General features: G+C 37.8%; 3 protein-coding genes across 5 annotated transcripts; 1 reads left to right on the forward strand and 2 right to left on the reverse strand.

The window, feature by feature from the left end:
* Positions 1-10,830: 10,830 nt before the first annotated feature.
* On the reverse strand, positions 10,831-35,262 carry LOC106873977 (RNA exonuclease 5). 3 transcript variants are annotated; one of them, XM_089364075.1, is made up of 13 exons: positions 34,882-35,262; positions 25,506-25,657; positions 24,500-24,626; positions 23,284-23,380; positions 21,580-21,738; positions 20,014-20,099; positions 18,991-19,109; positions 17,336-17,474; positions 16,543-16,643; positions 15,709-15,797; positions 15,179-15,403; positions 14,481-14,677; positions 10,831-11,117 (listed from the first exon to the last, which is right to left on the reverse strand). In XM_089364075.1, exons 1-13 carry the CDS (start codon positions 35,056-35,058, stop codon positions 10,974-10,976), a joined length of 1,812 nt encoding a protein of 603 aa, XP_089220201.1. In that variant the 5' UTR covers positions 35,059-35,262; the 3' UTR covers positions 10,831-10,973. The 3 variants fall into 3 exon arrangements, with proteins under 3 accessions (XP_089220201.1, XP_089220200.1, XP_089220202.1); XM_089364074.1 differs by lacking the exon at positions 34,882-35,262 and adding an exon at positions 29,084-29,452; XM_089364076.1 differs by lacking the exon at positions 34,882-35,262 and adding an exon at positions 26,975-27,119.
* A 747-nt stretch (positions 35,263-36,009) lies between these two features.
* LOC106873985 (tubulin-specific chaperone E) lies at positions 36,010-41,319 on the forward strand. The gene has a single exon (XM_014921534.3). It carries the CDS (start codon positions 37,443-37,445, stop codon positions 38,919-38,921), a length of 1,479 nt encoding a protein of 492 aa, XP_014777020.2. The 5' UTR covers positions 36,010-37,442; the 3' UTR covers positions 38,922-41,319.
* A 4,472-nt stretch (positions 41,320-45,791) lies between these two features.
* Positions 45,792-48,879, reverse strand: LOC106874004 (tubulin-specific chaperone E). Its single transcript, XM_014921562.3, has one exon. The coding sequence runs from the start codon at positions 48,743-48,745 to the stop codon at positions 46,001-46,003; it is 2,745 nt and encodes a 914-aa protein (XP_014777048.1). The 5' UTR covers positions 48,746-48,879; the 3' UTR covers positions 45,792-46,000.
* Between the last annotated feature and the right edge of the window lie 13,621 nt (positions 48,880-62,500).

A 62,500-nucleotide genomic window follows, 5' to 3' on the forward strand; every position in this document is an offset into this window, starting at 1 on the left:
CTATAGCCTCGGGTCGACTAAAGCCTCGTGAGTAGATTTGGTAGACGGAAACTGAAAGAAGCCCGTCGTATATGTGTGTTTGTGTGCATGTGTGTCTGTCTGTTTTTGTCTCCCACCACCTCTGGATAACCGGTATTGGTGTGTTTACGTCCCGTAACATTAGCGGTTCAGCAAAAGGGACCGATAGAGTAAGTACCATACTTCAAAAAAAAAAAGTACTTGAGTCTATTCATTTGACTAAAAGTTCTTCAAAGCAGTGCCCCAGTATGAGAGAGAGAGAGAGAGAGAGAGAGAGAGAGAGAGAGTGAGAGAGAGAGAGAGAGAGTGAGAGAGAGAGAGAGAGAGAGAGAGAGAGAGAGAGAGAGAGAGAGAATTGTATTTCTGAGAATTGCATCGTATCTCTGAGAAGAATGGATCGAGAAAATGTTCTGTAACGGATTTGTAAAGTGACATATGATTGTCTTTGGAGATGAACTCATAAGTCAAGGAAATATTTTTATTCTCAAACGCAGGATAATGCTAATAATATAGCATGAACAGGATAAACTACCCATGTTTTACAGAAACATGTGTCGGCATGAACAGGATAAACTAGCCACATTTTTCCGCAAAATACGGGTAGTTTATCCTGTTCGTGCTGTATTATTACCATTATCCTGCGCTTGAGAATAAAATTATTTCCATATCGTTCAATACATCTCAACGCTTCCAAAGCAAACTTTGTTTACTTTCATCCTAATTTGAATTTAACGAACTCAAAAGTGTTTGAAGAATTGGTGTGTCGTAAGTGATTATACTGATGGTCCAAGCAGTTCAGGATGGTAAATGTTTCATATTTTGCATGTTAACGGTGCTCATAGGAGAGGAATGTGTGACACAAGAGGTTATGAGTTTTGTAAGGAGTAAGGATAATGACGTCAGAGATGAGCCAATGATGGAGTCTCCCTGTGGTCGCTCGAACTATAAGAAATAGCAGGACAATATCCCTCAAATCTCATCCAGTCAATTTTAAAATGGAAAGCTACATTCGATGTTGTAGTCAGTTCACTGTCAGTTAAGAAATTGGGATCGTCACGGCTGGAAAATTTTAATGTCTTTCATCGTAGGTCTTCTCCAATCAAGAATAATTCGGCTAAGAACACTTAAATGGTTACTCGACCTGCTAAAAATAGTTGCTAAGAATCCTATGAAGAACACATTTTTTTTTAATATACTGTGCTTGAAATATTAGATGTAGCAGCTAAATAGCCCCTATATCACTCACTACTCTCTTTAACAAAATAAAGGACACATAAGATATATTAAGTGTAAAAGGCTAGAATTCTTTTGATCATAGGATCTTTACTCGATCAGAATTGAGTTGGAGGTGAGGTAACGACAGCAGCAGCAACAATAACAACAACAGTCACAACAGCAACAACAACAATAAATAACTGTAACAGTTTCACAGAAGTGGAATAATAATAACTTAATAGTTGGAAGAGTTCGAGAAGTTAGAGACATCAGATTTACGTTTTTTTAACTTGCCGTAGAACTCCAGGGCATGAGAAATTGATGTCGCTAACGTTCCGCTTAAAAGACAGCTGAAGCGAAAACTGTACAGGACAGAAATTTCAGAGAGCCTTATCGTTGTAGTTAGCGCAGAACCTGGTGGACATAAAAAATGGGTGATGAAAGAAAGCGAGACGAGTGAGAAGTTTCGAGACCAGTAAGCTCCGAAGAGCAAATGCCATTGTAGTGGAAGTAGTGGAAGAAAAGGCAGCGAGAAAAAGAAGAAAAAAAGTATACCTATGGGCCAAAGATGAAAAGTACATCGTGGCAATCACTTAAGTGGTATCTGTGTGTGCACCTGCTGCATCGTCCCGGATGTAAGAGCAGTACTACAAATGTTGGTCCCCTCTAAGTTTTGTTGAGAGTCAGTTGTTGTTGGGGTGAGATATTATTCTCTGGCTCCGAAGAGATCTAATTTTCGATACGTTCAGCAAGTAGAGGTCTTCAGAAGAGCTCCTCAAGCGAAACCCTCGGCGTTAGTAAGACATAACATTTGAAGCATTTGCGAAGACTCTAGTTGAGTACTTATAGTGTTTAAAGAAGGATATTCACGACAGGGGCAGAAATTCTGAAGGGTTTTTAGCTATTGAATTAGACAATGTTGACATGAATCAACTGGTAGAGATGTTTTCGAGGTCTATGCTCATGGAGTCAATATAAATTTGATGTGAGGTGTCTAGGTGCCATCTATATAATATTTGTGTATGGAAGGGTAGAGAGGAATGAAGTGTGATATAATCTACGTAAGAGGAGGTGCTGTTAAAGATGACAAGTAAGACGTTGATGGATGTCTGAAAAAAATTGGGAGAGACAAAACTGAATCTTGGGGGCCCACCAAAGTCTGAGTCAGATAGAGCTCCGTCAACGCAGGCCTTGATAATTCAGTGTTACCAGAAGGCACCAATCCAAAAGACAATAAATGGATATAACCCATAGGCGAGTAACTTTGAGATTCACGTACGTACCAGATACGATCAAAAGCTTTGATGATTTTGGGCGCAACCACATTGCTTCCTCCAAATTCCTCGAGGGTGAGAACCCAGTGGTAAGAACAACTAAAAATCCTATGCTTATTGACTCAAATCCACTCCCATCCGGTTCAACAAATATGACCAATTATATGCACTTTAATGATTAACAAATCCCTCCTACTATACCTCTCCGGCCAGCTATACTTTTGACCTACCGCATATTCAACCACCTAAAATACATATATGAAATTCTATAGAAAGAACATAATAATAATAATAATAATAATAATAATAATAATAATAATAATAATAATAATAATAATAATATAGTTGTTAGAGATCATGAAGAAAAAAATACTTTCTAATTGATGTATCAATACCAACAGATGACAACGTTTCTCTAAAAGAAATGGAGAAACTTTCAAAATACAAAGACCTGGAAATAGAGGTAACTCGAAAGTGGAGTCTAAAAACAAACAATTCCTATATGATAAAAGAATATTTAGACAAATACATAACAAAAAACACCAGGATTAACAAATATATATAACATACAGAAAATAGCACTACTGGGCACTGCACACATCCTACGCAAAACACTTTCAATACAGTAACCATAAGAGCACCACAGCAAACCACATCACATACCCAAGGCGCACAGAGCTGCGCTCGGTAGTGAAGTGAAAGCACGTTATAAAAATGGACTATTGAATAATAATAATAATAATAATAATAATAAACAACGTTAAATCTCTGAACGAGGTATTAACAGTTAACTGCACGACAAGGTGAAGTATATTTGCCACTTAAATGTGGCTGACCCCTAAGGGTGGATGTTACTGTTGCTTTTAGCCCCAGGAGGACATCTCCTCCAGCTGGCCATCGACACACATCTGCGTCCTGTCTGTATTTGCAAAGGGAAGTCATCCTTGCCATCTTGATCTGCGATACGCACGGACTCGAGTTTCTAGGTATTTACCTGACCTCAGCGTACGACAATCGCCGACCTTCGATGCGAAAGATTTCCCTTTGCAGATACTTATATCTTTTTCCAGTGAAATTATAATAATAATAATTTCTGGAAATTATCCATAGGCCCCGGCACGAAAGTCCTCCGGAACAGACAAACCACTTGATTCTCGTCGACACCCAAATCTCCCCGAGAACGTCATCGCACTTATCCTCCACTAACGTTCTATAGAACACTAGAGCGGAACTTCCACCAATCGCATTGCCCGACTGACAGAGGATTGTGTGCACCTGATGACACTCTAGGTGCCACGCGTCCTTCCTCGGTCTACGCTTGATCCAAGTCTGCAACTCAGTCAAAAAGGCAAACTGTGGAAAATCGTGTCCGACAAACGGTGTCCACACCTGCTCACCCCCAAGGAAGAGCTGGAGATGTCGCCTAAGCATCCATTTTGTTGAAAAAAATATTTAGTCAAAGGCAGTTGTGTGGCCCTTCAAGTTTTGTTGTTGTTGATGGGTAACACCTTGGAAGGAAGTGTGAAATCTAATTGTCTTTGGGAGAAGTAACTGGAAATTCTTGGAGAGGGAACTTAACTGTGAAGAATTACTCAGCGGGTGTTGGGAGCAAATGAAGCGCCTGACAAGTGGAACGCATCCCTTTCACAAAGCGGAAGGGTATGCGCTCCAGTTTGGTCAGAGATAAACGGGGGTAGGGCACGACGGTCGAACGATAATATATAACGGAGGCGATGTAAGCGTTCGCCACCTCTGTTCGACCTTTCAGCTTTCTCTCGGCCAATTTCTGGGTGAGATTGGTCACCCTGCTTGTTACCTCGTCTCAGTTTTTCCACCTAGACCTCGAGCAATTTAACCAGTCCCTTCATCCAGCGTCCCACGACGTTATTGGACGGCGTGGACCTGCCTCATCAGGTGCCGAGCTGCAGGCCTACTGACTTTTCTAGGTTAATTTTTGTTCCTATCACCGCTTCGTCACCTTTTAGAGTAGTGCCAACCAGGTCTCTGCGCCTAGTGTTCGACACTATGATGGTGACATCGTCAGTGTATACCGACACGGTTCTCCCACGTCGTAGTTCGCGAGGGTGCCTCTCAAAGTCTCCAATTTTCGCAGCAGTGGCTCTAAAGCCAGTACATACTGTAGAGATTGAGAAGGTATTTGGAGAAAACTTCATCAAAAAATACCAAATATTCTGAAAGTTACGAGGAAACGAAGTCAACTTGGGTGAATTTCCTATAATTCCTTTCCCCACCCTTCAGACAAGTTTTTCACATAAAATTTCGATATAATTGGTATCTACACTATCTGAAGCGTAAATGTAGAAAATTTCACAAAAAAATATCAATTTTTCTGATAGTTATGAGGAAACACAATCGGAGGGGTACACTTGCGGAGGTATGCCAATATATATATATATATATATATATATATATACCATGGATGTAGAATCTCATTTATTCTATGGACGGTTCTCAATTGGGTTGTATATGATGAATGTAGCTCTCGTTTAATCTTGCGCTGTACGACACAAATATATTGTGAACACATCTGTTTTTTTTAGAGAATCTAACATTCGTTGCTTCAATTACGATCCAGTAAGTTAGCACGGCACAAGGGAGATCCAACGTGTTGTTCCTTTAATGACTATCCAACCCACGACATATCTGCTTCAAAATTTATTGCTACCTGTTTTGCTTTGTTTTTTTTTTGCGTTTCACGTATATTACATTCATTTTGAGTTAAAAACAAAACAAAAAATAAAAGCGAACTCGAGAGACATAAGAATAAACATACAAGAAAGAATGAAAAAGAAGAAAAAGAAAAATATAGAAACACACACACATACATTCATACATTATTTATAAGGGAAAATAAAAGACAGCAGCGAAAGCAAAAGGTACTTTCTGATTAGCTAGAATGTGTGGATTCTTTATTAAAGCTGTTATATGTGTCACCAAGAAATATTTTCAGCAAATCTCGAAGAGAATGGTAAAGAAAAGAACAAAAAAAAAATACTTTGGAAACAAAACTTGGAATGGTTTTGCTGATTAATTAACGTCTGGGGGATTGTCTTGGCTTTTTCTGCTTCGCTGTGTTGACGAAGATGACGATGGCTAAAAGGTAAGTGACAATTATAACTTATATAAGAAGGTTGATAGAGTGCAAACGAAGCTGGATACGACATACAGACCACAGTGACGTTGTAGCTGGTTGAAGCTTCATAATTAGATGTACGACTAACTGGCTTCATAGATTCATTGCACGAACGCGTTCACGTGCCCTCTCTCCCCTCCTCTCTCTTTCTGTCTGTCACACACTTACACTCATACGCATACAAACAGGTACACCTATAAACAGACATGCATGTCTACACAGACACACACACAGCAAATCTTTTCCTTCAATCCACGCACATATACACGCTCAAATCATTTCCATCGACACGCAAACACGTATATCTCTAAACATGCACATCTACATAAAAGCACACACATACACACGCAGTCATTTACTTCAATTTGCACATACACACACATCTCATTTCTCTCTCTCTCTCTCTCTCTCCACACACACACACACACAAACACAATGATTTACTTCAATTTGCACATACATCTCATTTCTCTCTCTACACACATATACACACAGAAGCACACATCTCATTTTTCTCTCTCTCTCTACACACACACACACAAGCACACACATCTAATCCTTCATTTCTCTCAACACACACACATCGTTTTTCAATTCAACAACACGAAAAACATTGATAACGCTGAGTAATTCTTCACAGTTAAGTTCCCTCTCCAAGAATTTCCAGTTACTTCTCCCAAAGACAATTAGATTTCACACTTCCTTCCAAGGTGTTACCCATCAACAACAACAAAACTTGAAGGGCCACACAACTGCCTTTGACTAAATATTTTTTTCAACAAAATATGCTGTTTTCAACAAATATGAGATCGGTTTCCCATGAAACACCAATACACACGGTGTCTATAAATTCCCTTTACAATCTGAAAAATAAAATGCAGAAAAAATTGAAAATAAGGGTAATTCAGCAGAGTTTATTGGAAAACCGTGTGGTAAGAAGCTTGCTTCCCAACTGCATGGTTCCGGGTTCAGTCCCACTGCGTGCCGCCTTGGGTGTCTTTTACTATAGCCTTAGGTTTACCAAAACCTTGTGAGTGGATCTGATAGACAAAAACTGAAAGAAGACCATTATATATATCATCATCATCATCATCATTTGCCGTCTGTTTTTAAAGCTGGCATGAGTTAGACGGCTTGGGAAGAGCTGGTAAGGCTAAGGGGCCGCACCAGGTTTCACTGTCTTGTTTTGGCTTGGTTTCGACAGCTGGGTACTCTTCCTAATGCCAATCACTCCAAGAGTGTGCTGGGTGCTTTTTCTGTGGCACCATCACCAGTGATTTTGGTTTCAGGATATCAGTTTTTTTGTGGTGAGCAGGTGTGCGTGTGTATGTGTGTGTGTGCCTGCGTGTCTTTGTTTCCCACCACTGCTTGACAACCGATGCTGATATGTTTATGCCCCCGTAACTTAGCAGTTCAGCAAAAAGAGCCCGATAAAATAAGTACCAAGCTTATAAGAAAAAGTACTGCAGTTGATTTGTTCAACTAAAATTCTTCAAGGCGATGCCCCAGCATGGCCGCAGTCTAATTATTAAAGCAAATAAAAATAGTTTTTATTAGAAACATCAGAACACTTCCACATGGGCCCCATTGGTTGCAGGCAACCTGGTGAGTGACCCTTTTTTATTCTCTTTCCGAGCGTTTGAAATTGTAAAGGAAACTTATGGACAGCCTGTTCCTTGGCTGTGTAGTTAAGAAGCTCGCTTTGCAAACAGATGGCTTTTGAGTTCAGTCCCACAGTGTGCCATCTCAGGCGAGAGTATTCTGTTATGGTCCTGGGTCAACCAATGCCTTGTGAGTGGATTTGATGGATGATGGAAACTGAAAGAAGCCTTTCTTGTGAATTTATCTTCCAAACACCATCTTATTAATGACATTTTTATTAAATTCTTCAATATTTTTTCAAAATGACTTGAAATAAAAAAAAACAGTGTTTCAACAGAAATAAAGTAACAAAATGGTTAAGATTAACAACAACAAAACTATTTTACTAAATTCTTCATTTTTTCAAAATTAATTGAGACATAATCAGTGCATTTCAACAGAAATATAGTAACAAAAAATGCAAGAATTAAACAGCAGTTTCTTTCTTCTCCCCAGATATGTTTCTATTCCAGACAAGACCTTAATATTCCTTATATTTTTCCTTTTCTTTTGTAGAATCTCTACCCATTTTATTTTCCCTCCCTCTCAGACTCAGCACAGATATTTTCCTTCATTTCTATACACAGACCCTAAGCTAATCCACCTTAATCCCCCATTTCGTGCATTGGGACTTTAGAATGTGCATGATATCAAAGCAACATCATGCAAGTATTTAAACACATACACACACACACATCTATCTTAACCATTGCGTGTGTGTCCACCAATGAGAACGAAGCTCTCAGTTTCACGCTTCAATGTCTTTGTGTTTGCTGCTGTTCCCTTCCTGTAAGACTCCATCAACATGTGCTGATGTGCATTGATATCCATGTATTTATATGTAAGTATATATATTTGCATATGTATGTATGTGTGTATATTTATATATCTGCACATATACATAAGTGTGTGTGTGTGTGTGTGTGTGTGTGTATATGCACACACACACAGATGGAGACAAATATTTATATATATATATACAAATACATAGATATACACACACATATATCCATATACATATATAATGTCTGTATATATATATATATATATATATATATACACACACATATCCATATATATATATATATATATATATATATATATATATATATATATATATATATATAAAAATATACACACATCTATCTATCTATTTACACACACACACACACATGTGTATAGGTATGACAATGTATATCAATGTCATTTATCAAAGATATGCTAGGTAAGCGTCATCCACCCACCGAAAAAGTGATAAATTTCCTTTCTGTTAATTCCATTCTTGCATTAAATATGATTATAATCTGATCAGAATTTATTTTCAAATCTTATAAAAGACACTTGTAGTTGTGTGTGTGTGTGTGTATTTGTGTCCCACCACAGCCTGACAGCCAGCATGGGTGTTTTTACATTCCTAAAACTTAGTGGTTCTGCAAAAAGGGTCTCATAGAATAAGTAACAGGCTTTAAAAAAATAATACTGGGGTCGATACATTTGACAAAAATTCTTCAAGGTGGTACCCCAGCATGGCCACAGTCTAATAACTGTATCGGCCTTTGCCTTTCCCTTGGATAACACTGATGGCAGGAAGAGGGGAGGCCGGTATGCATAGGCGACTGCTGGTCTTCCATAAATTTCCTTGCCCGGACTTGTGCCTCGGAGGGTAGCTTTCTAGGTGCAATCCCATGGTCATTGATGACCGATGGAAGTCTCCCACTCCCATATCATCACGATCCTTTAACGTCCATTATTCCATGGTGGCATGGGCTGGATGGTTTGATAAGAACATCATCATCATCATCATTTAATGTCTGCTTTCCATGCTAGCATGGGTTGAACGATTTGACTGAGGACTGGTGAACCAGATGGCTGCACCACGCTCCAATCTGATCTGGCAGAGTTTCTACAGTTTGATGCCCTTTCTAATACCAGCTGGGTGCTTCTTACATACCACTGGCATTGGTGCATTTACACACCACTTGTATGACTGCATTTATACAGCACCGTCACCAGTGTTTTTCATGCTGCACCAGCATGAGTGCATTTTTATGCAGCACCAGCACAAGTGCATTTTACATGGTACTGGCACCTGTAAAAAAGGACTGTCCACTCATTTTACTTAGTCCACTGCTACTATGATATCCTCTGCTCTTCTAAACTATTTATTAACATACCACATCTTACCTGGCACACCTGAAACATCTGGGTTTTGTCACTTGTAAGGTGTTTCCCTAAACCAGACTTAACTACCACCACTACCACCACTACAGGTAGTACTAATACTAATGTCATAACAATTCCTACTACAACCACAACTACCACCACCATGACATTATTACAAACACCACCACCATTACTACTACCCCTACTACCACCACCACCGCTACTACCCCTACTACCACCACCATCATTACTACTACTACTACCACCATTACTACTACTACTACCACCACCACCGCTACTACCACTACTACTACTACTACTACTACCACCACCACCACCATTACTACTACCATTACTACTACTTCTTCCACTACGACCACCAACATTACTACTACCACCATTACAATTACCATCACTACTGCAATAACTATCACTACAACCACAATTACAACTACTACAACTACCATCACCACCACAATTATTACCACAGCTACTACCATTATTACTACCACTGCCACCAGTTACCACTATTGTGGCTATTACAACTACAATCACTACCACCACCACCACCACCACCACCATTGTTGTCGTCACCATCATCATCATTATTCAATGTCTGTTTCCCATGCTTGCATGGGTTGGACAGTTTGACGGGACCCAAGGACCAGCAGGACTGAGCCAGGCTTCCGGAGCTGGACGATGCCCTTCCTAATGCTAACCACTTCACAGCGTGTACTAGGTTGATGTATGTACGTGTGTGTATCCTTGTGTTTGTCCCTTACCACCACCGCACATCCAGTGTTGGTTCGTTTACATTCCTATAACTTACCAGTTCGGCAAAAGAAACCAATAGAATAAGTGTCAGGTTTAAAAATAAGAATAAAGGGAGGTGTGGGGGGACTGGCAATTTGTTTGACAAAATTCTTCAAGGTGGTACCTCAGCGTGGCTGCTGTCCAATGACTGAAACAAGTACAAGATAAAAGATGGATTCACGAATGGCCTTGCTCTCCGTCGGTTACGATGGTGAGGGTTTCAGATGATCTGAGCAATGGATCAGCCTGCTCGTGAAGTTAACATGCACAAGTGGCTGAGTACTCCACAGATATGTGTTCCCTTATCATACTGCTCAAGAGAATTCAGGGTGGCATAGAATGTGACAAGGCTGGCCCCTTGAAATACTGGTACTACTAATTTTTTTGCCAGCTGAGTACACTGGAGCAACGCAAGATAAAATGTCTTGCTCAAGGGCACAACATACCACCGGGATCGAACTCACGACATTACAATCGTGAGTCAAACACCCAAGCCACTAAGCCACATGCCGTCTCATACTTGAATAAACAAATAAATAAAAACAAGGCGTGTATGGTTGTTCCTCGTAGATTTTTTTTTTATATAAATATATAGAGAGCAGCAGCAGCAGCAGCAGTAGCAGCAGTGTGAGGGAGATCAGCTGAAAGAGTTGATCAGTCGATCACACCTTCTCAGTTCTTTTCTGTAGAAACCTTTAAGAAATCTTCACTAAAGTCATACCATTCTGATAGTCTTCGTCCTCGTTATCACGACCTGTCAATATTAGCGTCACCAGAGCTTTTGAGAAGATAGTTTTCATCAGTGTACCAACATGGGAATCTAACGTCTGCAGGCATTTCTGGGGAAAGAGAAAACAAATGCATAAATAAATAGATAAATAAAACGATTTCGGGTTTAACCCTTTACTGTTCAGATTACTCTGTTAAATGTAATACTTTTTCACTCAAATTGTTTTGAATTAATCATGCATTATCTTATAGCTTTGAGGTTTCAATGATGTGATTGTTTATTTTTAGAACGTCAATGTAGGTTAGGTGTGAGAGGCTAGATATGGACAGTTTGAATATAAAACATGTAGAATATCTGGGCCAGATATGGCCGGTTTAAACACTAAAGGGTTAAAAAAAAAAAAGAAAAAAAAGAGGTTGATTCATTCAAATAAAAATTCAAGTTGGGTGCTCCAGCATGGTCACAATCTGATGCCTGAAACAACAAAAGATAAAAGATACCGTTTCACCAATGGCTGAGTGGTTGCTGAGAAGAAGGGTTAACTAGTTTCAGTAGAAACAGCACAACATACCATGCCATCACACCAATAGTTGGATGGTTACTGATAGAAATGGTTAATTTATTCAGCAGCAGCAGAAACAAATGCCACAACAAACAATTACCATCTCACTACTGCACCAGTGTACAGCAAAAGTGGAGATTTACTTCTCACAGCGAAAACACCATATCTCACTGTGTTATCTAAGTACAATACAGGAGTACCCAAGCATTGTACCATTTCGGTATGATACAGGAGTACTCAGGCATTGCACCATTTTGGTATAATACTGGAGTACTCAAGTATTGCACCATTTTGGTATAATACTGGAGTACCCAAGCATTGCACCATTTTGGTATAATACTGGAGTACTCAGGTATTGCACCATTTTGGTATAATACAAGAGTACCCAAGCATTGTACCATTTTAGTATAATACTGGAGTACCCAAGCATTGCACCATTTCGGTATAATACTGGAGTACTCAGGTATTGCACAAATTTGGTATAATACTGGAGTACTCAGGTATTGCACTATTTCGGTATAATACTGGAGTACTCAGGTATTGCACCATTTCGGTATAATACTGGAGTACTCAGGCATTGCACAAATTTGGTATAATACTGGAGTACTCAGGTATTGCACCATTTTGGTATAATACTGGAGTACCCAAGCATTGCACAAATTCGGTATAATACTGGAGTACTCAGGTATTGCACAAATGGAGTAACATGCAGATTTATTCATCAAAATGACACATAATAACACCCAGTATTATCGAAGTCAGCTTTAAGTATGACATCGGAGTCCTTAAACATTGTAGCAGATTACAGCAACAGAGAAGTAACACACAGGTTTACACCATCACGTTAAGGCACAATAAGCCCAAGAACCAATCAGACCATGACACTTTGTCCCAGATCGTTTACATGTAGGCTAAATCAGTGTTCAACTACATACACGAGATCAACATAATTCCTACATGATGCATCGGAGTTGTCTCCCTTACATGTGGTTCCCAAGAAGACATCAGATGATTTACTCAATATCAACACCTCCCCACATGTTTCCCACAATACCAACCATGTTTACAGCATTTTTCTTTTTTCCTTCCCAAGACAGATCTTAACCCCATGTACCATCAGATTCCAGTCAACCCAGATGGCAATCAGAAACACCCTTTAGACCCCCCCGAGTTCATGTGCATGTCATTTAGCCTCCATAACACTACATAAACATTTCAGAGGGTGACTGATGATGTCACTCTTTGTTGAAACTTTAATCTTTAGACCATAAATGCAGCACCCTATCCACTAAACCATGTGTCTTCTCTGTCTGTCTGTCTGTCTTTCTCTCTCACACACACTAATTACTAGACCTGGTATTCCAATATTTCGGGGTTGGGACACCTTCTTCAGGAAATTTAGAAAAGGTGTCAATAGGTGATGACTCTATCAGCTATCAACACCTTTTCCCTGGAAATTTCCTGAAGGAGGAGTCCTAACTCTGAGATACTGAAATGCCAGGAAATAGCACAAACCATCAACCTGCAGTATTAATCATTTATAACTTGCATTGTTTTGACTTTTAAAATACTAATGTTAAGAAGTGCATCCTGCTGTAGAAACCCTGTCAAATCAGACTGGAGCTCAGTGCAGCTGTGTGGCTTTCCAGTTTTAGTCAAACTATCTAACACATGCCAGCATAGAAAGCAAATGCTAAATGTTGATGATGATGATGATGATAGTGCCACCTGACTGACTCTTGCGTTGGTGGCACATAAAAAGCACCATTCAAGTGTGGTCGATGCCAGTACCACCTGACTGGCCCTTGTGCCGGGGGCATGTAAAAAGCACCCACTACACTCTCAGAGTGGTTGGCATTAGGAAGGGCATCCAACTGTAGAAACCTTGCCAGATCAGATTGGAGCCTGGTGCAGCCTCCTGGCTTGCCAGCCCTCAGTGAAACCATCCAACCCATGCCAGCATGGAAAGCAGACATTAAACGACGACGACGATGATTATGATGATGATGATGATGATGACATTCCAAGCTAGGAATAACATCACAAAAGCAAATTTGAAATGAAATAATTTAAGAATGGAGCAGAGTGAATGATGTGATAGTAAAATATCAAAAGCGCAAGTCCCGCTGGACCAGACATGTCGCAAGGTTCACAGACAACAAGTGGACCCTTGCAACTGCCAAGTGGTATCCAAGAGATCAGGAAAGGCCTCTGAATAAAAGTTTGTTATCATCATCATCATCAAGCCACCTGACCTGGACTCAGTCAAACTAATGGTGAGTAGAAAGTAAGTAGATCTTAAATTTTATTTTGTTAGAGGTGTTTGTTTACATTATTTACATTATTTTAAGCCCTAAAATTCACTCTATAATTGCCCACGGGCATATGGCGTAGTGGTTAAGAGCGCAGGCTACTAACCCCAAGATTCTGAGTTCGATTCCAAGCAGTGACCTGAACAATAACAATAATAATAATAATAATAATATCGAAAAATACCTTAGGAATGAGAACCCAGGTTCGAAATTTCCCCAAGACACCTGATGAAGGCTGAAGGTTATATCAGCCGAAACGTTGTGTTAACAACAAATAAGATGAGGACAAATATCCATTAATGTAAATAATGTAAATAATTCATCTCTTAAATATAGAACAGGTGTTTGTTTGTTTGTTTTTGGGTGGGGTGGGGTGTGTTACAGCTGGATGATTTACTTCAGTGAAGTGGAACCAGTGAACCAGGAGCAGGATGTGGAGGGAATGGGGGGGTTGAGGAGGATGAGAGGGAAGAGGGATGAGAAGGAGGAGGAGAGAGAGGATAAAGATAAGAGGGTCAGAGGATTGAATGGAAAAGGAAAGGGAGGAGGAGGAGGAGGAAGAATAATGGCAGAGCGGTAGGAGTTGTGTTTTGCTTACCTGAATGTCTGCCTCTTTGCTGTCTGTGTTGGTTTGGAGAAGATTGTGGAAGGAATTCAACTGGAGCCACATGAAGTCGTTGTCATAGAGTTTCTGTTGGGCAGTGCTGACAATTTCTTCATCAGAACCATGGCTTATCCTTTGACCAGGTTCTCCTGAATACATGTCAATCACAGATCTCGCATCAATCACCAGAGCTGAAAGAGAGAAACAAGTTCAGAATTACAGCAAGGCAGTCGGACGTTTTCTAACTTTACTGTGATATGAAAGAAAACAAACAGGTACAACGTCCGTTTTCCATGCTGGCATGGGTTGGACGGTTCGACCGGGGTCTGGGAAGCCTGGAGGCTGCACCAGGCTCCAGTCTGATCTGGCAGTGTTTCTACAGCTGGATGCCCTTCCAAACACCAACCACTCCGAGAGTGTAGTGGGTGCTTTTTACATGCCACCAGCACAGGGGCCAGAGGAGGCTGGCAACGGCCACGATCGGTTGGCACTTTTTACGTGCCACCGGCACAGAAGCCAGTCAAGGCAGCACTGGCATAGGCCACGTTAGGATGGTGCTTTTTACGTGCCACCGGCACAGATATCACAACTACAATTTCCATTTGATTTTTATTTCGATGTTGATGTACTTGACTCAATAGGTTTGAGAGGATTTTTCCTCCTCCAAGACAAACTGAGGAGTTTTTACTTACATTTCTTCTGATGTTCATTGAGTAGATCAAAGAAACTGCGATGTGTCGCTGAGTCACTCATGTTAACAAAGAACTTCCGATTGTCATCAACGGCCACACCTTCCTCTTTTGTTTGTTTTGTGTTTGGACTGGAAGATTCTTTGTGAACTGGAGTGGAGTTATTACATGCTTCCGTTTTGTGTATTGTCAAATTTGTGTCAAGAATCACATCACCAAACTCAATACCTGGAAAATGAAGCAAGGTAAGAGATAAGACAATGCTGGAGACACTTGTTGGGAAACAAATATACAGCCATACAGGTAAATAGATATAGGTAAACAGATAAACAAGTAATCAGATATACAAGTAATTAGATATACAGGTAAATGGATATAGGAAAACAGATAAACAGATAATCAGATATACAAGTAAACGGACATACAGGTAAATGGATAAACAGGCAAGGAAGCAGACATTCTTGCATGCAGTTGTAGCTCATTGTTCAGGAGAACAACTTCTGGAGGACATCAACAATACTGAAAGGACTTACTGTTTTTCAGTTTTAACTGCACCAATTGCAGGCTGGCAGTTGCATCTTCCACTGAATTGTGGCCACTGTCTCCAGTCTGAATCTGTTTACTAAGGAAGAAAGAAACAAACAAACAAATAAACAAACAAACAAACAAATAACTCTATGAAGGATTTGGTCTAATCCCTCTTAACATCACTCACTCGTTAAACAAAGAAAAAAAAAATTCCAACACATACACATTCACGTAAATGACTCCTGTTTGTAATAGTAGTAGTAAGAAGTAGTGGTAGTAGTAGTAGTAGTAAGAAGTAGTAGTAGTAGTAAGAAGTAGTAGTAGTAAGTAGTAGTAGTAAGAAGAAGTAGTAGTAGTAGTAGTAGTAGTGGTAGTAAGAAGAAGAAGTAGTAGTAGTAGCAGTAGTAAGAAGAAGAAGTAGTAGTAGTCGTAAGAAGAAGAAGAAGAAGAAGAAGAAAAGAAGAAGTAGTAAGAAAATGAAGTAGTAGTAGTAAGAAGAAGAAGAAGAAGAAAGACGATGAGAAGAAGAAGGAGGAGGAGGATGACAAGAAGAAAAAGAAGAAGCAGAAGTGTGGTGTTGGCAGTGTGGGTCATGTGAAATAGATACATGACAGAAGATGGTAATTTATTTAGAATTTATAGCAAGAGGAGAGAAAGAAAATATGAAGATGATTATGATAGCAATGATGATGATGATGATGATGATGACAGTAACGATAATGATGACTAATGTTGTTGCTGTTGATGATGACAGAGATGATGATTATTATTATTATTATTATTATTATTATTATTATTATAATTATGTTGGTTCTTGAAATGGTGGAGAAGGACCTTACCCAAGGAAATATTCGGTCAGCTTCTTCAGTTTGCTCTTTTGATATTTGAATCCAGAGAGATTGTAAATTGTGCTGGTGTCAATGACGTAAGGGTGAAACATCTGTGGTTGAAAACAAATGGAAACGGACTTTCAAGATTGGGGTTTCACAATCAGCCAAAATGGTGCAAGGAAAGGTTTATCAAGCTGTCCAATAATCATCATCGTCATCTAAAGTCTACATTTCCATGCTTGCATGGCTGGGTTAGATAGAATTTACTGAGGCAGATTTTCTACAGTTAGATGCCCTTCCTGTCACAAACCCTCACCTGTTTTCGAGTAAGGTAATATTTCCCCATGGCCAGACAATATTCTCACTGAATACTGGAATGCCGGACTGGCTCTTGTGTGGGTGGCACATAAAATACACCATTTTAAGCGTGGCCGTTGCCAGTACCGCCTGACTGGCCTTCGTGCGGGTGGCACGTAAAAGCACCCACTACACTCTCGGAGTGGTTGGCGTTAGTAAGGGCATCTAGCTGTAGAAACTCTGCCACATCAGATTGGAGCCTGGTGTAGCCATCTGGTTCACCAGTCATCAGTCAAATCGTCCGACCCATGCTAGCATGGAAAGCAGACGTTAAACGATGATGATGATGATGGATGACACTGCTTGTATAACAGTGTATAACAGTGAGAACAAATATCCATCAAATGTAAATAATGTAAATAATGTACATAATTCCTCATCTCATAAATATAGAACTGTATTAAAAAAGAGAAAACAAAAAAAAATATTAAGAAAGAAGTGTCACCTTTAAGCTGTCCAAGTCGAAGTTAAGAGAGTGACCACACAAGATGGCATCTTTAGGAAGAAGAGCCCGGAACTTGTTCTGAACATCTTTCAATGTAGTACATACCGGTCTCATCATCTCTTCATTGATTCCACTGTATCTATCAAAATACCAATAAAAAATATATATATATAAGAAATATATACATACATACTCACACACACAAAGACTTTTGTTTTTTGTTTTTGGAACAGTGAGATTTGAATAATAATAATAATAATAATAATAATAATAATAATAGCTTGTGAATACTGAGTTAAAGAATACTTTGGATATAAAAAGTAGAAGGCTGCCTCAAAATAATATATATATATATATATATATATATATATCACACACATATACATACACACACACATACATATATACACATACATATATATCCATATATATATATATATATACATATATATATATATATATATATATATATATATATATATATATATATATATATATATATATATTAATATATCATGGAGGCAATGTGGTCGATGCTGGTGTCATGCAACTAGCACCCATGCCAGTGGCATGTAAAATGCAACTGTCAAGTGTTGGGCTTTATGGAGGTAAGGACAAATGACCGAGACCCTTTGTGAGATGCCATGCTGGAGAAGAAGACCCATCAAGCCAAACGAAATATCATAGGCATGGCAGATACTGGTGTCACTTTGGATATAAAAAGTAGAAAGCTGCCCAACAATAATATATATATATATATATATTCTCTGAGTGGTTGGCGTTAGGAAGGGCATCCAGCTGTAGAAACTCTGCCAAATTAGATTGGAGCCTGGTGTTGCCATCCGGTTTCACCAGTCCTCAGTCAAATCGTCCAACCCATGCTAGCATGGAAAGCGGACGTTAAACGATGATGATGATATATATAGGTATAAGTTAGGATTGTTTAAACATTCAAGTGATAGGCTAGAAGTGTTTAAGCAACCAGGGGATAATTAAGTCCGAAGGCGCTCCTGGAGATTACCTGTGTGGGTACCGTCTTTGTTAGAAGGTATCCAGAGGCAGGTAATTTATCGGTTAAACCGCAGTTTATAATCATAATCAAGTGGAGAATGGAGAAACAAACACAGGAAGAAGGAAGTCGATTGCGCTAGTTAGCCATTAAATTAATCAATTAATTGATTAAATTAATGGTTAACTAGTGCAATTGACCTGCTTTTTTCTGTGTTTGTTTCTCCATTCTCTACATGATTATATATATATATACATATTCACACACACACACACATATACATATTCACACACATATATATACACATACATATATATCCATAAGAGCACCCACTACACTCTCAGAATGGTTGGCATTAGGAAGGGACATCCAGCTTTAGAAACCATGCCAAATCAGACGGGGGTCTGGTGCAGCACCTCAGCTTACCAGCCCTGGTCAAACTGTCCAACCCATGCCAGCATGGACAACGGATGTTAAATGATGATGATGATGATATGCACATACATATATGTGGACACACATATACACACACACACACACACACAAAATTAAAAAAACATGAGAAAAACACAAAGCTGGAAACAGCAATCTTCAACAAAGTATAAAATCAAGAAAAACCTTGTTGGTTTCATTTCGTTTGCCTTACCGAAAGAGATAATCAATGATTTTATGTTTTGGTTTTACGAGAGTGTCATAGACAGTTTCTAGTTTCTCATTAACTAAGGAGACACGCGTTAAAGAGTAGACACCATCAGAGGTTTTACACTGAAAATTGAACAAGACATTTAATTATTTACATGTACATAATTACAAAGATATATATAATGGGCAGCTCAAAGCAAAGTTACATGCATTTCAATAGTCTGGTTGTTTATTCAACAATGCAAAATATTATGATATAATTTTATATTATTGCATAACCACACCATTTCATCAGGCAATATCCAGCCTTTTATCAGCAAGATCAAATTAACCTATAGAGGGAACTACATTTGCAGATAAAAATCTATTGAAATTAAGATTTGTTTTTAGAAATAAAAAAATAACACATACAAACTTCTTGAAAGGAGAAAGAATTATATCCAGTCAATTCACAGACACAATGACCCACACATACATGCACGGGCTTCTTTCAGTTTCCATCTACTAAATCCACTCACAAGGCTTTGGTCGGTCTGGGGCTATAACAGAAGACACTTCACCAAGGTGTCATGCAGTAGAACTGAACCTAAAACCATGTGGCTGGGAAGCAACTTTCTTACCACACAGCCATACCTGACCCTACAAAGAAAACACACTCACACACACAGCATGATACAAACACAAACATACACATGATACAAACACACACACAGCATGATACACACACACAACACAATACAAACAGCCACACACACAGCATATGAACACAAACACACACACAACACGATACACACAGCATGATACACACACATACACACAACATGATACAAACACACACACACACACAGCATGAAATGAACACAAACTCACACACACACACACACACACACACAGCACGATGCACATACACAATATGATACAAATACAAAAACAAGCTGTTCCAGAAGAGAATGAAATGACATTTATGTCGGCAGCTTTCATTTAGTAACCAAATCCAAATAATAATGTTGTTGCTGTAAATACTCACCATTTCACAGTCCAGACCAAATATGGGGCTTTTATCTGTAACTTTTTCATAGCTTTCTTTGGAAAAAATATAATCATCGTAAAAGCCTAAAGAATTAGAAGGAAATACCATTCCTCAGAATCAAATAAACAAACATTTAAAGCAAAAAAAGAATAGATTGAAATTCTATAACATTCATTCTTAACTCTTTCGTTACCAATCCGGCTGAAACCACCTCTGGCTCTGAGTACAAATGTCTTGCTTTCATAAGTTTTGAATTAAAATCTTCCATCAAACCTTAGTCACAATTTATGTTCCTAACACTAGCTTAATGATAACTAAGTTATTTTACTAAATTCTTTGTTATAATTAAAGTAATTGAGAGAAACACAGAGCATCTCAAAATAAATACAGTAACGAACAGGTTAACTAAAGATAGAAAATATGTTATACATTACAGACTATTATGGGTATGGAGGGGGTACTGGAAACATGGAGTGACGATTGAGCCCTGCATAATTACAAGCTGCCCTTTGGTAAGGCAAAGTACTCATTCAGCCACCCTGCCAGAGGTATGGCAAAGTTGTGGGACTGCAGTATGGCAGACTGTGAAGAGGCAGCAGAAGAACACATCTTACACTGATGCTGAGCAGAGAAATTCCAGATCAACAGCTTGGATCACCAAACTCTTATCAAGAGAGTAACTGAAATGCATCCATAAGCTTCCACTTCAACTATGAATAATAGAACTCATACCATTAGTCCAACTCATGCCATGGAAAATGGACATCAAATGGTGTTGATGATGGTAGTGGTGGTGGTGACAGAGTTACTGGAATCCATACAAGCAGCATGAATGGATGATGATGATTACAAACACTAGACCAGGGGTTGGCAAACTTTTCTAACCAGTTACCCCAGAATGTATTTATTTATGCCAGCGTTACTCTCTTGATTTGAAAGGAAGAAAGTCATAGATTCTTTGAATTCAAAATGTATTGCAAAAAATAGTCTCCTAAACATGTCCATTACATTGGACAGATGCAGTGTTGCCAGAAGAAAAAATTCTGTCATGACAAGGAACATATTTCTTATATAATTTTACTTATGTCTAATGAATTCTCATTAGCACCAGGAATTTCATTTATACCCACTTGGGGTAATTTACCCCGGTTCACCAACCCCTGCTCTAGACTATCTCAACAAAATTCTACTGAAGCAGAGAGAGAACTTAAAATAACAAGATTCTGAATTGCAAAACAAACTTCTCAACCATACAGTTCTGTTAAGCACTGTATCTGATGCGCTAATGTTTCTGCAAGCTCACTGTCTAAATAATTATAATAATGGTTTCAAATTTTGGCAAAAGGCCAACAGCATTAGGAGAAGCGGGCAAGTCACTTACATGGACCCTGGTACTTGACTGATACTTTATCAACCCCGAAAGAATAAAAGAAAAGGTCAACCCCAGCAGAATTTGAACGCAAAGCATAAAGAACTGAAAGAAAAGTCATTAGGCATTTCGTCTGATGTGCTAACGAGCCTACCGGCTTAACAACGACTAGAAATAATAAAATTAATACATACCCCATTTGCTTTTGATTGGCAAGGGGTAGTTTTCTCTTGCCATTTGTAGAAGGTTTAGTAGGAGTAGCGTTCGTGGGAATGCATCTATAGTGTTTGGACTGACAGATGAAACCTTGTTCTGAATTGCTTTCTCAAACAGATTCTTTTGGTGTTTTTTTGCTGTAAATGTGAAAAAAAAAAAAAAATTTCGTTTTTACTTTCAGTTAAAACATATTTCATAATAAATGATTAAATTATTTCGAATATGTATATCGTTGCTATTATGCAAAAGTGTCCTAAGTCCAAAACGTTGCTTTTTCAGAAAACGAAAAAAATAGTTTCACCATTCCATAGCAAAACCGTTGTTCTACTACACTTTGACAACTTTTGATATCTTGGCATCTGAAACCAGCTGGAGATATGATAGTTTGACCAAAAGAACCGGCTATTGCAAAGAAAAATAAATATTAAAACAAACACATTTGGCCAAATTTGGACATACTACAGTTTAACATAATAGCAATGAGAGAGAGAGAGATATATATATATGGCAGTACTCCTGGATAGCCAAAACCAACATGTTGTTCAAGAGAAAATAAAAGGATATATATACATACACACATATTAACCTTTTAGCATTCACATTAATGTCAAGTTTAATGCTTATCTATTCACATTTTTAAAAATTAATCATGTATTATCTTGCAGCTTTGAGATTTCAATGATGTCATTGTTTATTTTTAGAATGACATTGTAGGGTAGGTGTGAGAGGCCAGATCTGGTCAGTTTGACCATAAAACAGGTACAATATTTGGGCCAGATATGGCTGATTTGAATGCTAAAGGGTTGATGCTCGTTTTTATGTTAATTTATTTATAAGAATAATTTAACATAAAACTGAAAGATCATTCATTAATTTTTAGTAAAGTACATATTTTTTGACTTTTACAAGTCGTCGTCATCGTCATCGTACAAGCAATCCTGTTTGTTTCCAGTCTTCTATGAAATAACATGTCCATCCTTGGGGAAATATTACCTTACTTGGAAACAGGTGAGAGTTGGCGACAGGTAGGGGCACAGAAGCGCTGTAGAAAAATCTGCCTCGACAAGTTCATTAAATTCCATCCGACCCATGAAAGCATGGAAAAGTGGATGTTAAAACAATGATGATGATGATGCAATGTGTGCGTGAGTCTGTGTGTGTGTGTGTGATCAAACTCAAGATCTCGTGATTGTGAAGTGAGGTGATCTTCTTGGCCATTCAGTCATTCTGCATCCTAAGCAAACAATATATCTTATGTTAAGGGCCACCGTATCCACCACAAGGTCCAGTCCTTGTTGTGACTGGACAGATCAAAGGACAGAGGCCAGACTAATATGGATCACCACTAACGCCCGCTTTCCATGCTGGCATGGGTTGGACAGTTTGACAAGTATGTGTGTATTCATCTTTATCTTATTTATTTTAACCAATTATACAAAAACCGAAGCATGTCTTTGACAATTCCAGAGTGTATTGAAACTATTATTTGGTGCATGGCTTTTGGCCCACTCTGAAAAATAAATGTAGCAACAGTAAGGTTTGAACTTACAATACTGGTACCAGTAGTCCACAACCTTAACCTCACAGCCATTTAAAAAAACAAAAAAAACAATTGAAACATTAATTACATGGAAAAGACAGCAAAAAAAAAAAAAAAAATGAGAAACATGGTTGACACGTACTGCCATACTTGAAGAGTTGAATGCTGTTTATTTGGACCTTGAAGAATTCACACTCTGTGCTAATTCCAAACTGAGCTGAACTTATCACTTCTGTAGCCTGAAAGAAATCCACAAAGAAGACATCTGAACCAGACACTTTAAAAATATTTATTTCTTTATAGCCCACAGGTGGAGGGCTAAACATAGAGAGGACAAACAAGGACTGACAAATGGATTAAGTCGATTACATCGACCCCAGTGCATAACTGGTACTTATTTACTCGATCCCCGAAAGAATGAAAGGCAAAGTTGACCTCGGCGGAATTTGAACTCAGAACGTAAAGACTGACGAAATACTGCTAAGCATTTCGCCTTGCATGCTAATGTTAGAAACCGATATATTTATTTCTTTATCACCCACAGGGGGCTAAACATAGAGGGGACAAACAAGGCTTAGTGATACTAATAACCTGGGGTTAGAACTCAATATATGCAGCACCCTATAGCTGCAGAGAATTGCTCTTCCTGTTTGAAGCTCTGACAAAGCTACAGGGTAATACACAAGAGTTCAATTATGAGTGCATTGCATCTTATAGCAGAAACAGATGCAAGCTAATGGTGTTCACAACATAATCCCTTAATCCTTTGTCATTTTATTTAGAAGAAGAAGAAGAAGAAGTGTGGTGTTGGCAGTGTGGGTCACATGAAGGATTTGGTCTAATCCCTCTATGCATCACTCACTTGTTAAAAAATTTAAAAAATTTTCCAACATATACAGATTCACATAAATGTTTGTTGTTGTAGTAGTAGTAGTAGTAGTAGTAAGAAGAAGAAGATCACATTTTGGTAATGGGTAGGATTGTATAGGGCTTTTTTTAGAAGGGCATTGCTCGTAATGTTTTCTGAGTCTCTGAGACTGAAAGAAAGTAAGTTATTCTCAGCCTGGAAACCTGGCTTAAATGCCTGCAGGGAAGTAGGCTCCATGAAAGTCACCCACAAGTCAAATGGTGGTGGTGGTATTACTACCAGATTGAAGGTACTAAAGGCAAAAGAAATTAAGGTATTGTAGTTACTAACAGCAAACAATGAAGGATGGCCCTCTCTGTGGTTGTTTGACCTCCTAGAAAGAACAGCTTAAAACAAAGGCAGAATGGTCACGGGGAGAATGCTCTTCATTTAATGGTCTGCAAAAGTCAGGGCCAATTTGGTCAGGGCTAAACAACGATAAACAACAAACCTTATTGAAATCTCTGCACACATTTGGGAAACAGCTGTGATATTTCTTGAAGTCTTTGATGCTGACAGATTTCAAAACTATGACAAAAGTGGAAGAGATCAATTGGCTGTATTTCAGTTCACACCACCTGGAAATATAACAGAGGAATCTATTAATAACAAGAACACTCATAGAGTGCAAACCTCTGCCAAGACAACACCAACGTCCTCTCAACAATTAGCCAGAGAAGATTTTTTTAAATGAGAAAATCTGAAATAAACTCCACTGCTCTCACAAATGACAATACTAAAAATGAACCTGGCCGGTCACAAAAATTGAGTAAAAACACAGGAAATATAATCCAGAATCCTTGTCCGGTACTGGATCAATCCCAAAATCTAATCAGTTCGCGCCAGTCATGGGGCCAAACATCCCTGAAAGTTTCATCTGAATCCATTCAGCAGTTCTTGAGATATCTTGTCCACGGGCAGACAAACAAATGTGACTAAAAACAATACCTCCACCTTAGTGAAGGTGGAGGTAATAACAACAACAATAATAATCCTTTCTACTATATGCACAAGGCCTGAGATGTTTTGGGGAGGGGGATAAGTTGATTACATCAACCCCAGTGTGTAACTGGTACTTATTTCATTGACCTCCGAAAGGATGAAAAGCAAAGTCAGCCTTGGCAGAATCTGAACCCAAAATTTTGGGCCTTGTGCCTAGAGTAGAAAAGTTTATTTTGAAAATTAACTGTAAACTCACTGAAGCGAAGACAGCGAATTTCAATAGCAGTATAGTAACCCAAGAATGAATTACAGGTACCAGCCATGCTTGCAGAACCAAATATCTAACCAAAGGTTATATTTGCCTAAGTTTCATGCAAATATCTCTAAGGATGGCCATTTAGAATCAACAGAAATATGGTGAGAAAAGGGTGAAGATGTGCTCAGCGAACAACTATCTGTCCAACCAGAAGCAAAATAAAATGTCATGTTTACCAAAGGGAAGTGTTTATATTTACCTTGGCTTCATGCAAGCGTCTCCTTTAAGGACGGCATTAAGTATCAGCTGCTGAATATCGGTAATGAACAAAGACGGTGCCTGAGATGGTGTGTCGGCTTTAGCATCTCCCACATCCAAACTGGGGAACTTGAGGTTAATTTGGGGGTAATTCTGCACAGCAACATGTGGTTACATGCAAAAGAAAATAACAAGAAAAATAACAATACAAACACTGGCAACTGTCAAAACAGTAGCACATAACAAAAAAGAAAAAACATTAACAATTTGATAATGTTCCTGTCATGGAAACCTCAATATCAGCAGTTCCTAACATGGGGACCTGCAAACCCTTGGAGGCCTTCAACGTTAATATAGCTCTGGGGTCAGGGTCTATGAGCTGTGTTTAAAATCATAACGGTGACAGTGTAGATTTAACCCTTTAGCATTCAAACTATTGTCGAATGCAATGCTTATTTATTCACAATGTTTCGAATTAATCATGCATTATTTTATGGTTTCAAAAGCTGCGAGCTGGCAGAAACGTCTGCTGTTACGTTCTGAGTTCAAATTCTGCCAAGGTCGACTTTGCCTTTCATCCTTTCAGGGTCGATTAAATAAGTACCAGTTACGCACTGAGGTCGATGTAATCGACTTAACCCCTTTGTCTGTCCTTGTTTGTCCCCTCAATGTTTAGCTCCTTGTGGGCAATAAAGAAATAAGAAACGTTAGCACGTTGGGTGAAATGCTTAGCGGCATTTCATCAGTCTTTACGTTCGGATTATTATTATTATTATATAATATAAAGTTGATTACATCGACCCCAGAGTTTCACTGATGTTTACTTCATCGACCACGAATGGATGAAAGGCAGAATTTGAACTCGGAATGTAAAGATGGATGAAATGCCGCTAAGCATTTTGCCTGGCATGCTAACCACTCTGCCAGCTTGCTGCTTTAATAATAATAATAATAATAATAATAATAATGATAATAATAATATCGGAAAAATACCTTAGGGATGAAAACCCAGGTTCGAAATTTCCCCAAGACACCTGATGAAGGCTGGAGAATACATCAGCTGAAATGTTGTGTTAACAACAAACAAGATGAGGACAAATATCTGTCAAATGTAAATAATGTTTGTTGCCAGCCTTATATAAGGGTGTTAGGCCTGATAAAAATAGCAGCCAGATCACCCTCATTTTATACTGCTGTTATTTTAAAGAAAAAAAAAAAATTAAAGAAACATTAAGGTACGTTTTTCATATATTATAACAAGGTTGGGGTGGGGTGGGGGCAAGATGGGATGGTCATGATTGGAATGTCTCTGATCATAAAATAAGTGTACTAGATCAGAGTCACACTGGATTTCAACAACTCCCACCCACCGACCGACCCCACCCCCGCGCGTAACTAAAACGTCTTAAAAACAAAGAGAGAGAGAGAGAGAGAGAGAGAGAGAGAAAGAGAAAGAGAGAGAGAACCAACCTTGATTGCTGACATGGTAAAATATTGTTATTGTTATTAAATCCGTCACTCTTGAGGCAAATAAATAAACGATTATTATTATTATTGTTGTTTTTGTTATTGTTAGTAAAATCGTACAGGTATGGGCTACGAGGTCGATCGCCGAAGTACAGGTAAAAAAAACCCGGAAAGGGGAGGAGGAAGGCCTAGGGAGTTTTCAAAATGAAAACGAAAAGGTGCAAAAACAACAAAAAATATAAAAGAAAAGAGAAAAGAACGGTAAAAAAAAGGGGGCGCAATCCTAATCAGTCGAGGTCGGCCGTGGGTTTAACGAGGACGAGGGATCGGGTTTTCATATCCACACATACACACATGTGTGTGTGTGACTGAATAGCAAAGAAAGGAACGCTTTTGTTTGTTTGTGTTTTTTTTTCTTTATACTTTTGGGTTGGTTGTTTTTGTGTGTTTTTGTTTTTAGAAAAAGTAGCGTCAAATCGAAACAGTCAAATTTCCTTCAAGATTCGTTAACGTGTGGCTGTTGTTGTGATGGTGGTGACTGTGGTTGTTGTTGATGATGATGATGATGATGATGATGATCAAAACCACGATCATGACGACAACAGCGATGATGATGATGATGATGACGATGATAGCCGCGACGACAACAGTGATAATGATAACGATGGTGGTGGTGTTGATGATGATGATGATGATTGCGGTTGTACCGCCTTATTTGCTCCGGCTCTTTACGACCCGAGTTCAAATCCCACCGAGGTCAACTTAGCTTTTTTTCTTTTCTTTCGGGGACAATATAATAAAAAGTAACCGGTCAAGTACTGGAGTCGAAGGGCATCGACTGACCCCCCCCCTCTTCCTCGGCAAAATTTCAAACCTTGCGCGTCAATGTTTTTGTCAAAGCTACCCTCTACCCTCACTTTCCTTTAAAAAAAAAATGCTTTTAACTTTATTATAAATTTTCCAAAATAATAAATGCGATATGCGTCATCAGCGTGCAAAACTCTATCGAAAGAACATTGTCTGAAAATTTCCAGATTAAAATTTATGGCTGGGAGAAAACGAAAAAGATTCTAGACCTAGAACACCAATTGGGGTGAGAGCTAGAGCCCTTGGTGGCCAGGATAATCCTAGATTTGTGAGGTTCTTTGATTGGGCTCTAGTTGGAGGTTCTCCTGTATCATCCATATGTTCATATATTTTGTACACTTTGTATCATACCTTTAATCTCATCTGCCTGCCCTCCTGTCCCGTTCTTCCCCTCATCTTTTATGTAAACCCCACGCACAACTTGTAAAAGTCCTTATGATGTTCCCCTGTGACAAATATGGGAAGCCTTCATCATTTCGATCATCATCGAAGAATTTATTGACGTTGGCTGCCGACAATGAGAGCATCAAGTTCTTTTATTTTCTGCTACTCGGTTTAGTCATTGGACTGTGGTCATGCTGGGGCACTGCCTTGAAGGGTTTTAGACCGACCCCAGCACTCCTTTTTTTTTTTTGCCTTTTAAGTCTGGTACTTATCCTATCGGCATCTTTTGCAGAACCGCTAAGTCAGAGGGACATAACCAAACCAACGCTATTTGTCAAGCGGTACAGAGGGGGCACACACAGAGGCATATATATATATATATATATATATATATATATATATATATATACAAGTGATGAGGAAACAAAGTCGAGGTGGTCAGACTTGTGTAGGTATATTACATACATACATGTATGTATGTATGTGTGTGTATACATACACATACGGACGTATATACATACATACATGATGGGCTTCCACAGTTTCCGTCTACCAAATCCACTCACAAGGTAAATGGCCGACCTGGGGCTATAATAAAAGACACAGCCATAAGGTACACAACAGTTCCTTCATTGTTTTATATATATATTATTTTTTTTCTTTGATAACAGAAGTGGAAGCAATAGAGAGAGAGAGAGAGAGAGAGAGAGAGAGAGAGAGAGAGAGAGAGAGAGAGAGTGAGTGAGGGGAAAGGTACGATTGAGTGAGGTACAAGATTTCAGACAAGACTCGATTCGATCCGGCAACCTGAGCATGTTTGAAAACAATGAGACAACGAAGTGAAATACAAAATTTACTTACAACCAGAGGGAGTGAGTGTGTCGGCCATGGATACATTAAACTAAATGTAACTGGGAACGAACCACCGATCCTTCGGTATCCGACTGACTCGGCCATTCGTAGTTCACTGATGTTGGTGTTGTTGTTTGTAGTGGTGGTCTTGATGACGGTGGCGGTGGAGGTGGTGGTAGTGGTGTTGGTGGTGGCGGTGGTGACGGTGGTGGAGGCAGCAGCGGCGGCCGATATAGAGGAAGTGTTAGTTTTGTTGCACATCACGTTAGTATTGTTGTTGCTGTTGTCTGCCGTGTCATGACTACTGCGATGGTGATGGCGATGGTGGTGAAAGAGTTTGTATTACAGTTGAAGTGTGGTTGCTGTTGTTATTGTTGTTAAGGAAGAGGAAAGGGAAGAGGTGAAGGAGAGGAAGGAGGAGAAGGAACGCGGTCGTCACGGCTTCGGTAGACTAAAGGCAGCACGCGCGGATGAGTTGAATAAACGGAACGTTCGCTCGGCGCTCCTTAAGTCATGACCAACTCGTCTTTATTTGCAGGCAGACAATTTTACTCTGGTGGACTTTCATAAACTATTCAATGTTTTAAAAATCTAATTACATTTTTCATAATTAAATATTATCGGGAATTGTATAAAAAAATCGTTAAAATATTTTGTGTACAGTAAGAAGCATAATCAATCTTTTGCAGATGAATTTTAACAACAAAGTCTAATATGGACCCCCCCACACACAAGGGTCGTCGTTTGGACCCCCGTTTAGAGTCACTGCTGTAGATTAAGCCCCAAGTCACCTCTGACCGAACCGACTGATCATCAAAACATGGAGAGTTGAGGGTATGTTATGTTCAAGGAAGAGGCACAGTCAAGAGACACGCTACACCACTGGATCAGAGACATTCCAACAAAGACCATCTCGTCTTTTTTTTTTCCAGAAGAACAATGAAATATACGGTCGCGTGCGCGCGCACACACACACCATTGTCTTTGACGTTCACGGGAGAGCGTGTTAAACAGAGAAACACAAACTTGAACACACTCACATACACATACATACATCTTTTATGTTTTCACAAATCGTTAATGTGTGTATTTTTAGTGTATGTATGTGTATATATGAATATTTATGTAAGTTTATAAATGTATGTCTATATAGGTCGGTGAGTAAGTTGAAAAAAAAAATATTAAAGAAATAAAATTCTTTTACGGAAATTGCCAAACAAAATGTTTCAGATTGGTGATACCATCTCCGAAGAATCATCATCATTGTTTAACGTCCGCTGACCATGCTGGCATGGGTTGGACGGTTTGATCAGAGCTAGTAAGCTGCTTCAGACCCCAGTCTGGTTTGGCATGGTTTCTAAGGCTGGATGCCCTTCCTAACGCCAACCACTTTTCAGAGTGTGCTGGGTGCTTTTACGTGGTACCGCCACGAGTGCTTTTCACCACTAGCGGGAGCGGTCTTAACACTTCTGCAGCGGAGTGCAGGTCTTCTTGAGTACAGCAAGGCGCCAGGTACCTTGATCCCCTGAAAGGTTCAGCTTCCTGAGGTCATTCTTCAGTACTACATCCGATGTCTGCAACTTCCACGTGTTCCATCTACTTTGAGAGATCGGCGCTTCTTTATGGAGTTGTCGGCATCCATCCGCATCACATGACCAAACCAGCGCAGTCTTCTCTCTTGTACACTAATTAAACTTACATTACACCTCCAGCGGAGCATACCAGCCACATTCCTTTCTAACCTTTGCATGTCCTCTGCATTTAGGGCCCACGTCTCACTACCATGTAGAAGTGCTGTCTGTATACAGGCATCATACAATCTTCCTTTCACTCGGAAAGAGAAACTTTTCGTGGCTAACAGAGGTAACAGCTCTCTGAATTTCCTTCATCCTATTCTTATTCTAGCTATCACACTCTCTGTGCATCCTCCCCCGCTACTAATTTGGTGCCCTGGGCAGCAGAAATTATCGACTACCTCTACTGAGCCACCAGGGTATTTGAGAGAATCAATTTCCCGAGTCTCGAAAGTTTTTCCTGGATCCTGTGCATTTCCACATACGAAAGCTATCTTCTCCGATAACCTTCTTATTAATTGACTGCACCGCTTGTGTGTTCATAGCTTACACTGGGTACACCGTATAAAGTCCCTGCCTACACCTTTCCTACAAATCAAACAGGACCACCTATCTGAGTGGGGTAGGGTCCTGTCAGTTTTCTTGCTTACGAGGCCCTTAGTTTTTGCTAAGTTAACCATTAGGCCCTTAAATTCCAAGTTTTATTTCCACACCTGGAATTTCTCGTCTGGCTCTCATACAGAATCCGCTATGAAGGCAAGATCATGAGCATATAGTAGCTCCCCAGGTGCGACCGGTCTTGAATTCTTCTGTTGTGGCCTGGTGGACAGTGGAGGGGACTAAGAACTGAGTCTTGATGAACTCCTACCCTGTATACCAAATTCTTCGCTGTACTCGTGGTTAACTCCCGCCTTACTGACAGTGACTTTGCCCATGGTCTGTACAGATTTCACCAGCCACTCGTCAATCCCTAGCCCCCTCAGAGCCCACCATATCACACAGCGGGGCAATGAAGACTTATGTTGTTATTGTGATTACAAATGCTGAGCATAGTGATTTAGAAATATCTTGATTTTTAAAAGTTGTCAGATCTTTTGTCTATAAAGTTTGTAAGGAGTTAGAAGATGAATATGGAAACGTATCACCAGTATCAAAGCATAAAAAACATTCTAAATGTTCTGAACTCATCAGAACACCTGAATTAATCCTGCAAGTTCAACAGACCATTGATTACAACACCAGAAAGTCAATGAGGTCAGTTGCAAAAGATCTCCATGTGTCAGAAGGAACAGTCAGAAATGTTGTCCACAAAGACATTATATGATGAAGAAAGGTCAATTTGTCAGAAAAAGCAAAAGAAAATCACTACATCAGATCTAAAAGACTCCTAAACAAACTGAAAAATCCAGCAGAAGAAGATTTGATTTGGTTTTTCCTCAAACGAGAAAAACTTCGACCAAGATCAAAAAGTTGACAGAAGAAATGGCAGATGGTTATGTGCAGACCCTTCTGAAGATCCAAGTGTTATGCATACAAAATTTCCTATAACTGTCATGGTTTTAGGGGTTGTCAGCAATGAAGGACATGTGATGCCTCCTTACTTCTTTCCACAAGGCCTTAGATTTAACTCTGCCGCCTACATTGAGGTCCTGGAAATAATTAAGCCCTGGATAGACTGTCTGCAAAGGAAGGCCATGTGTGTTTCAGTAAGACTGCACTATCACACATGGCTCTAGTAACACAGGAATGGATGGCTGAAAATTTTCATGGTCACACAACCCCTAACATTTGGCCTTCCTAATTCCCCAAATCTCAATCCATTGGACTTTTACATGTCGAGTATTGTTGAGAGAGAGGTCAATGAACAAGCCCATAACACCAAAGATTCTAAGAGTCAGAGTAATGTCCAAAATGAAGCAAAACCACTTGATTCGAGCATGCAGATGATTTAGATCTCATATAGAAGTAGCTATTGAAGCTGAAGGTGGTTTTATTGAATAACATTATAGAAAAGAAGGTTTATTTTTATCATCATAGCATTTTGTGATAAAGTTATTATCTGTTATTATATGTTTTTTATGCATCTCCTCAGATGCATAAGACCAAATAGATTTACAACATACAGGATACTCCATTATGATTTTTTTACCAAACTTTTCATCAGTGCTTAGAGACTAAAATAATTACATATATATATATATATATATATATATATATATATATATATATATATATCCTATGGCATTAGGAAAGGTATCCAGCTGTAGAACCATGCTAATCAAACACTGGAACATGAAGCAGTCCTTTGGTCCATCAGATCCTGTCAAACTGACCAACCCATGCCAATGTGGATGATGAGGAGGAGTAGGATGATGATGATGATGAGGATATAGGGCTTTCCTATAAGGTGTTATCCACCCCTGATTGGAACTCTCCCGTATGACATGTACGCATGCTCAGTGACTTGCTTTAACAGTTGCAATCAGCTGAATGCACATTGCTAGTGACCTTTGACATAATTACCCACACTCTGTGGTCAGGATTCTTTTTTGGGTTTGATGTCGGTATCGAAGGGATTACCAGACGCCGGACAATACAGTGAGAGCAGCTTTCACTCACATCGTGGTATTCGATGCTGTGTACGTGTGTGTCTGTCGTGGTAAAATATGCCACTCCTTAACTGTTGCTTTGTTTTCATCCGTAGCACGAGGTAATTATGTCATTATCTGTGAAATTCGGCAACTTACAAAGATCTTTAGATCAAGCTTCTGCTTATTCCTGTCTGAAGTATCGTCCGATACTTCAGACTTATCGTCCGATGAATTTACTTTGTTGCCATATCGACAGAATTTTTATACCTTTCAATCAAGTCCGCCTTTCTTTCAGTAACATATTGTCCATATAATCTTAAATATTTCTTTAACTCAGGCACAGTAAGTACTTCGATAGCTGAATCATCAAGCTGCTTTATATCCATGATAAGACGTAAAACAATAACAATGGCGTGGGTAGCCTCCGGAAGTTTAATTATCTACATGGAGCGCCGCCTAGCCAAGGGAGATAACCTACTTATAGGAAAGCCCTATATGACAGGCTTCCACACAGTTCCATCATCATTTAATACCTGTTCTCCATGCTGACATAAGTTGGATAATTTGACAGGAGCTAACAAGGCCTCAAGCCACACTGGGTTCCACTGTCCGTTTACGCATGGTTGCTATAGCTGTAGCAATTTTCTTGTCTTTTACTTGCTTCAGTCATCAATTGCGGCCGTGCTGGGGCACAGCTTTTAAGAATTTTTAGTTGAATGAATCAACCCCTAATTTAGCAGTTAGGCAAAAGAGACCGATGGAATAAGTGGCATGCTATAACAGCACCATGGAATAGCGGCTTTATTTGCATTTTCAAAACATTTCCCGTAAACAAACTTTCAATATATATATATATATAGCTTTTACTTGTTTCAGCCATTGGACTACAGTCATGGGCACTCGCGGATCCGAACACGCAGTCGCGCGTCCGCGCTAGCTAGTCTTGAGTGGTCGATCCTAACCCTATCCCTGTCCCTAACCCTATCCCTAACCCTAACCCGCGTGTGCATATGAATACGTGTTTAGGGTTAGGGTTAGGGTTAGGATCGACCACTCACGACTAGCTAGCGCGGACGCGCGACTGCGCGTTCGGGTCCGCGCTGCTTTAGTAGTACCCAGTCATGCTAGAGGGAATCACTTTGACAGGTTTAGGTGAACAAATCGACCCCAATACTTTATTAAAAAAAAAAATCTGGTGCTTATTCTATCGGTCTCTTTTACCGAAACGCTGTATTAGGGGGACATAAACAAAACAGTCGTTATTAAGCGCAGATAAATACACAGATAAAGACTTTTTAGCCACCAATGCGATGTTGAGCACTCATTCTCATTGTTCAACATTTGCGTGTATGTATATATATATATATATATATATATATACATACACTAACCTCCTCGGTTCGAAAATATAAGGATACAGATCGTGTGTCGTATAACCAAATGGAGACGATGTCTCTTGGTGCTACAACAGTAGCATTCGCCCCAAAATGGGACTGCCACACTAGGTTGGCAAAAAATCGTTACTTTATACATATACATACGTATATATCGAACGATGAAAATATGTGCTCAACACCGCCTTGATGTATATATATCTAATGTATGTATTTATTACTATATATGTGTGTAGAATATTTCTTACCGTTTTTTGTTTCTTCCGGGGATTTGTTGACCAAAGTGTAAAGAGAGAAATTGCCTTTTTAATTTTGTTGTCTTGTCGTGCTCTCTTTCTGGTAGAAAGGTTGTTTTCATCGATCGCGGAATATTTCCTTTTTAAGTTTTTTAAATGTTGGGATGATTCGTGTGAAGACGTAAACATTTTTAAGATGAAAATTAATAAACACAAATAACAGTCAGGGAAACTGAGACACAGGAAAGAATAGAACTTAACTAATACAAAGTTTAGTAAGCCCTTTTTTGATTTCTTCTTCGATATTTGATTCCTTGATGTTAATTATTCCATGATGGGACGAATAAGATAGGAATTCACCAACACATGGTCTTAACAGGACATGCGAGGTGTAATTTCAAGGGAGATAACTCTCAACGACGATGTACATTTCATTCTCACTAGAGAGCTTCTAGTGGAGGCGCAATGGCCCAGGGGTTAGGGCAGCGGACTCACGGTTTCGATTCCCAGACTGGGCGTTGTGAGTGTTTATTGAGCGAAAACACCTAAAGCTCCACGTGGCTCCGGCAGGGAGTACAGCAGGCGAAAGAGTACAGCAGGGTTCGCCTGCTGTACTCTTTCACCACAACTTTCTCTCACTCTTACTTCCTGTTTCTGTTGTGCCTGTAATTCAAAGGGTCAGCCTTGTCACACTGTGTCACGCCGAATATCCCCGAGAACTACATTAAGAGTACACGTGTCTGTGGAGTGCTTAGCCACTTGCACGTTAATTTCACGAGCAGGCTGTTCCGTTGATCGGATCAACTGGAACCCTCGACGTCGTAAGCGACGGAGTGCCAACAATGATATATACTAACTGCTAAATCTCTCTCAAATTACTCCCTTATTGTCTTAAAACAGCGCAATGAGTAGTGTTGTCCAAGGTACACTACTCAATATGCTCTTAAACAAAACTGAGCACTTCTCAACCAACAAGAGAAATTTTCTTTTAAAAATGTTTTCCCCTTGCTACAGCTGAGACTTGTGCCTCAGAGGGTAACCGTGTATGTGCAATCCCATGGTCATTCATGACCAATGGAGATTTTTTTCTAATATACGCTTATTATTTTGTTGTCTGACTCAAAGGAACTGGGATTTTTTGTTTGTTTTAAGTTGGGTAATTTCATTTGTTTTTATTTGAATAATTTTAACTTCATCAACTGATTATCTTCAGGTGAATACCTTAACATGATACCAATTAGTTTGAGGTTAAAATGTAGTTTAACACTGTATAAAATAGTGTATAGACACAGGCATAGATGTGTGGTAAGAAGCTTGCTTCCTAGCCACATGGATCTGGGTTCAGTCCCACTGCGTGGCACCTTGGGCAAATGTCTTCTACTAAAGCCTCTGACTGACCAGAACTTTGTGAATGGATTTGGGAGACGGAAACTAAAAGAAGCCCGTCATACATACATATATATATTTATTTGTCTTTGTTCCCCCACCTCCCTTGACAACCGATGTTGGTATGTTTATGTCCCTGTAACTTAGAGGTTCGGCAAAAGACACCGATAGAATAAGTATCAAGCTTACAAAGAATAAGTCTTGGGGGTCGATTTGCTCGACTAAAAGGCGGTGCTCCAGCATGATCGCAGTCAAATGCCTGAAACAAGTAAAAGAATAAACGCAAAATACAACACAGTGCTTATTATAGAGTTGTAGAATTGCTCAGTTCTGGAGTTGGGAGTATTTGGTCTGGGAATGTCAGCTGGCAGAATCGTTAGCATGCCCGGGCGAAATGCTTAAACCCTTTGTCTGTCCTTGTTTGTCCCCTCTATGCTTAGCCCCCTGTGGGCAATAAAGAAATAAATGTGCTGCTCCCAAATAAAACTAACCAGTGTTTACGTTACAATCGAAAATATTCAAGTTATTGGATATCGTCGATTTATATAGGAGTAAGCTATTCGTAAAGTCGGGATGCATGAACATAATCGAAAGCAACACATTTAAAAATGCAGCTCTGCAAAATTTCATTAAGAAATATGCAGCGAAACAGGATGTTACGAAGGTAAAAAATCGGATCGGGGCACCAAACTGTAGATATGCCACATTTTAAAACCCAAAAAAAAACAATAGTTTCAAATTTTGGCACAAGGCCAGTAATTTCGGGGGGGGGGGGGGAGAAGGTCGATTACATCAATCCCGACTGCTCAACTGATACTTATTTTATCGACCCCAATTCCCTTCCATTGATGTGTGTGTGACTGATGTTGGTGAAGATGGACAGAACATTCCTTAAAACCGGTGTTGATAGAATAAAGTTCTCCGAGTATAAGATGTTCCCTTGCAGAAATGCATTGAACTAGGAAATTGACCGTTAACAAACTGAAACCAAAGAAGATACTATTAAAAAAATTACATCAAATATATAATTAAATATTAAGTATGAATATTCTTAAAATTCCGTCCCGAAATCGTTTAAATGGGTTGATGTAATTAAAAAAAAAAAAAAAGATTATCTATCTAAGGGAAATAAGTGGAGTGATGCCCGGTGAAAGCGAGATAATTCCTTGAAACTGAAATCTCCAAACATGAATCGAGAAGATGGAAGCGAACTGGTTATTGGTGATCGTATTGAATGTGATGATTATTTTGGGACGATAAAATTTATAGGAGAAGTTGACGCAATGGAAGGAGTTTGGCTTGGTATTGATTGGGATGAAATTCATCGGGGAAAACATGACGGTAGCTATAAAGGTAGGCGTTATTTTCAAGCAGACCATCCTAAATCAGGTTCGTTTATTAAACCGGTAAAGGCCAAATTAGGACAATCTTTCCCTGACGCTTATCTCTGTAAAGTTAAAGATGTTATTGATGTGCCTTCAAGAATTCTGATTCTCAATAATCATGCAATTTATGGTCTTGGTTCCCAGGAAGTGACCAGTCAGTTTTCGGCGATTGCCTCAAAAATAACAGAACTAGATCTTTCTGATAATTTGTTGAAGAACTGGACTCAAGTTGCGGAAATTACTAGCTTAATTCCTAATTTGTTAAAATTGAATATAAGTGATAACCGTTTAACAATTCCTGAACACGCGGAAAACTTGTCAAAATATTTTGCTAGTGTACAAGATCTGGTTTTAAACCGAATGAACTACGACTGGGTTGACATTTTATCTGCTACGTCGATGTTTCCGTCCCTTCGAGGTTTGTACGTGTGTTTTAATAATTTGGAAAAATTGAATGCTCCCAAGGGGAAATTGACGAAACTGAAATTTCTCTCATTAACAGACAATCGCTTAAGTGACTGGAATGAACTTTTAAAACTTGGTCAGCTTCCACAATTGAGCACACTTTATGTGAATAACAATCAACTGACAGCTGTCTCTTTTAATGACGTATCTTTGGAAGACGGCGAGAAAACCACATATTTTCGTTCTCTTAAGTGTTTAGATTTAAGCAGCAACCTCATCGATAACCTGTCATCAATCGATGAGCTTAGTAAATTAACCAACCTTACCGAGTTTTCTTTCCTTCATAATCCAGCAGCAGATATAGATGAGGACAAACTATTTAATTTGATAATTGCCAAAATTGGCAGTTTAAAAAAATATGCAAAAGCCGACTTCCGTGACGAAGAACGGAAAAATGCTGAAATATTTTATCTACGCATGGTTGAGAAACACGCATTAGAGAAAAATATCAGTGAAGAAGACAGAGCTAAAACATGTTCGAGATACAAAGAACTGGTAAGGTTTTATGGACATGCAAGTCCTGAATCATTGATAACCAAAACTAGTGTTCTACGAGATAAATTAGTTGCAGTTGATATTCAAACCGTTAATATTCCTGATAAAGTGTTCAAGAACAAGAAATTATCTCCAACCATGACCATTCTAAAACTGAAGTTATTTGTACAAAAACTCTTTAAAATTGAAGAAATAACTAACCTAGAATTATCTTATATCAGTAAAAAAAATTCTAAAGTGGAAGTTCAATTAGAGAATGATTTGCATCAACTGTCGTATTACAGTATAGAAAATGGTGATAACCTCGTTGCAAAATGGTAATTTTCGCTTTAGTTCATTCCTGTCTTTGATAACTTTAAAGAGGCAACGGATCTTTGGGGTTTGACGGGCAACATTTTTTTTGTAGTGTTTTTGGTACCGAAAACCTTTCAAACTTCGAATATTTGTATATTTTGTGGTATAGAACAGATAAAAAATTTTGTATTCGAAGTTATTTTATGTAAAAAATTGTCGTATTTCGGTAATTTCAACCCACCACTGACGTCTATTGAGGTGAAAACAATTAATTGAGTAACGGTGTCATGGGATCTTTTCCCTTGAATAAAATTAGTCCCGTTGTTTGTCAACAACTACCCGTGTTACTCTTATTTATGACATCGTTCGTGCGTTTGTATTGGTTTTAGCTTTAGGGTTTTAGGGTTAGGGTTCGGGTTTTAGAGTTAGGGTTAGTTTTATGATTATTTTTGCCATAACCTTAACTCTAACCCTATAACTCATAACCCTAACCCTAACACCCTAAAACCCGAACCCTAAAACCCTAAACCCTTACTAGGGAATAATGATATAATTAAACAGGGAATAACACACTTGACACCGAACAGCAGTAACTGTATTCAGCTGAATAGACGTCAGTGATTGGTTGAAATTACAGAAATACGACAAATTTAACATGAAATAACTTGCGATGTACAATTTTTTGTTAAGAAGGTTAAGAGAAGAAGTTTTATATGACACATTCTACCAGTGTCCCAAGTTTGAAAGTGTTTCGTTAAGAAAACAAATGTTGCCCGTCAAACCCCAAAGATCCGAGGCAACTCTTCTGCTTTGTAAAATATTTCCTGCATGAACTTTTATTAAAAGTTTGATACACTTCAGAGTTTTTTTTTTTAGTGTTTTAGTTTTGTTTTCACCATGAAAGCTAAGCTCATGCTGGAGTCCTTCTTTCAGAACTGTAATCGTGTTTATGTTTGTCTCTCTCTCTACTTGACAACTAGTGTTGGTCTGTTTCCATACTTGTAACTTAGTGGTTCAGCAAAAATGCCTGATGGAATAAGTACTAGACTTCAAAATTCATACACTGTTGATTGACTGAACCCTTTATAATAGTACCCCTGTATGACTACAGATAATGACTGAAACGAGTAAAATGAACCCATCTCCTCATGATGAGAAATTATTATTATTTGAAAGAGAACAAGCTGGCAGATTCATTAACATGTCAGACAACATGCTCAGAAGCATTCCATCTGTCTTTAGGTTCTCAATTCAAGGTTGATTTTATCTTTCATCCTTTTGGAGATGAAGAGGCATGAAATAAATACCAGTTGAGCATTGGTGTTGATGTAATCGACTAGCTCCTTCTACAAAAAATTTTGGGACTTATGCTTGTAGAAGTACGGATTATTTGAGAGAGAAGTGGTTTACGGAATCAGTGGAGAGTTAGACAAAATGTCTTGTATTTAAGTTTCCGTCAACCAAATTTGCTCACAAGGCTTTGATTAGTGCAGGGCTATTGTAGAAGGCATTTACCCAAAATGCTATTCAGTGAGATTGAACCTCAACCCATGTGATTGCTGAAGCAAACTTCTTAACTCCATACCCACGTCTGTGTCAGTAGAGAACAATGGTATCTAAATACTTTACATCTGATTTCAAAACCCACCAAACTGAAGTTAAATCTTTAATCCACGCAGTTAATAAAATATGCACCAATCATGTAACAGATACTATTTAACCCTTTTGTTACCATATACCACCTTTGTTTCAATTTATTTTGCAATTAAACATTTAGTAAAATAATTGTTAGCATGCTGGACAAAATGCTTAGTAGCATTTCATCCATCTTTATGCTCAGAGTTCAAATTCTGTGAAGCTTAACTTCGTCTTTCATCCTTTCAGGATTGATGTAAAAATAAGCCCCAGCTGAGCCCTGGGTTCAACGTAATTGATCAGCACCCTCCCCTAAAATTTCCAGCCTTCTGTCTGCAGCAGAAAGGATTTTTAAGCTGGTGTAAGGCAGCAAGCTGGCAGAATCATTAGCATGCTGGGCAAAGTGCTTAGCGGCATTTCACCTGTCTTTAGGTTCTGAGTTCAATTTCTGCCGAGGTCGACTTTGCCTTTTATTCTTTCAGGATCGATAAAATAAGTACAAGTCAAGCACTAGAGTTGAGGTAATCGACTTCTCCCTTCCCTGGAACATGCTGGCCTTGCGTCAAAATTTGAAACCATTGTTAAGCAGGTTTTTGGGGCATAAATAAAACTGAAACATATTCTCCAGGTGCAAATCATATATCATAATGAACTAAAGAATTTTTTTTTTGTTATGATATGTGGTTTGCATCTGAAGAATATGTTTGAGTTTTCTCAACATATGAAACTATTAGTAGCACTTTAATGCATGCATTGTGTCCTTTAAATAAATAATATTTATCTCTCACCAGATGGAGTACATTTTTTGTTGAATTTTCTATCATGGATCAGTACATTATATATATATATATGTTTGTTTGTTTGTGTGTGTAGTTGTTTTTTGTTCATTGCCTTACACTATTTCTATCTAATTTACTACTCATTTAAAAACTTACATTATTCATGTCTCTTCTTATTCTTCTTCTCTTCTCATTATATACATACATAATATATATACATATATATGTAAGTACATACATATACGTATATATTTAACGTCCTGTACCCAGATATGCATCTATATATACAGGTAAATGTAGGTATGTACATACATGTACGTATATATGCATATACTCATTTATTATTTGTATATATATATATATATATATATATAAAATTTATATTACATATATATACATATATTATACATACATACAAAGAGTATACATATATAACAAAACAGGAAAGTGGAAATGTTTTGGTATTATTTATTCTGCATTATACATGTTTCATTTGCTAATAGCTGTTACAGAGATTTACATGTTATATACACATGTAAAGAATTTCTCATGAGAAATTCATCAGATAAAGAGAAAATTTTTGTTACACAATAAAAAAAATACACCTAGATGAAGCATTTATATATACAACCTTCAATACCATTCATAGCCATGACTTGATTCCTTCACCTGACATCATCCACAGCATCCATCATAATTCCATAATGTGGAACTTTTCCCAGACATCTTTCACGCTAGCATTATCTATCCTATCAACTGCTTTTCTACATTGTCCAAAAGTTCTTTTCAGATAATAAACCTTGAAGTTAATCAAGTCACCTTGATCTGGAGCAAAGAAGCTGTGTTCTCAAGGTTGTATTCCATTCTGATGTTATCAGAAAGAACATCATCATCATCATTTAAGGTCTGTTTTCCATGCTGGCATGGATTGGACGGTTTGACTGAGGACTGGTGAACCAGAAGGCTGCACCAGGCTCCAATCTGATCTGGCAAGGTTTCTACAGCTGGATGCCCTTCCTAATGTCAACCACTCCGAGAGTATAGTGGGTGGTTTTTATGTATCACTGGCAAGGGAACCAGTCAGGCGGCACTGGCAACGGCCACATTTGCATGGCACTTTTTACGTGCCACCATTTATGTCTCTTGGGTGGGTTAAGTGGCACCTGCACTGACAGAATCACCAAGTACTCGCAAGACAGAAAAAAAAAAAATCTAAATGCTAAATGGTTAAAGTTTGGTATCAGTTTTCTTCACCAGAATTTTTTTTTAAATGTCCTGGCAGACATACACTTCCAGAAAAGCCAAACTTCATCAAAATTGTACACTTGTTCTGGTATGTAGCTTTTTTCAGCAATCAGTTTCTTTGGTTTTGCAGGATAATTAATAGCAGACTCTACATCAGCAGTGGCAGCTTCACTGACTATTTTAATATTGTACAAAATAAGGCACTTCTTTAAACCTTTCAAACCAGCAGTCAATAACCAGAAAAGGTTTTGCATCACAAGTTGCTTCATGGCTATTCTGCAGATTGTCATAAAATCTTTTAGCTTTCATATAGATAACCATTGTGTTTCTCAACACATAACGTTCCATCTGATCAGCAATCTACACAAACAATAGAGACATTCCATATTAAACATTGTATCAGATCTAAGCCAGAGAATATTTCTCCATGGTTGGTCATGTTTTTCTTGGAAGATTGGAAACAAAGGACACTCCTTGTATGTCAAGTGATACTAGCGTGTGATATTAATGATATCAAAGTAAAGAGTGATATACACATGCACACAAACATCTCTCTCTCTCTCTGTATATAAGCAAATTAGCTTGTTAGAAAATCTCTGTAAGAGATGAAAGTAACTATACTGAGTAGTAATGCCTATCACCACTTAAACATGGCTGTTCTGTAGGACCTGGTGTTACTGCTATTTTTAACCCCAGGCAGTCACCTCCTCCAGCTAGTTCGAAACTAATTTGCTTGTTGCAAGATCAGTGACTGTGTGTCACTTGATTTCCATATATTGCAGGCTGCAGTGGACTACTGCTACCTCTGAGGATGACCAATAAGAGATCAAAAACATAGTCTGGTGGTCTTGTGGCCGGACGTAGGTAGGGGTTCACTTCCCTGCTTGCAACATATTGAGTGCAGATTGCATTGAATAATTAGCTGGAGGTGGCGTCCTCCTGGGGTTAAAAATAGCAGTAACATCAGTTCCTATGGAACAGCTATGTTTAAGTGGCAATAAACATTACTTATATATATATATATATATACACACACATATATATATATTTTCTATATATGAGCATCTGCTAATACTTTGCATGTACCATGTCCTCACGTTGTTTTTTCGTGTTTGTTCTTCATTTTATATATATATATATATAGGTATTGTAAATTTTAGAGGTAATACTTGATAAGTATAAGCACCTGTATTTTACGTTTATATATATATATATATATATATATATATATATATATATAGAGAGAGAGAGAGAGAGAGAGAGAAAGAGATGTACACATGTAGATATAATAACACAGAGCGTATCCTGCACTTTGCTGAGGAGGTCATAATGATACCAAAACGTATCAGGAGTTGTCTTCCATATTGATAAAAGTACTTCAAGTTTTAATATTCAGTTCCTATTAATCTTTGTTTCATTACCACTTAACTTATTTCTGGTTAGGTTTTTTTAATCTTCCAGCATTAAGTATGTTAACACCAAAGTTAACTACTATTTTTTTCATGCTGATAGCATATCTAATTAATTTTTCAGTTTGTAATCTTATAACAACCCTATTATAAAGAATTCAAAAAAATTATAAAATTTAATTAGTTGTTTTCTAGATGTGTAGTTAGATGACTTTATTTAAATGCTTCCACAATGGGTAATACATGAGGCAGTGAAAACACTCCAACAAGATCCAGTCAGCAGCATGCTCTCAGTACATCATTTCGTCCTAGATTTACCAGGTCCCTACCAACCATCTGGTGCCAGTCCATCTTGAGATGTCCTCTGTGCTGTTGCCTTGAGGCTTCCACTTAAGGACTTGATTGATGAATTTGTTCATCAAGAGTCCAACGTGTTGCAGCCAATTCATTCAGCATTTGCGGATGATGATGTCTGCTGGGCATTGGTCTGTTCTTCTTTTGACCTCCTTACTGCCGATAAAGTTGTTCCATTTGATGTCCAGTATTTTCTGGAGACATCTGCTATCAAAAGTGTCCTGTTTCTTTCTTTGACTGGTTTTCAGGTGTCATGGTTAAATTCAAATGCAATACTAAACAGGTGGGCAGAACAAAGTTTCTATTCAAAAATGAATTTGGAGCATGTAAAAAAATATTTCTTTATTATCAAAATATATGAGCAAATGATATGAAGTTTATATGAAACATATATCAAGATTTTTTTAATATTAAATAGCTAAATTATGTTTGTCCCAAACCAATTAAATAATAAGAAAGCAAGAAAGAAAATATATTATGAAATTTCACACAAAATTTTGATATAAGTTCAGTGAATAAAACAGTATTAATTATTAGTGTTATTGTTATTATTATTGGAGGTAGTTTCAAATTTTGTCACAAGGCCAGCAAGGACGGATAGTAAATTTGATCTCAGTGGAATTTGAAGTCAGGACATACAGACAGATGAAATGCTGCTGAGCATTTCTGTCCAGCATGTTAATAATTCTGCCAGCTCAATGCCTTAATTATTATTATTATTTTGATTATTATTATCATTAACGTCGAATGTCCATACTAGCATGGGTTCAACGGTTTAACCAGGGCTGGGAAGCTGGAAGGCTGCACCAGACTCCAGACTGATTTGGCATGGTTTCTACAGCTGGATGCTCTTCCTAATGCCAACTACTCTCAGAGTGTAATGGATGCTTCTATGTGCCATTTGTGTGACACCATGCTAGCAAAATTGTTAAAGCATCGGACAAATTGCTTAGCGGCATTTCTTGCAACTCTTTACATTATTGCTGACCTTGTACCAAAATTTTGAAATTATCACCTCTGCCTTAACGAAGGCAGAGGTATTGTTCTCAGTCATATTTGTTTGTTTGTCCGTGTTCAAGATATCTCAAGAACCGCTGGATGGATTTGGATGAAACTTTCAGGAATGTTTGGCCTTGTCACTGGCATGAACTAATTAGATTTTGGGTACCGGACAAGGAGTCTGGATTATTTGTTATATTATGTTAATTTTCAAGTCCTTCTCAATTATCTCCCTTTAGGCCGTAACTATTTTGAATAATGAATTGAACTTTGCTTGTATTAAATAAGGATAAACTACTTATTACTGTTACTAAATTTTCTACAGTCACTTTCACATTTCATGACTATCATTGGGATCTATCAGGTACCAGAGAAGGATTCTGGTTTATTTTTCAGGTTTGTTTTACTTAATTTTTGAGAGCGGTCGAGTTCGTTTTTAGTATTCTCGCTTGTGAGAGCAGACGAGTTTATTTCAGATATTCTCATTTCAAAAATCATCTCTGACTAATTGTTGACAAGATGTTGGTGTTATCTTGGTGGAGGTTTGCGCTCTCTGAGTGCTCTTGTTATTATTATTTTTACAATTATTATTATTATAATTAATATTATTATTTCCTCAATTTTACGAAAGCAGAATAACTGCCTGTTTAAAGTTATCATAGACAGGAATGTATTAAAGCCAAAATTACCACTTTGCAATTAAACTGTCACCATTTTCTATACTGTAATGAGACAGTGGCTTCAAATCATCATCTAATTCAACTTTTACTTCAGGATTTTCTCTACTGATATAAGATAGTTTAAGGTTTGTTATTTCTTCAGTTCCAAAGAGTTTTTGTACAAGTGACTTCAGTTTTAGAATGGTTATGTCTGGAGACAATCTCTTGTTCTTCAATACTTTATCAGGAATATTTTCAGTTTGGATATCAACAACAATTAATTTATCTTTTAGCAGAACTGTTTTAGATATTAATGATTCGGGACTCGCATGTCCATATTTCTTCACCAGTTCTTTGTACCTTGAACATGTTTTAGCTGTGTCTTCTTCACCGATATTTTTTTCTAATGCCTCCCTCTCAACCATATCTAGATAATATACTTCAGCGTTTTTCCTTTCTTCATCACGAATAAAGGTTTTATCATATTTTTTTAAACTGCCAATTTTACCAACGGTAATATAAAATAGTTTATCCTTATATACAGCTCCCAATGGGTTATTTACTAAAATAAGATCAGTCAGCTTGGCCAGTTTGCTAAGCTCATCGATTGATGACAGGTCATTGATGTTATTCTTGTTTAAACTTAGACATTCAAGAGAACAAAAATGTGATGTTTTCTTGCCATCTTCCAAAGATACGTCATTAAAAGAGACAGATGTCAATTGATTGTTAGTTACATAAAGTGTACTCAACTGAGGAAGTTGCCCAAGTTTTAAAAGTTCATTCGCGTCACTAATACAATTGTTTGACAATGAGAGAAATTTTAGCTTTGTCAATTTTCCTGTGGAATTAATAAATGTTTCCAAATTATTGAAACTCACGTACAAACGTTGAAGGGATGGAAACATCGATGTAACAGATAAAATGTTAGCCCAGTCATAGTTCATTCTGTTCAGAATAAGTTCTTCAACATTTGCAAAAGATTTTGCAAACATTTCTACATTTTCAGGAATTATTAAACGGTTACTACTTAAATTTAATGTAATTAGATTAGGAATAATGTTAGCAATTTCCACAACTTGAGTCCAACTCTTCAACAGATTTTTAGAAAGATCTAGCTCAGTTAATTTTGAGGCAGTCACCAAAAAATGACTGGTTACTTTCTGGGAACCAAGACCATAAACTGCAAAATTATTGAGAATCAGAACTCTTGAAGGCACATTTAAAACATCTTTAGCTTTACAGATGTAAGCATCAGGAAAAGATTGTCCGAGGTTAATGTTAAGTGGGTTAATAAAGGAACCAGATTTAGGATGGCCTGCTTGAAAATAACGCCTACCTTTATAGCTACCGTCATGTTTTCCCCGATGAATTTCATCCCAATCAATGCCAAACCAAATACCTTCCATTGTGTCGACTTCTCCTATAAATTTTATCGTCCCAAAATAATTCTCACTTTCAATACGATCACCGATAACCAGTTTGCTTCCATCATTTCGGTTCATATCTGGAAATAATTTCTTGTTTCTGATCATTTCTTCTGGAATATCGCCGTCTTTTAAATTACCTTGGAGGGAATGCTTCTCAGGATATTCATAACCATATTTCTGTCCTAGCTCTTTGTACCTTGAACATGTTTTAGCTCTGTCTTCTTCACCGATATTTTTCTCTAATGCCTGTTTCTCAATCATGCGAAGATAAAATATTTCAGCATCTTTCTGTACTTCATCATGGATAATAGTTTTGGCATATTTTTTTAAACTGCCAATTTTGGCAATTATTAGATTAAATAGTTTGTCCTCATCTATATCTGCTGCTGGATTATGAAGGAAAGAAAACTCGGTAAGGTTGATTAATTTACTAAGCTCATCGATTGATGACAGGTTATCGATGAGGTTGCTGCTTAAATCTAAACGCTTAAGAGAACGAAAATATGTGGTTTTCTCGCCGTCTTCCAAAGATACGTCATTAAAAGAGACAGCTGTCAGTTGATTGTTATTCACATAAAGTGTGCTCAATTGTGGAAGCTGACCAAGTTTTAAAAGTTCATTCCAGTCACTTAAGCGATTGTCTGTTAATGAGAGAAATTTCAGTTTCGTCAATTTCCCCGTGGGATCATTCAATTTTTCCAAATTATTAAAACACACGTACAAACCTCGAAGGGACGGAAACATCGACGTAGCAGATAAAATGTCGTCCCAGTCGTAGGTCATTCGATTTAAAACCAGATCCTCTACATTGGCAAAAGATTTTGACAAAATTTCTGCGTGTTCAGAAATTATTAAACGGTTATTACTTACATTTAACTTTAACAGATTAGGAATTAAGCTACTAATTTCCGCAACTTGAGTCCAGTTCTTCAACAAATTACCTGAAAGATCTAGTTCTGTTATTTTTGAGGCAATCGCCGAAAACTGACTGGTCACTTCCTGGGAACCAAGACCATAAATTGCATAATTATCGAGAATCAGAATTGTTGAACGCACATCTATGATATCGCCAAGTTTACAGACATAAGCATCAGAGAAAGATTGTCCCAATTTAGCCTTTATTGGTTTAATAAACGAACCAGATTTAGGATGGCCTGCTTGAAAATAACGCTTACCTTTATAGCTACCGTCATGTTTTCCCCGATGAATTTCATCCCAATCAATACCAAACCAAATACCTTCCATTGCTTCAACTTGTCCTATAAATTTTATCGTCCCAAAATAATTTTCACATTCGATACGATCACCAATAACCAGTTCGCTTCCATCTTTTCGATTCATGTTTGGAAATTGCTTTTCCACCGTCAGTTTCTCGGGAATTATCTCGTTTCCACTGGATGACTATGAGAGTGATTTCCCTTAGATAAACACACTCTTTTTTTTTTCTTTGTTCTTTTTATATATCAAAGATAAAAAAAAAAAGTATTGTGACGAAGGAGGTGGGAGAAAACGTGGTCTGTCGAGTGGGGAAGACGGTGGCAAACCCGCGGGAATAAAACTGGTTTACTATGGTAGCTGTTTATTTTTTTTATCTCTTTTACCAACGTTTCTGGGAGTTTATCCTCTTAACTCAACCACTAGCGGCCCCTCGCACCTGAAAAATGTTGTTATGTAATTGATATCTGATGATGTTAACTATCAGATATAGTATTTAGTGCTCCAGCATGGCCGCAGTCAAAATGACTGAAACAAGTAAAAGAATAAAAAATATAGTTATTTAAGTTTTTGTTTTTATTTTTTATCTCCCCCCCCCCCCCCCTGAAATATTATGATCTCAAGAACACCTGTACCAGAGTGTCACTCACAGTAGAATGGTGAAGTTTTCCGATTATAAACGTTATTTTAAATTAGATTAAACCTTTTATTAACGTGAATTCATAGTATAAAGAAAGGTGGGCACACACACACACACACACACACACACACACACTTTTACTAAAGGTGGCGAGCTGGCAGAAACGTTAGCACACCGGGCGAAATGCTTAGCGGTATTTCGTCTGCCGCTACGTTCTGAGTTCAAATTCCGCAGAGGTCGGCTTTGCCTTTTTTATATATATATATATATATATATATATATATATATATATATATATATATATATATATATATATATATATATATATATATATATATATATATATATATATATATATATATATATATATATATATATATATATATATATATATATATATATATATATATATATATATATATATATATATATATATATATATATATATATATATATATATATATATATATATATATATATATATATATATATATTCTTTCAAGTAGGATTTAGTGAGGCTGTGCTGTAAGAAGTTCATTTCTCATCCATATAGTTTTCGGCAAATGTCTTTTACTATAGCCCTGGGTTGATCAAAGACTTGAGACTGGTAGGCAGAAATTAAAAGAAATCTGTTGTGTGTGCGTGCGTGTTACTGTCTTCTTGCCTTGACATTGTGTGACCGTTCTAAACAAGTGCCATTCTCAAGCAAGCTGTCTTTCGTTTTCAGTAGTTTGCGACAAACATGTCTGGCCATGGGAAACATAGTACGTTATTTGGAAACAGGGAGGGCTGCAGAAAATCTGCTTCACCAAATTCTGTCAAACTCGTGTAAGCATGGAAAAATGAACATTCAAATGATGATGATGACGACGACGTCGAGGACAACGACGACGACGATGATGATGATGGTGGTGATGATATTTCACTGCTAAAATAGGTCATGAGAATTTTATTGAACATGGCCTCCACATTTATCTTAAACATGTATAAATATTGAGATTAGATTAGGCTGTCATATTTTTCTGATAATTCAGTAGATTTTTCATTTGAATAACGTTCACCTCGCGTTATTAATTTTATTGTTGTTATATAAATAAAAGCTTCCCTTATCGAAGTTGAAACTGATAACAGAATTGTATGAACTGTTCCACTATGACATAAATTTATTTATCTGAGAAATTAATAATGTTGAATTAACATTCAATAAAATGCAAATTTATACTTTTGGTACGTTTTTACTATTATATCCATCATAAGTGACCTGGAAAAATTCTTAGTATGCTGGACAAAATGCCGAGTAGATTTCATACATCTCTACATTCTGAATTTAACTTCCATCATTTGACTTCCATCTTTGACTTCCATCTTTGACTTCCATCATTTCAAGGTTGATGAAATGCGGAGTGGTATCAAAAAGTATCCGGACTAGTTATCTATATATATAAAAATGAAAATGTCTGTCTGTCTGTCTGTCTGTGTGTGTGTGTGTGTGTTTCCCTAAAACTCGAGAACTACACAACCAATTTCATTCAAATTTTACCAATTTCATTCAAATTTTACCCTTACTTAGGGTCCCGGTTGTGTTTTAGTAAAACAAATGTTTAACTTCTTGCATAGTTCGAGCCCACAGCAACATAATATCTCCTCCACTATTTAAGTATTACGTGTCAAAAGTGACACAAAAACACTCATGTCAAATACTTTCACTTTAAAAATGAAACTATTCCACTAACTGAAACAATCACATTTCGATACTATAATGACAGATACTTTCACTTTAATGGTTTCAGAGAGAGAGATGTATATGTATGCATATACATGTATATGTACACGTATATGTATAGATATATATAGAGATATAGATCTATATGCATACATGTATATGTATACATATGTGTAGATGTATATATAGATGTACATGTAATATGTACACATATATACATGCATACAGATATCTATACATATATACACTCACACACACACACATACACACAAACGCACACATTAGTCATTTGTTTTTTTTTATCCAAAACTACGTAAAAAGTACTGAATGGATCTTTATGAAATTTAGAAATTATATTCAAGGCATAACGGCCATAACCAACATGAAAATTCATATATTTTTGATGTTAATGAAATTTTAACCATACAAATTACACACAAATAAAGTAATATTTCTAAAATTTCTTCTTAGAAGTCACAAAGACCCCTTCATGGGGACTTCACACCCACAATTTAGTCATTTTTCCTAAGCAAAGACGAATACAGTTGTACTATTGGAACCTATAGGGTCACCCGAACATAACAGATGAGCATTATTTGTAATTCAATGGTACAACAGTGTAAGACTATCTTTTCAGATATACTTACATTGTGATTTCTGCAATGTGGTGCATAGATTGTCAAGAAAATGAGACGCATCTTTGCCTCCACTTTTTATTATCACTGGGTCACACATAGTCCCCAGTTGGTAACATTGTGTCAAAAGTGAAACAATAACATCTCTCTACTGTAATGTCAGATACTTTCACTTTCACACTGAAACTATTCCACTATTTCAGTATTACATTTCAAAGTGAAACAATAACATGTCGCTACTGTAATTTCATATACCTTCACTTTAATACTTTCAATTTCATACTGAAACTATTAATGTGAAAGTATACTCTCGCATATATACAGGTATACTATAAGACCAAAGTTAAAAACATTCCCCACAATTCAACTTCTCTGGTTGACATTATCACACCCACCTCCAATAGGGGCCTTCATTCCCACATTTTAGAGCTCCATGAGCTCCATTTTTCAGGAGCAAAATCCTTTTTACAGGTTCCAGAAGACTGAAATTTTGGAATATGTGCATAAAGATTAATAGTATGGGATACATGTCTCATGATTAGAATTTTTTAGGGTGTGTAAAGAGGGAAAGAACCCTCATGTGCAATTTTGATGAAATTCGAATCATATCTATTCCAGTTCCTTACAGGAAATATAAGAGAAAAGTCTCATCCTTCAATTGCATGTAACACGGGCAACGCCGGGTATCTCTGCTAGTAGTTAATAAAAAATAACTTATTTACCTGAGTTTTAACAGGATCTCCTTCGAAATAGCCACCTTGCGCAGCAATACACCGGTCTCAGCGTTCCTGCCACTTCTGGAATCTGGCCTGGGAGTCGTTTTCTGTAAGCGAGTCAAAGACACACTCACAAATACATATATACCGTATATATCTATTCGTGTGTGTGGATGAATGTGCGTGTCCTTGCCTTGACATTGTGTGATAGTTGTAAAGGATTGGTCTTGCTGTACAACCAGCATCATTCATTCTTAATATTCTACAAAAACCATGATGAGATTGTTTTAAACAGTCACCTGAAGAAATGCATTTTGCATGTTTGATTACACAATATGTTAATTATATCATCTTACCAATGTACTACAAGTGTAAAAATGTGTCGAAACACTTGTAGCGATTTAAATAAAGAATGTCCTTCAATTCATTTTCTATTACTTATCTATTTATGTAAGCTCTACGGATACTGTAGAATTTCTGATGCATGTCTAGTAGCAAGAATATTTCCAGTTTGATGACATCCAGTAGCCAATAACTACGGACAAGCTTTGCATAGCATTCTACTAAACACATAGATATATAGATATATACACAGAAACATATATACATGTGTATGTATGTATGATCAGCCATTATTATGATTGACCGCTGACTGAACACTATTCAATTTTTTTTCTCCGTGTTTTTTCTCCTTGTCTCCGTATTCTTTCTGTTGAAGAGCGTAGCTCGAAACGTCAAAGACTTTCCGTATTCCCGAGCGTCATACTAATACATCCTTTTGTTATTTACACCACCTGTCCTCGTCTGTTGTTGCTTTTTCGTACATTCTCCCATATATATATATATATATATATATATATATATATATATATATATATATATATATATATATATATATATATATATACATATATATATACTCTTTACTCTCTCTCTTTTACTTGTTTCAGTCATTTGACTGTGGCCATGCTGGAGCACCGCCTTTAGTCGAGCAAATCGACCCCAGGACTTATTCTTTGGAAGCCTAGTACTTATTCTATCGGTCACTTTTGCCGAACCGCTAAGTTACGGAGACGTAAACACACCACCATCGGTTGTCAAGCGATGGTGGGGGGACAAACACAGATACACAAACATACATACACACACACACACACACACACACACACACACACACACACACACACATATATATATATATATACATATATACGACGGACTTCTTTCAGTTTCCGTCTACCAAATCCACTCACAAGGCTTTGGTCGGCCCGAGGCTATAGTAGAAGACACTTGCCCAAGGTGCCACGCAGTGGGACTGAACCCGGAACCATGTGGTTGGTAAGCAAGCTACTTACCACACAGCCACTACAGCCTTACTGAGGCGATAAGTGACCGAGATCTTTTTGCGATGTGCAGTGCTTGAGAAGGCTCGTCAAGCCAAGTGAAACTGTAGTGAATCTTCATCTCAGATAAGGACCCAGTATTGCAACAACTTGGGTTTCAGGGGACCAAAGCTGTTTCACATTCTGCCAAGGAACTTAAGGGATCTGCAAGGTGTAGATGTGGAAACGTTCAGGAGGCCCTCGGACATATTTCTGTCTGAAATCCCAGATGAGCTCACATCATAGCAGGAGGCACAAAGAAGGGCAGCTTCGTCCAACTCACTTCTTCACCAAAAAACAGTACAGAAAGGAGACCCTAAAGCATGGAAATGTGGTGCTCCAGTATGGCCCCAACCTCTAGCTGAAGCTGGCTGTGTGGTAAGTAGCTTGCTTACCAACCACATGGTTCCGAGTTCATTCCCACTGCGTAGCACCTTGGGCAAGTGTCTTCTACTATAGCCTCGGCCCGACCAAATCCTTGTGAGTGGATTTGGTAGACGGAAACTGAAAGAAGCCCGTCGTATATATGTATATATATATATATATATATATATATATATATATATATATATATATATATATATTTATATGTATGTGTGTGTATATGTTTGTGTGTCTGTGTTTATCCCGCCAACATCGCTTGACAACTGATGCTGGTGTGTTTACGTCCCCGTAACTTAGCGGTTCGGCAAAAGAGGTCCTGGGGTCGATTTGCTCGACTAAAGGCGGTGCTCTAGCATGGCCGCAGTCAAATGACTGAAACAAGTAAAAGAGTAAATGTAGACACACACACACATTCATTAATTGCCACCAAGGTCGCTGTATTTCTTTATGCAGCTACAATAAACTACCGAGTATATTATAGGTTTACTAGTCAATATTGCGTCTTACTTTTGTGTTAACAGTGTGATGTTCCTATTTTGAAGTTTATCTCTACAGATATTTTTCATAGTATTTAGTGCTGCCTCTGAATTCGATAAAAAGTCTATGGAGGTAAGCTTGAAGAAACAAAAATACATGTATATATTCCGGGTTGTAAGGAGGGAGAGCCATCTTGTTCTGCCTTGCTTCGTGTGTGTGTGTGTGTATACATGCATACAGGCGTGGCTGGGTGGTAAGAAACTTGCTTCCTCCCACACGGTTCCGGGTTCAGTCTTACTGCGTGGCATCTTGCGAGTGGATTTGGTTGACGGAAACTGAAAGAAGCCCGTCGTATACATATATATACATGTGTGTGTGTGTGTGTGTGTGTGTGTGTGTGTGTGTGTCTGTGTTTGTCCCCCACCATCGCTTGACAACCGATGCTGGTGTGTTTACGTCCCCGTAACTTAGCGGGTGATATCTGTATCACGTCCTCGCGTTGTTGTTTTTTTGTCGTTTTTCTTTTTTGAACTCACTATATATATATATATATATATATATATATATATATATATATATATATATATAGTGGTGCACCAGCATGACCGCAGCCACTTGGCTGAAACACATAAATAAATAAATATATATATATATATATATATATATATATATATATATATATATATATATAGTGGTGCACCAGCATGACCGCAGCCACTTGGCTGAAACACATAAATAAATATATATATATCTATATATATATATATATATATATATATATATATATATATATATATATATATATATATATATAGTGGTGCACCAGCATGACCGCAGCCACTTGGCTGAAACACATAAATAAATAAATATATATATATATATATATATATATATATATATATATATATATATATATATATAAGTACTAGGCTTACAAAGAATAAGTCCTGGGGTCAATTTGCTCGACTAAAGGCGGTGCTCCAGCATGGCCGCAGTGAAATGACTGAAACAAATAAAAGAATATATACACACACACGCATATATATATATAGATAGGAGAATATACAAATAATAACAACAGACGAGGACAGGTGGTGTAAATAACAAAAGTATATATTAGTATACATACGTATGATGGGCTTCTTTAAGTTTCCGTCTACCAAATCCACTCACAAAGCTTTTGTCGGCACTAGGATATAATAGAAAACACTTGCCGAAGGTGCCACGCAGTGGGACTGAACCCGGAACCATGTGGTTGGTAAGCAAGCTACTTACCACAGCCACTCCTACGCCTACACACACACACATATATATGTACATATGTATGTGTGTGTGTACGCGCATGGATATTTGTGTTTCTCCCCATCGCCACTTGGCGACTGGTGTTGCTTCGTTTATGTCTCACGACAAAACGAGAACGACAGAACAAGTAGCAAGCTTAAAAAGGAAAATAAAGCAGTGAAGACACTTCATTCGGATCTATTTTAAAACGGGGGCCACAGTTTTCATTAATGTTTTACGTAGTGTTTTTGGTACCGAAAGACTTTCAAACTTCGTATACTTATCTATTTTGTGTTATAGAACAGAAAAATATTTTTGTATTCGAATTTATTTCATGTAAGATGTTTTATATGACACATTCTACCAGTGTTCCAAGTTTCAAAGTGTTTCGTTAAGAAAATACTGTGGCCCCCGTTTTAAAATAGATCCCAAAATTCTTCAAGGCCGTGCCCCAGCATGGCTGCAGTTTAATATATAAATAAAAGATATACACGTGTGTATATGCATATATATATAACCTGTTAGTCACATGCTGACGTAGGAACATGAAGAGGGTGGTGGGGACGGTCTGTGAGCACGTGTTCTCATTTCGATTTTCTTGGAACTCATTAGCGGCAGCAGCTGCTAGAAATTCCAGGAATCGGCAAGAAATGTCATTTCTTGGAATTGGTAAACAATATATTTTCTCAGAAGCAGCCTCCCCGTTTTCTGTATCTCTAACTGCGAGTATTGTGACTGCTAATGCAAGCGTTCGTTCACCAACACGATTATCTGCTGCTGTTAAAATGAATAAACTAGGCGTATAGTGTTTTTACCTTCAGCCGTCATCTTCCCCGCTCTTTCTCTCTTCTCTTCCCTCTCTCTCTCTCTCTCTCGCTAACATAATACTTTTCCTGCAGGTAGTAGGTGCTGATACTATTGCTGCTGCTGCTGCTGCTACTAATACTATTACTACGATGTCTCATACCTCTGTTGATGTTTATATGCAGGGCTGGCCAAAAGTCACCCGACAGTAAATCAAAATTCCATGAATAAAATCTGTAATTCTTATTGACTCGAATGGAAGAATGTGTCGCTCGAGAAGGACTTCAGTTTTGAACAATTTTTCATGATGTTTCATATTTAGGTGCTTTTATTAAATTCATTCAGTAATTAAACATAAATAAATTTTGGAATTAAATGGTCAGGTGACTTTGGCCGACCCTGTGTACACACACGTATATATATATATATATATATATATATATATATATACACATATACTCACATAAATATCTATATACATATCCACACACACATACACACATGCGCGCACACACACACACACACACACACACATATACACACATGTCGTGTGTATGTTAATAAGTGAAATGATGTATAATTAATTCATTAATAGTTTGGTGCCATTAACTACCGCCTATTTATCTTTTATTTATTTATTTATTTATTTATTTTTGTACTTTCATTAGATCTGTTCGACACTGGGTTTTCGGAATCTGGTCCCGAATTGTATGTCTCTGTTATATATATATATATATATATATATATATATATAACAGAGACATACAATATATTTCTGCGTGAGTGTGAGTGTTGGTTCCCCCACCAACGCTTGACAACCAATATTGATGCGTTTACGTCTCTGTAACATAGCGTTTCGGCAAAAAGACCGATAGAATAAGTACTAGGCTTGCAAAGAATAGGTCTTGGGGTCAATTTCTTCGACCAAAACCCTTTAAGGCAGTGCTCCAGTATGGCCTCAGTCAAATGACTGAAACAAGTAAAAGAATAAAAGAATGGACACATGATCTAAAGTTTGGGGGAAGCATTTAACAAGATACGCTTTCGATAAAACAGTTGCTCCCGCAAAGCAGATTAAATAAAATTTGGGATTTTGCGGAGGGTCAAAATTGGTAACACAAACAGGACAGTGAAAAGAAACAGGAAGGGCTGCTAAGTCTAAACGAGATTGTGGTGGCGAACACGTAAATCAAGCTTGGACAGGAGACAGACAAGAAAACGTCTTCCTTGTTCCAGCTACAACGGAGAGAAAGAAACACAAGTTAGGAGAAGATATATATATATATATATATATATATATAGAGAGAGAGAGAGAGAGAATTAAAAGTTTTGAATGGTACAATAATGCACTATAATACAAACAATGGGTTATATACCTGTAGTAATTTAGTCATCCATAGTCTGATATATAGGACTATGGCTGACTAAATTACAACAGGTATATAACCCATTGTTTGTTATTATAGTGCATTATTGTACCATTCAAACTTTTAATTCTTTACAAACAATACACAGTGCTTCAAGCGAACTACAATACTCTCCTATATATATATATATATATATGGGAGAATATACAAAAAATAACAACAGACGAGGACAGGTGGTGTAAATAACAAAAGTATATATTAGTATGACGCTCGGGAATACGGAAAGTCTTTGACGTTTCGAGCTACGCTCTTCAACAGAAAGAATACGGAGACAAGGAGAAAAACACGGAGAAAAAAAATAAATATATATATCGGCCTGTGTTATATTGTGTTTATTATGTCGCATTCACACACACACACACACACACACACACACACACACACACACACACACACACACACACACACACACACACACAGACATACAGTTTAATGCTACAATAAATTTTACTGTTATACATCTCTATCGGTTGAGTCCTATCTTGTCCTTCCTGGCATTTCTTAGCTCTCTATATTATAGTATTATAACATATTTATCACATTTTATATTTTGTGGCGACCGTGTGACGCGTTTAAAAAAGGAGCCTGTTTTTCCATTCGTCACCATTTCTCCTTTTGGTTCGCACGGTCGTTCTTACATATCTATACATACATACATATATATATATATATATATATATATATATATATATATATATATATATATATATATATATATATATGTATACATACATATATATATTTATACGTACATGCATACATATATACATACATACACACACACACACACACACACACACACACACACACACACACACACACACACACACACACACACTATATATATATATATATATATATGCTAATAGCATTAGCTATTTGCTGTATAGTCAATCACCTGTCATCCATCACCATGTGGTGAACACGATCAATTCAGTTGCCCACTTTATGCACTGTGGATAAATATGGAGTCTCATTCCCTTATGTAGCATCTATGACAGCATGAATGACACAGTACTTGATGACACAGTGATGCCAAATTTTGCCAGTTTTGAAAAGAAGTGGCTGCTAGTTACTTTTGAAGGCCTTCATTAAATAGTCAGATGTCAGTTTAGCTGGAAAGAAACAATGCAGTTATTAATAAGTAGAGTTGAAATTAATGCCATAGTATCACTCCTTCATAGTCATCCTATGAACTTCTCAGCCTACCCTCGCACACACAATTATATGTAAAGGTAAGATCCAAGGATCAAGGTGTAGGAAGTTAGTTAGCTTCAAGCAATCCATAGAAGGTATAAAAAAAAAACAAATTTAGGAACAGTAGTGGTTTATTGACGTACAAGGCTGTAAATATAGGAATGATCACTTGTTGCTTGAAGACCAACCTCATTCAGGGCAACCGTTGATCTCCTATATGAATATTCATGAATATTCATGAACTGATCTTCTCCGAACAATTGACGAACTTGTTGATATGCCTGGTGTGTCCTGGAACCCCTACCAACGAATTTTGAGCGAGGAATTGCGAATGAAAAGAGTTGGAGCAAACTTTGTGCCTCGCCTGCTCCCGGAAGATCAAAAACAGTCATGGCTGAATGTGCGTCGTGAACTGAAAAAACAGTTGGAAGTTGATCCGAACTTGTTTTCGAAGGTCATCACTGGTGATGAAAGCTGGTGCTATGGAATTTGCAGATGTAGAAGAGCTGAAGAAAAAGACAATGGAGGTGTTAAAAGGCAACACTTCGCAAGAGTTCCAGGAATACTTCGAACAGTGGAAAATGCGTATTGCAACATTCTGGTTTCTTTTGGGTACCCCGTCGTATACGAAGGGATTCTGCACAATTTCCATCAAGCAAATTTACTCACAAGACACTGCTCAAGCAGTGGGTATAGTAACAGACACTTGTCCGTTGTGCCGCGCTGTGGGATTGGACTCGAACCCCAAGTGGCTGCAAAGTGAGCTTCTCAACAACACAGCCGTTAATGAAAATTAATTTGAAGGCGAGGATTTATAGTAAAACTGTCGAATCATTACGTAAAGTGCTGTTTCCGGTATAACAGGAAATCGGTGACATTGAAAGCACATAGGAACCACTAGGAAATTCGGCTACATTCACTCAATTTAATCATCATTTTATATAAGTGACTACTGAGCTTAATTACAATTAAACTAATTACAGTTTTGTGGTGTATTTTGTAGACGTAACATAACACACTTTAAAATTTCTGTAGTCATTCGAGGATTCTGTTACGAAGTTTTGGCTGCAAAAAAATATTTTAGGAGCCAATGACGGAGACTATGATTTATAACAGTAATTAAAATGACTTAATTACTGCTTTATGATATATTTTATAAACAATTAAAAGCCACGCTCCCGAATTTTTGTTGACATTCGGGGATATCGTTGCGATGTTTTGTGAAAACAATGTTTTATTAGGCAATGAAGGAGCCACTGATTACTAGGACTAATTAGACTATCTTAATTACTATTTTATGGTACACACACACACACGCGCGTGCACACACATGCACACGCGAACACTCTCTCACGCATTAACTCGTCAGGGCTGTTTTAGCATTATAATAGGTTTCTCCTTAACTGGTACACCATCGATTACGACGATGAGAGTTCTAATTGATCCGTTGGTCCCAGGGTTCCAGTCTGCTCGTGAAATGAACGAGCAAGTGGTTGAACACTCCACAGACACACGTACACTCAACGTAGTTCTGTGGGAGATTCAGCGTGACACAACAAATGTGACAAGACTGGCTCTTTGATATACAAGTACTATTCATTTTTACTAGCCGAATGGACTGGAACAACATGAAACAAAGTGTGCTGGTCAAGGATAGAATACGCAGTGAGGAATCGAACTCAGTTTCTTACGATCGTCAGCCGAATACCCTAACCACTAAGCGATGCGCACTACATCCTATTATATGTATTTATTGGCAGGAAGCCACCGCATACATAGATTGGAATTAGGGTCCCAGGGCCAGTGAGGCCCACGGGCAGCTGTAAATGTGCCCATCCCTTAGGACGGCACTATTTCGTTTGTATGAGACTATACAAACGATAAATTTTCCAGCAGGCGTGGCTGTTTGGTAAGAAGATTGTTTCCCAAACACGTGATTCTGGGTTCAGTCCCACTGCAAGTGTCTTCTACTATAGCCTCGGGACGATCAAAGCCTTGTGAGTGGATTTGGTAGACGGAAACTGAAAGAAGCCCGTCATATGTGTGTGTGTGTGTGTGTGTGTGTGTGTGCGTGTGTGTGTTTTCGCTTCGGACTCCATTGCAGATCGAAGAAAGACATATACTACCCTCGTTGACATCTGCAGATATCGAGGAATAACAAAATTAGTCCAACATCACCACAGACACCTCCAGCCCCATACAGCCTTCCATCATTGGCTAGAAACTAACTTTGGTGTTATCGTGATGAAAAGCATCCGAGTAATGACCAGCCCGTTGCTTGTACATTAAGAACTATAATATTCAATATTACGTTTCAAGATAACGTTATTCAGTGTAAGACGAGGAACTATATTATTCAATATGTAAGCGAGTTGGCTGCTATTTTCAGCAAGTTAAGTAACAATGTATTATCTACTTACAGTAGCAGAAAAAATAAACATTTCTCTCTCCCTTTCCATGTTCTTCTTCTTCTCCGACCATCTCTTTTTTTTTTTTCTTTCTTTTCACTTTCTATATCCTGTCTTCAGAGCTGGTGGTTGAACTAACAAGCTAGTCACCTTTAGAAACCACGTGAGCCTCACTTTGTGTGGATATTCTCTTTCAAATAGTGATTAGGATTTTCTTTTATTCTTTTATTTGTTTCAGTCATTTGATTGCGGCCATGCTGGAGCACCGCCTTTAGTCGAGCAAATCGAACCCTGGACTTATTCTTTGTAAGCCTAGTACTTATTCGATCGGTCTCTTTTGCTGAACCGCAAAGTTACAAGATCATAAACACTAACATCGGTTGTCATGGAAGTGTGAAAGCCATTTTTTTTTTTTTTTTTTTTTGTCACAGCAAACATACTACACCTATACATTTTTTCCCACCACCGGGGGCGCCTGGCGGAAAAATGGGTTGGAAAACACCGCTCAAGTTTAATCAGCTGTAAATTAGCACCACTCCAGTTCTGCTGCATACTCCACCCCTCTCTCTTTCTCCCTATATATTATCACATCCTGTCCCTGTCTATATCTGCTTACGACAATATAAGGACCTAAAGCAATTAACGAGAGCACGGGACATGTTGCGAAGCCATATGCTCGCTCGCGGATGACAGCTGTCTCAGCTTTTACGTACCCACGCTTACGCGCACACACACAGATGTATGCATTCATATATGTGTATATATATATATATATATATATATATATATATATATATATATATATAT

Source organism: Octopus bimaculoides, chromosome 16 (assembly GCF_046866305.1).
Source record: "Octopus bimaculoides isolate indiv1 chromosome 16, ASM4686630v1, whole genome shotgun sequence".
NCBI classification, from domain to species: Eukaryota; Metazoa; Mollusca; class Cephalopoda; order Octopoda; family Octopodidae; genus Octopus; species Octopus bimaculoides.

Bases quoted from the DNA above. Each gene is read 5' to 3' on its own strand.
- LOC106873977 (XM_089364074.1), bottom strand. From the start codon at position 29,335: ATGTGCAACAAAACTAACACTTCCTCTATATCGGCCGCCGCTGCTGCC. The intron at 21,739-23,283 runs GTACGTGTCAAC...TCACATTTACAG, and splicing joins TCAACTCTTCAAGTATGGCA to CAAAAAAACACCAAAAGAAT. The intron at 11,118-14,480 runs GTAAGCAAAACA...CTCTTTCCCCAG, and splicing joins GCAAAGAGGCAGACATTCAG to AAATGCCTGCAGACGTTAGA.
- LOC106873985 (XM_014921534.3), top strand. From the start codon at position 37,443: ATGAATCGAGAAGATGGAAGCGAACTGGTTATTGGTGATCGTATTGAA.
- LOC106874004 (XM_014921562.3), bottom strand. From the start codon at position 48,745: ATGAATCGAAAAGATGGAAGCGAACTGGTTATTGGTGATCGTATCGAA.